Source organism: Chlamydotis macqueenii, chromosome 4 (genome assembly GCF_036417535.1).
Source record: "Chlamydotis macqueenii isolate bChlMac1 chromosome 4, bChlMac1.mat, whole genome shotgun sequence".
Taxonomy (NCBI): domain Eukaryota; kingdom Metazoa; phylum Chordata; class Aves; order Otidiformes; family Otididae; genus Chlamydotis; species Chlamydotis macqueenii.
Genome location: NC_141559.1, coordinates 71172573 through 71230754, shown reverse-complemented (window position 1 = coordinate 71230754; position 58182 = coordinate 71172573). Strand labels below are relative to the sequence as shown.

Genomic DNA, 58182 nt, shown 5'->3' with positions numbered 1-58182 from the left:
AGAGGGCAGCGCCGCCCCCCCACCCCCCACCCCCCGCCCTCCCCGTGGGTCTGGTTGTGCTTCCTCCCCCACCACCCCCGCCACTTCTTCTCCGCCGCTCCCCTTGCGGCCGCCGACCGACCCTGGGCGGTGGGGGGCAGCGTGGGGCTGGCTCGCCCCCGCCCGACCTCCCTCCCCCCGCAACCCGGGCACCGCTGCATCCTCCTCCTGCGGCGGGAGACGGGGGGAGTGTGAGTGTGCGAAGTGGAAGAAACTCCCGCCGGATCGTTCAGGGGAGATTTGGGGCTTTTTTTCCCCCCTTCCCCTTTTTTTCCTTTTTCTCCCTCCCCGCCCCCCCCCCCCCACCCGCGAATCCGCGCAGCAGCAGGTGACCGGCTCGGCCCCTGTTTGCACCGGCGGGCTCCCCCCGCCCCCTGCCCCCCGCCCCCTGGACCATCCTTTATACCGGGGGAGCGTGTGCACTGCGGTCCTTGCTCCGGGAATCGCTGCTGCTCTTCCCATTCGCCAAGGGCTTTCCAATCACCTGCCTCTGCCACCCTCTTCTCGCCGCTCTTTGTACTTTATTTTCACGTGCTCTTTACTAACACAGCTATTTTTAAATCCCGCTTGGATTTCTTTATTTCTCTCTCTTTCTCCCTTTTTTTTCCTTTTTTTTTTCTTTTTTTTTTTCCTTTTTTTTCCCCTTTTTTTTTTTTTTCCGGGGGGTGGGTGGGGGGGAGGGAGGTTTGCATCTCCCTAAGGGAAAGATCCCACCAGCCAACCCAGCTCCGCCGCTGCTGCATCCATCCATTCATTTTTATGGTCACTAGCAGCCTATCCCGGTAGCAGAAGGTGCAGAGAAGTGGGAGGCAGAGAGAGAGGGAGAGAGGGAGAGATCGGGACAGCCAGGATGGCCGAGAGAAAGAGGAACTGGAATAAAGAAGATGACCTGCCTGTGTATCTAGCAAGGCCGGGTACGACAGCCCAGACACCACGGCAGAAATACGGGGGGATGTTCGCCTCCGTGGAGGGGGCCTACGAGAACAAAACCATCGACTTCGACGCCTACAGCGTGGGGAAGAAGGGGTCCCGGACCCCGCGGAGCGGCAGCCGGCACGACATGTTGGACGGGGGGGACAACTACAGCGAGACAGCCAGCGACATCAGCGAGGTCTCCGGCTCCGTCATCAGCTCCCCGGGAGACCGGGAGGACAAGACACCGGGCGTGGAGATCAGATACCCCGCGGGGAAAGAGCTGCTGCAGGGCCAGGACAATGGGCAGGTGAGCGGGGACCCGGGACGGGGGGCGGGAGCCGCCGCCCCCGTGAGCCGGGCCGAGCCGAACCGCAGAGCCCCTCTCGCCGGCGCTGGGGTACGGGGAAAGCCTTGGCCGGGGAGTTTTCGGCACGGAAGGTCGGGAAGGTACGGACCCCGCCTCCTGGATAGGGTGCTGCTGGCCTCTAAACTATCTCACTTGCCCGAGCGAGGCGAGGGAGGCGAGCCCAGAAATCGTTTCCCTTTGTAAGTGATGGCGATGAGTTTTCTGCGTTTCCCTTCCTGCCGGCTAAACCGCTGCCCGTGCCGGCTGGGCTGAGGGGATGGGGGGGGCGGGGGGTGGGCGGCAGTCCGGCCCGCGTCGGCGCTTCTCTGCCGCCCCCCGGAACAAAGCAGCCCCGCTCCGCTGCTGGGCCCGCCGGGAGAGGTCCGCGGAGCCCGGCTCGGGCAGAGACCCCGACTCTCTCCCGGCTCCCGGCGCCACGCGCCGTCATTGTCTCCCGGACAGGGAGCCCGTCAGGCGGCGGGGACCCGCCGGAACCTTTGCTCGGGGGTTCCCCACCTCTGGGGCTGCCGCCGGCTCTCACGTTGTCGACTTCAGGAAAAAGTGGGGCCGGTGGGGCTGGGTAGCCCCTGCCACCTGTGCTTCTCCATCTTACCCCTGTCTGCGGCATGCAGGCTGGAGGCAGACCCGGGGGCTGGCTCCCCTGGGAACCGGGGCTGTCATTGATTTCTCCTCGGGAAGAAATGCGGCCTTGCAGTCCTGTCCCTGCATAGATGCTCCCTTTCCTTTCGCACCCGGCCTGGAGGCGGCACGGCCTGTCCACGCTCTGCTCTTTCCGCAGGCTAAACTGAGAGTTTCCACTCTTTTCTCCCCCTCTCCAATTTGAGCACGGATAGGGTGCTGGTCCCCTCTGGTCTGGGAGCTGGGTGTAGGTGCCAGACGGCCACCCATATGGCCTGGTGGGTGCTCGCTGTGGTGGCACAGTAGCACGAGCAGGCAGGGCTTGGCGGGACGCTGCGCCTGCTGTGGTGCCACTTCACTGCAACGACCTCGGGGTCGCCTTCAGAGGCTGCCAGCTGCAGTGCAGTCTGCTCTTTCCCAGCTCACCTGAACCCCTCCGTCCTTTCCATCAGTGCCCTGGGGCAGCGGGAGGGCACAGCACATATCCTGAACGTTCTGTATCTTCTGGGACATCCTTGGTGCCTCCTGCCCATCTTCCCTGCTTCCCAGTTCAGCCTGCAGCTCAGGCCAGTGAGAACATTGCATGCTACCTCCCCGGATCAATCTGTGCCTCCAAAGTTGTCTGGCTCTCGACTGGACTTGCGAGGGGGTGAGAAGGGGACTGGCTGTAAAATAGGCAAGATTTGGCCACTGGCTTAGGAAGATGCATTGTAAGCAGCAGCCACATGCCTGACCCCTGCGTAGCGACTGCCAGAGCTTTTTGCAAGCGCAGAGTTGTGATTTTGGAGGAGATGTGTCAGGGATGTGGCCTGGGTGGGAAATGCCTCAGATCTGTGTGTGTGTCGCAGGGATGTGCTTGTCGTTGTGGGGGATTAGCATGGGCGCAGCTTTGCTGTGCCTCTTGCCCTTCCTGCAGTTGTGCATGGAGCCTTAACGAAGCATGGTGGATGGAGGGGGGCACTCTGCGAGTCAGAAAGGTTTCAATTCCTCGCTTTTCCTCTCTGGCAGCTGCTGGCATCGCATCCACCTGGCCTGGCCTGACTGTGCTGGGATGTACAGCCCCATGGCCTCGCTGGGGACGGGGCAGAGAAGGGGAGTGCCACTGGAGAGTGAAAAGAAGGGCAGAGCAGAGTAATGCTGTTGGGGTCAGAGCCATTGGTGGGACAGAGCAGGGCAGTGCCATCGGGGTCAGTGCCATCGAGGACGGAGCTGGGCAGTGCTGTGGGGACAGGACTGGGCTGTGCCATGGGGTCGGTGCCATAGGGACAGAGCAGGCAGTGCCATTGCCATGCGCTACGCGGTAGGACCCACAGCCGGGGATCACCCCCCCCCCCCCATCCCCACCCTGCGGGAGCCCACGCGTGGGACCCCGCAGGTGACCCGAGCCTGCGAGCGGGGCGGTGGCGGAGCTGGGGGTGGGGTGTGGGGGGGGTGGCGTTTCCCGGCGCCGGTGCGGGAGGGAGAGAGTGAGGCTCCGGCTGGATTGATGGGCTGGGAAGGGGGGCCGAGGGGGTAGGGGTGGGGGACAGGAGGGAAGGAAGCGCTTCCTGGGTTGAGCTGAGCGAATCCCGCTCCGACCTGCAGCCAGGAGGGCGCTGCTGCCGCCGGGAAAGGCAGCGCCCGCCGCCCTTCCCCCCCCCCCCCCCCACCCCCCACCCCGGGAGCCGCGTCCCTGTTTTATTGCAGCCGGGGAAAAAAAAAAGGTGCCGGGTTTGTCTGGCTCCCCTTCCCCTTCTGGGCGAGGAAACTTTGCCTCCATTACCCAGCTCCGCCGGGCCGCCCCCCGCCCCACCCCATCACCCCACCGCGCTCTGAATCGTTATTCCTCTTTCGACCGCCGGTGTTTTTCCGCCGGGCTCGGCTTGCTCCTCGGGCTGTTTTTGGTGCGCCCGGCGCTGGCGAGAGCCGACATGTCTTACCAGGGCAAGAAGAGCATCCCTCACATAACGGTAAGTGGATGCCGGCACGCAGCCGGCCGCTGCCCTCGCTCCTTTGTTAGCGGGGCGGGGAAGGGCGGGAGGCGGCAGCGGCCGCGGCCGCGCAGTGCCCCACGGAGGGCGGCGGAGGGGCCCGCAGTGCTATGGGGCCGCGGCCGGGGAGCCCCGGGGATGGGTGGGTGCGGGCGCCGATGCCCTCCCCTCTTCCTCGGGCTGTTGGTTTTATTTTATTTTATTTTGGTTTATTTTATTTTATTTTATTTTATTTTATTTTATTTTATTTTATTTTATTTTATTTTATTTTTCTGGGTTTTTTTTTGTTTTGTTTTATTTTTCCCCTTTCCTCGCCCCCCCGTACAGCGCTCTGTGCTCTGTCGCCAGCCTGGGGGTCGGGGCGGGCAGGGCCGGCGGGAGGCTCGTCCCGGCGCTGGCGGGGCCGGGGGCTGGGGGCCGGGGGCGGCGGTGCCGCCCTCCCGAGGAGCGGGGCCCGGGGGAGGTTGGGCCGCCGGGCGACGCAGAACAAAAGAGGGAGGGGACGATCCGCAGCACAACGTGCCCCCGCCGCTCCCCCACCTCCCCCCCACGGCAGAGGGCAGGGGCAGCGCAGCCCCCGGCGGGGGCAGGGGGCAGTAGGAGCCAGGGCGGGCTGGGGGTGCGGAGAGATTGGGGAGGGGGAAACCAGGAGAGAGGGGGAAGCGTGGAAAATCAAAGAGCGCCATGATGCCAGCACCAGCACCCCTGCGCGCTGGTAATGCATCAGACGCGGTGGGGATCAGCAGTCAAAGAGTTAATGATAACCGTCCGTCCTGCCCGTGCCTGCCGCCCCATCTTTTATCCCCGAGCAGGGCTACAGCGGGGCGTGCTCGCCATGCCAGAAAGAAAGGACCTGGGTGCTGTGGGTCAGTGTATTGTTTCCCACGGGCGCACCGCATCCACACGGGCTGGGGATGCAGAGATGGCGGGGAGGGGGCTTTCGGGGGATATTTCCCCCGGAGTTCGGACAAGCAGAGATTTTTCGCCATCACGGGGGTCAGTCTCCAGGCTGGTGCCCTCTTTCCCCTCGGGGGGCCAGATCAGTGGGGTGATCGGGTCCCTGCTGCTGTGGAAACCGGGGCGGAGGTGAGCTCGAAGGGGCTTGGGTGGGTGGGCATTCTCAGGAAAGCTGGCACTGCTGAGGTGCAGGGCGAGTTCCAGTTGATGGAGAGAGGGATGGCTGGTGGGTGTGGCAGCTTCCTGAGCAAACCTGGTGGTTAAAACCCGCATTCGAGCCAGTGTTACAAGGCGTGTAAGCACCTCGAGGTTTTCTCAAAATTAAAAAAATCCTTTAGCCAAAATATTTTGCCAGGAGGGGAACAGCCTCCTTCTAAAAGCAGGGTTGTTGGCACGGAAGTGCTGCATTCGTACAGCTTTCCACTAGCAACAGGCAGCAGGGCCTGCTGGCCAAGGCTGAGCCTGGGTGTTGCAGTGGCTCTTTGGGTGACAGCTCCTCTCTCCTCAGGGCATCCTGGGACTTGGGGTGACGCGGGGTGCCTCTGGGCCAGCGGAGGCCCTGGCTGCCCGCTGGGTGTGCGTCAGGTACTTCGTCCGTGGCTCAGCCTTCTTGAGACAACCCATAGCTGGTTGTTTGCTCTCCAGTCTGCAGTAAAAGAAGAAACTGGAAGAATTGCAAGTGTTTGCCTTGGAATGAACAGTTCGTTTTAATTTCTTTACTTCTCACAAATTTCCTTCTCTGTGCTGGTGAGAGGATTGCTGGGAAAAATAAAGCCCAAGCCTCAGCCTGCTGTGTTTGAAATGGGATGTGTTGAAGCTTCTATAGATGAATATTCATTAACGGTAGTGAGTTCTGTGACCAAGTCAAAGGCATAAATTACCATTAGTGAAGTTGGCAGGCATCAGACTTGGACTGCCTTTTTTATTTGAATGTTTTACACTTTTGACCCTTCTTCTCCTCCAGCAAAAGCAAATCACACACTGTGATTGTGCCTTGTACACACTGTCCAAGAGCCCACCGAGTCTGCATGTATCTTCTGAAAGCCCCATTCCAGTATGGTAAATTAGGTATTTCATCCTGCCGTGAAGGAAATACGTCCTTCTGGACTCCGAGGAAATGTCATAGCTCTGTAAAGTTATGCAACAACAGCAGCGATGATGAAATTATATTAAAATGTCATTTGTTACTGTGCTTAACATCCCTTAGCTGCTCTTTGGAGCTACACTAGCTCCTGGATTTGTTGGAATAGTGAGAAGCTAATTTTTGACAGTGTCCTGTGTGCTCGTACTTTGCTGTGGATCTTCCCATACTAAGCCTGTGTTCCTTGCGTGGGGCCAGGAGCCGTCCTGAGCACACAAGAGCACCCAGCATCCTGCCACAGCATCCAGCCACAGGCACTCTCTGCAGTCAGTACCTGGCCAAAACTTCTCTCTAAATTGCTTCTGCAATTTATCCTGTTTGTGACTCTCCTGCTGCCCTTTATGAGTCCCACACAGCATCCAGGCTTGCTGTTGTTTGCCATCGAGTTGAACTGGAGACACTGGGCCACTTTCACTGTAATGATGGTGGGAAGGATCTCTGTATTTGAAGCACCGGACCTGTCTCTGGGTGACATAAAATAGAGATGGGCTCAATCAGTGAGCGTAAGCCCTTCGGTCACATCCTCTGTGCTGTGCTGGAGTCCTTGGAGGTCTCACTCCCCTGGTCCAGGAGCGTTAGCTGGGGATGGAGTGGGATGTGCAGAACATAAGGGTGGCCAGGAGTGCATCTGCAGGAGCGTATTTCTCAGGCTGTGTTGTACAGTCGGCCACCACATCCATTACTGAGGTGTTTTTCTGCATGAGGTGGCAATCTTTTGTGCTTCAGTTGTGCAGGCATGCTCTCATGCAGACCAGATTTTCCAGGATATGTCCCCTGCCTGCCCCGCCCATTGCTTTTAACGTCGCTGTTATACTCCTCTTGTGCAGCATATTACAGGGAATCAATGGGGATGATGACACTGAAAGATCTGTTGTAAATAATTTTGGCTTGTGTGCTTTGGTAGTGCTTGGCACTTTTCAAGCAAGGCCTCAGCCCAGCTGAACTGAAAATTACAGTTGTATACAGAGCACGATTTTTTAAAAAAGTGTGTGGTCTGTAGAATGTCTGTTAGAGGACTTGATTGTGCCAGTAGCGATTGCAACCATTAAAATGTAATCAGCATGAGCTCAGTGAAGAGGAGGTGTGAAGACAACTCTACGGAGCAAAGAGAAAATAGCTCGTCACCAAAGCAAGGAGAGACATGGGAGAGGCAAATGGTGCCCGAATCTCTTTGAAAAGGCAGTCATATTCCTGGGAAGGGTTCAAGGGTTGACTTATGAATGGAGGAAGGAGCTGCTGGTCCTGAGCTGGCAGACTGTAAGGCATGGGGAGACAGAGAGCTCAAAAATGTGGTGTTACAGAGGAAGGATCTCACTGTTGAGCTTCGCAAGTAAAGAGAAGAGCTGGCACAAGATGAGAAAAAGAAGCAGATGCAGAAAAAAAATGAAGAGAGGCTGGAGAAATTCATAGGAGTGGGCACAGAGAATAATTTTTAGTTGTAGCCTTTTGAATTGATTGACGCGAAGAGAGCTGAGAAATAAGTAGGCTTCAGCTGAATGTGGCAGAATACTTTGAGAGAGAAAAAAAAGCATTCCTCTGGTCTTTTGCTGTGTGAGACGTTGGTCTCAAGCTAAGTACTGAGGGTCAAGATGAGAAACTTTCAGTTTGGCCTGGGGTGCTGGTGCTGGGGTAGCCTGAGGTGTTCTGATGTGAGACAGAGCGAGAGCTGCCAGCCACCAGCCGATTCACTTTTGGCACCGGAGATGACACGTCCTACAGATGCAAGGCATGGTGAGTACCTGGACTGGGGAACCAAAGTCTGCGTCTAGGTCTGTTCCATGCCTCCCCTGGCCATGCTTTTTTCCCACCCACGTTTGTTTATCAGTATGAAGCTACACGCAGAGTGGTGTGTGACTTGCCAAAGTGTTTGAAAAGCCTACTGAGTGCTGGGCATGGGAATGGTGTCTCACATTGTTATTCTGCTGTTGGCGCAAGATTTGGACTGATTTAAACAGCACTTTTTGTCCTGCTGTAAAACACCAAGGCCTGGGACTTCTGGATCCCTCCTTACTCTTGAATATTTGCTTAATACTCAAAGTTACATTTTTGTATCTGTGGCTGTTTAGTAGACTTGGCCCTTCTCAGTTTACTTCTCTGTCGATGAACGTTTGTGAATTCACGTTGTGTATTGCACTGGACTTGGCAGCTCTGGAGATGCTTTAGCTGCTTCAGTAGAAGTTGTTGGACTTCCAGAAATCACCATTTCTGTGATTCTATGAAGTCTTTTCATTTTTCTAGGGGAGAAAAAGTGGCCACAGTGTTTAAGCCACTTGAATTTGGTGTCTTAAATGACATTCAGAGTAACCTTCTGGGGACATTTCTGTGGAGATTGAAACCTTTGGCAGAGGGACAGAAAGAAGGGTTTGGGGCGGTGATTTCTTCAGCTGCCACAGCCAGCTCGTCAGTCGGTGCCCTCAGCAGGGCATCAGAGTTTTCAGCATCAGAGCTGGTACCACCACAGGGAGTTGAGCTGTGCTTTGCTGGAAGCTGGGTGGGTTTGGAAAGGGGACAGTGCCTGTCTGGGAAGGCAACTGATGCGGTGAGGTGGTTGCTCAGCAAGTCTGAATCTCCTTACAAGTGTTGAGGGCAGCTGCTGGCAGTGAACCACTTTCCTGACAAGACGTCAGGGTCTGTTTTCTCCTTTGCTGCCATTTCTTTCGTAAGCGTGTTTATACAGGTGGTAAAAAGGAGAAGCTTCATTTGCCTTTATGGGAGTGGAAGCCAGGAAAGCCCACTGGCTTGTGAAGCAGTTGGACGCTGAGGGTTAGTTGGGATAAATTTCTTGCTGCTTTTTAGGTAGGAGAGAGATGGAACAGAGATGAGAAGCAAAATAATTTGCAGGTTTCTAATCTTGCAACAGGCAAAGATGGTGACTTAGTCCCCTGGGACAGAGATGCTTCAGGATTGCTTTGCTTGTCACTTGATGCACTTGTCACAAGATGAAGTTTTCATCATTAGTGTATGTCCTGATGAGGTTTAAGGCCTCAGCTCTTGCGTATGTTCCTACCGAATAATAAATGTCCCTTCTGACTTCAGTAAAGTCTCTGTGTAAAACCTCTCTAAGTAAAGCTGATCACCCTTGCCCGCCTTGCAGGTGGCTGGCTGGAGGAGTGTGTACTGCTCAGAGCTAAGAGACTGTGGAAGGGTTGTTCGTGGTGCCGAGACCATGGAGCAGCAAGTGTTGCAACTTTCTGTGACTTGCAGGAAAAGTAGATATGTGAGGCAACAAGACAGCAAAAAGTGTCTTGTACTTGCAAGCAAAATGCATCTGTATCCACCACATTTAGTCAATGATGAATTGCCATCACTAACATCATATTCAAAGACATTTTCTACTATTCTGTTTCCCTTGCATCCACCTCCTCCGTCAGAGACGGGGTTCCTCATGGTCTTTGCCGGATTTTGACCACGACAGGTGCCGAGGCTGATGTGTCCCAGTAACCCAATGCAGGTTTCTGACTAGAACTTAGATAAAACTCATCTTCAGTTTGGTGGCACACAGCAGCCAACCGTGCTGTAAAAGGCTGTTGTTTTCCCAAGTTTAACCTTTCCTATGAATGGCTTGCTGAGATTTTGAGATCAGCTCTAATTGATGTAGCCTGTGTGTGACCCAAGAGATGGCTGTAAAAACACACAATGCAATGGGTTCAACCTTCCAGTCCATACTTAGTGAAAACCCTGCTGATGCCAATGAATATTGTCATCCGTAAGATGTTTGTTGTGCTTCCCTTCTAAAGGCAAAGTAAAGATGACATTTACAGTGAAGAAATCCCGGTGGAATTTGTAGCTGTAGGAGTAGCCTTTTTAAACTGTGTGATTAAGGAGTAAAATTGCTAGCTGAATAGAAAGTCAGGTCTCCAAAGGGGAAACAAAAGAACATCAGATCTTTTAAATGAATAAAGATGAATGAATATATTGGCTACAGACCAAGAGACGGCATTACTACAGTCAACATAATCCTTCCTAAATGAATTGCCATATACCGGAGTGCATTTAAGAAAAGAACCTTAAAACCAGGGTTCTCCTTTAGTAGCCTATGGGAAATGATGCCTCAAGGATACAGTGTTTTACAAGGACATCCCTGAGTTCATTCAGGGATCACCCTAGCTAAAAATTACTTCCTGTGGAGGGTAACCTAGATGTGAAATTCCAAAGGAAGGCTAGTGCTGATTAAAAGCACGTCTTCAATAAGCAGACAGTAGTTCATGAAATCCCATTTACAGCTCTTTGATCCTTAGGAAAGGATTTTAAGCAAGCATTCCTCATGGGAAGAATGTCTTTCTTCTTTTGCTGTTAAGTTTAAAAATGTTCTTATTTGTAAGTACTTTGCTAAAAGCAAGGTAATTTAATGGTATTGTATCACAACTGGGTCTGAATCTGACCGGCACTGACAAGAGACATCCAAGTATATCCACAAAATAAATATTTTTAGAATCTCTTGTATATTATGGGAGATAAGCTTGTGTGGAGGGATGCACGGAAGCATCCGACGAGCTCCGAGTGTCTCCCTCCATTGTCTGCCAGTCGAACTTTTGCCTTTGAGAAACTGCTCCCTTGCAAATTGTCTACTTGTTGAGGTTTGGGTAATAAAGGAGAACACAAACATTGGCCTGCGGCTTTTGAACCTTCCCTCTAACTTGGGAATGCTGTGTCTTTTCTAACTCCCACTGGTGTTATTAAAGCCTTAGCAACAAAGAATTCTTGAATGCTAAAAAAGTAAAGATGAATGCCTTGGCTCCAAGTATCATAACGTAGCCTCGTGCCTTATGTCTGTTGTATTTAATCTGATGTCTTTTAAACCACATGCGTTTATAGGCAGAGAATTGGAAATACAGGTGGATTTGGGATTTAAACTGTTTTCAAATGCCTATTTAGCATAAAATCCTTAGTCATCTTCAGGGCCATTGAGTAATCTGGATTTTAGAGAATACAGCCGTTGTTGCTCTGGAGATGCGAGGACAATGGTGTATTCTAGTAAGTTCTTAAAATTACACAAAGGATGAAATCACTCTTGAGTGTTTCCTCCTCCTTTAGGCCTGGAAAATCTGGGGCTGGGAGTGCTGCAATGACTTTTTCAGTTGGCAGTGGCTGCAATGCAGCAATCGTAAAAGTCCAAACCCAAGAATGAAGCAGCCCTTAGACCCATGTGCTGGGTATGTTGTATGAAGTTCATTATAACTAAATTACAAAGCAAACTGTAAGTAAGTAAAAAGGCATAATTTACTTGATTTAGAGCTGGAGTTGTAATAGATAGACATTCCTTTCATGGAAGAAAAGGAAAAATATTATAGCATATATCAGAATTACAGTCTGGATAGGTGCTGCTACTTGATGAAAACACTGCTTTTGAAATCTCTTTGCATCTTTTTATAAGGCTAGAATAGATAATGGCGGTTTCTTTCTTTTTTTTTTTTTTTTTGTTTTCCCCAGGCTCCATCTTGTACGATAGAGGTGTGGTTTTCCCTGAAAGGTGCCTGCAAGTGCAGGACCATGAATGTCGATATTGAAGAGAAGCATGTGGTTTGCTATGACTTGTGCTGCATTTTATTTTGACATGCTACACCAATTTGAAATATACATATTTAGTAAGTCTTATGTTGGAAGATGACAGTTTTATTTCTTCTGTTACTGTGGTTTTTAGTAGTTCCAGAAGCAGATTGAGAACTGCGTGTGTAAAAAGTATATTTGATTTTTGTTGTGTGTAGTATTTTTAAATACCTCTAGCTCTTGAATGGAGTAGGTGAATGAAAAAAGGCTAATCTTAAGTTTCTTTGCAATTGTTCCCGCTCTAGCATTTGATTCTAACATTTGGGTCATTTTTACAAATAGCCCAGAGTACTGACCAAGGGAATCTGACCTCACTGTAATTGCGCGGAGCCCACTGCAGAGCTGGGGACCGCAGCAGGGCTCAGGCTCGTCACCCGGCAGGTTGATGCGGACGCTGCTTGTCTCTGCTGTCCGTTGGGAGCGTGTGAAAATAGGACACGCTTCACAAGAGCCAAGCCAGGCTCCTAAAAACCCAGCAAAACAGGCAATTTGTACAAATTGTGCCGGTCACCGGATTACAGATGTTTCGTGTCGTGCTCGCTGTAATGCAAACAACAGTTGTAAGGGAGCAAAAGCCACCGCCTCGCGTGGGAGCGGCCAGCCCCTCCTCCTGCAGCAAAGGATGCTGAGTTTGTGGCATCTCCTTCTGCTGCCATGAAAATTGCTGTCATGTCACGGACTGAGCTCTGTAGCTTTGCTGCCAGATTAAGAAGGAGAAGCTAGACTGCAATTAGCAAAAAACCACCAGGAAAGCAGTGCAGGGGGTTTGAAGGTGAAGAGCTGTGAGGAACAGGAATGGCTGTATCATGCTTGGCAGCGGGCTGAGCTGGGAGGTGCCGGAGCGCTTGTACAATGGAGCTGCAGGGAGAAGGAGATAAGCATCGCTGCTGTGCTGATGCTGTGTCACAGCCAGGCAGAAGGCCCGGAAGCAAACAGCGTGACATTGACGCAGTCGCATCATCGCAGCAGCGATGGGTGGAGGAGACTCGGCTCCCCCACCCCGCAGTGAGTGCTGAGCAGTGGCCTGGATTTACAGTGGTGCTTTCCACGTCTCCCATGTCAATGAGAGCAGGAGTTTTTTTTCCCCTTGAATCTTGGCACCTAATCAATGCTCAGTTTTGCTGTGTTCTGCTGTCTGTCCCTGGCAGGCTGGAGGGAGGAGAGGGTCCTGACAGCCTCCCTTGGCTTGCGCCGGGGAGAGCTAGACTGGCAGCTTCTCCTGCCAGGCAATGCACAGAAAACTTGTTACGGAGCCCTTAGGGCTCAGCAGGCAGGGCACCGGAGACCGAGACATCTGTTAACTGAACAGAGAGGTGGCAGCCACCCTGTGAAGGCTTGTGCTGTTGTCACCCCTGATCTGAGTGATGCATGGGATTCGGGTCACCTCCATGCCCGCTTTCCCCAGAGTGTGGCTGTCCTCCCGCCTGGAACATTGTCCAGGTAGAAGACGACTTTGGTCCTTGTTTTTTTGCTGGGCATTTGGCCAGAAATTTTTCTTGGTAAAAAAACTACAAGGAGCCTGCCTGGCAGCAGACCCCTGGTAAATAATAAATGGCCCATGACTATACATAGCCGGGCTGCGTGCCCGAGGGGGCTAACCCACTTCACAGACCCCGTGTGCGCCCAGATTTCTGTCCAGGCTTTCACTGCAGCAAGTACTGGTGACCTAAACCAGTGCTGCAGCACCCAGGCATCGGTGGCTGTGGCAGCGGTGCAGGCTGGCAGCATCCCTTTGCCTTCAGAGCAGGGTGTGCCTGTGCCCGAAGCCCATGCTTGGGCAGTGGTGGGGGCTGAATACTCACACGCTGACCAAGGGTTTGGATGAAAGTTTATTTCATGAAGTGTGCAGCAAATGGCTGGTCAATGTTAACCCATACCTCCCTGCTAGTCAGTTATGTTTGTATATAATTTGCTGCATTTGCTGATTTACTGGAATAGAAATGTGTCAGAGATGTTTCCACGTCTGTGAGGTCCTGATGAAAGCTGGGCAAGGTTCTATGGCACCTTCCCCAGTGGCTTGGCACGCTACCTGAGGAGCAGCAAGATTTGCTGGTTTTTGGCAGCCTCGTCTCCCACGGCTTCCTACTCCTGCCTAGGGGCAACCTTAGCCAAACGCCAGCTCAGGTGCAGGACCTGCTCTCTTTTGCAACAATTTTGAATGGTTTGTATTTTCTTCTGAATGGCAAGGTGTCAGGAATTAGAACATTGAAAGTCTCCATGAAGTGCAGTTTTCTTTCTTTACCAGAATTTCTTAGACCCTCCGAAATTCTGAAGGAGAGACTTGTAGCTAAACATTCGGTATTCCTTTATAAACTGTAAGTGAGGCTTAATTTAATGGATGACTCACATAATTGCATGCCTTCTTGAGACAGTATTTATAGCCTTTTTAGTTTAATATTCTTCTAATACCTAGTTTTGCCACTTATATATGCATATTTATATATAAAAACTTATAAAATCCCTATGTCTATAATTATTTTTCTGGGGTTGTACTTCAGCTTTGTTTTTGTCTGTCTTATGTTCCCACGTGATTACATATCTTTCAATTTATTATGCATCTTCTGCTGTTTTAAAAGAAATAAAATGTAAGACATCTTGATGAGGATGCAGATTTTTGACTCATTAGCAGTGACAGATGCAGTGCTGTGGTAACGGTCCCTGCCCGCATCAGTAAGCTCTTACCTCTTGTAATTGGACAGTATTAATGTTTAGGACAGCAACTGAATGAGCTTAAAATAGAGCTCACAAGATGGTGGTCTCTGCAGGTCAGCAGTCTGTGTAGTAAATCGTCGTGGTGAGGAGATGCAACTGCCAGCACGTAGCAGAATAATTTATTACCATTCAGGCTGCTGATTCACAAGTCCTGCAATTACAAATGACGGTAGAGAGACTGGGGAGAAAACAGGGAGCCTACTCTGGCAAATTCCAGACTGAGGACTTGCACTTATCTCGATCCTTAAAGAGAGGGTACCACCATCAGGGGCAGGTCCTGGGGACATATTTCATTGTAGTTCTGTGTCTTGGTTCCCCCACAGGGTCATCTCGCCTCTGCAGTGCATGGAGAAGAGCCTCAAACCTTCTGTGCACATACTCTTTTGTCATGGACTGTATTTAAAATGTCTTTTTCCTCTTTCTTTCTCCCCTTAGAATGTCTGTTTATCCCTTTTTGCTTTTCTAGAATGATATAGAGGGCTATACAGGCTTCGAACCTGGAAAAGGTTCAAATACAAGCTGAAAAGTAGATATGCTACATGTAACTGAGAAGATACATTGACCAAAGGTTGTTGTAACACCCCTAGCTCTGACTGGGCGCTTTTTAATCAATAAATTTTTAGAAGTTCTGTATTGTTGTCCTGGTTTTACAGATGAGGAGACATATCAACTTGTTTAATTGTTTTCTAAGCTGGGAACTTGAGACGTGCATGGTTTATATGTGTGAGTCATCCTGTAATTAAACCAGGAATTGAGTCTGGAGTGAGGAGTATAAAACATGGACAAAATGGAGATTCTGGGTTGTTGTTTAGTGAGCCAAGGAAATAATTTGCAATAAATGCCTTTATTGTATGTGAATGAAGAAAGAAGGTTCTAAGTACTTTAGAGGTTTTCAGCATTCACAGTCCCTTGGCAAAAGTCTTTCCAAAAGCGTTATGTACTTGTCGTGGTTTAACCCCAGGTGGCAACTGAGCCCCACACAGCTGCTCGCTCACTCCTCTCCAGCGGGATGGGGGGAGAGAATCGGAAGGGTAAAAGTGAGAAAACTCATGAGCTGAGATAAAGGCAGTTTAATAATTGAAATAAAATCAAATGATAGCAGTAATTTAAAAAATTCTAATAAAAAGGGAGAGAAATAAAAACCAAGGAAGTCCCTCAGCAGCGCCCACCCCACCAACCTCCCTCCCAGCTTTATCTGCTGAACGTGACGCCAGACAGTAAGGGATATCCCTTTGGTCAGTTGGGGTCAGCTGTCCCAGCTGTGTCCCCTTCCAGCTTCTTGTGCACCTCCAGCCTCCTCGCTGGTGGGGTGGGGTGAGAGGCAGAAAAGGCCTTGACTCTGTGTGAGACCTGCTCAGCAGTGACTAAAACAGCCCTGCATTATCAACACTGTTTCCAGCACAGATCCAAAACACAGACCCCTACTAGCTACTGTGAAGAAAGTTAACTCTACCCCAGTCCAAAGCAGCATAGTACTGAAGTTACAGACTTTCCCTGTGTCTGGGTAGGTGCTAGGGTGCTGACGTTTCCAGTATGATGGAGTTCAAATATTGGCTCATAGGAATATGCAATGGTAAAGTTTGCTTTCTGTAAAATTTATTTTTGAGAATGGAGTGTAATAGAGAATAGAGAAAAATGGAAACAGATGATTGTTGTCAACAGTGCCAGAGAAGACTTGGTACTTGAACAGTTCTTTGCAGAAAAAAATGTTTGTTTTCTGGCATTTCAGAAAATACCAGGAGGCAGTAGCACTCTGATGTTCATGTGGTATTTCAGGTAAACCGAACTTTGGAGGCTGCACTCCCCTCCTCATTTATGGAGTGAGTGAGATACAGCGTGGGGAGCCTCAGTACAGAGTGCCCCTGACTAATGAGCAACCCTCATCCTGCAGGAATCACAAAGGAGACAACAGTCCATTCTTCGTGCCCACTAGAAACTGGATTTTCTGCTGTCGGTCTGTAGCACAGAATGGGAGACCCAAGCTGTGGGCCATGTCCCTTGGCTGCCTGGGCAGAGCGGCTGGGTTGACCCTGCCTCTGAGCTGAAGTTGCTTAAAGCAGCTTCCCAGGGAAGGAATTTCTGCATTACAGGGCTCAGCAGCTTCTCCTGACCTTGTCCCTTCTCATTTCAAGCTCCGTTACTCTTCCAGGGGTGCCAGGAGTCCCAAGTGAGCTCAGCTTGGCCGTTCCAGTGTTGGGCAGTTTATTCTGGTGGTTTCTCTTCCCTTTTTGGCCTTTGTATGGTCAAGTGGTGGTAAAAGGGGGAGGTGGCAGGATTTCAAGTGTTTCCATGTGAAATGAGTGCTGTTTTGAGGAAAAAAGACTGTGATGACCATGAGGCCTCGTGCCCCAAAATAAACAGAAATAAACATTCAGTGAAACTATGTTTTTCCTCTCCTATGCCATACATTCAGTATGTATCACCTGAATCTATGGCATAGACCTTTATATAGTGTTAATGCTTTGATGTTAATGGCTTTTTGTATAATATAAGCCTATTTGGTATCATCAGTATGTTATTATATTTATGTATTTCAACAAACCCACATTTCTTCCTTTCTTTTCCCCCCAGAGTGACCGACTACTCATTAAAGGTGGAAGAATTATCAATGATGACCACTCCTTCTATGCAGACATATACCTTGAAGATGGACTTATAAAGTTGGTTTTTTAAAATATTGAACTTTTTTTGCATGCCTGTTAGTATAGACTACTGTGATTTCTTGATGGTGCTGACCTGGAATCTTCCAGGTAGCATCTCAGTTACCTATAGGTGTGGAGCCATAGTAGAGGAGTGTTTAATTATGTATTAAGTTTAGATAAGTAGAAAATGTCTTTACTGATTTGCTTTTCCAACAGTTCAATCCCAGTTTCTTCAGAAATACTCAAGGCAAGTAGGCCTTCTCAACACGAGAAGTAATGGTAAGGACAATGGATATTTTTTGAGTCCATGTATGACAGAAGACGCGTTACAGCTTTATTCTGCACATCTAATCATGGCAAATGCAGCCATGCTGTAAAGGATTGTAGGCACAGAAATACGCCCTGTGTTACACAGTGGTAATGGGGACCTGCTCCTCAGTTCCCTGTTGCTTACTGCTGAAGTGTAGCATGTTCTGTTCTCTCATTTTTCTGCATTGCTCATATATACCTTTTCTTGCCTAGAAAAGGTATATGAGCTTAAATCTTCACACAATTGTAAAGAAAATCCTACTGATTTATCAGGATTTAAAATACAGGAACGAGGAAAGTATTCCTTAGGTGAAAAAACATGAAATACATGTTACTGATAGCCTCGGAAACAGTAACAGAGATGTCTATTTGTGTAGCTCTACTTTGGCTTGGTGGAGATGGGGGTCTCTAGTTTTGCAGTTATGTAGTCTGTACAAGCACTCTGGTGTACACAAGGATCAAAGCCTTTTTCTTGACTGCTGAAAATTGTCACTAGTGACCTAACAAGTCTGGTCTCCAGAAGCTAGAGTTTAATGCACAGGAACATAATTATGGTTATCTGGTAAATAATTCATTACCTACTTGTTTTTAGAACTCCCTTTCTTAAGAATATATAATCAAATTAGAAGTCTAATTCTTTGCATATCTGTGGCTATTTACATTATTTATGATTCAGGTCATTATAACAGAAAAAAAATTCTGAATGCTTGTATCCATGGACTATGCATTTTCTTTTTAATACTGCACTCTGCTTTTCCAGTTGCAGTATTACTTGCATTGCAGAAGTGGTGAAAGGAGCATATTGTTTTAAGTGGAGAAGGCACAAATTTATGAACATGGATATTTTTTAAATAGCAACAATCAACCAAGTTGTGCTCTCTCTGATAGGCGTTTTCATTGAGTTTTTCTCTGCTTTTGCTTGCTCAGATGCAGATTTCCTAGTAACACTTGTAAGCATCGGAGCTGATCTAACAACCAAATGCATGAGATGCTGTGAGTCTGAAACCACTGTGGATTTTTGGCCGTGATTCCCGAAATGCAGTGGTACTCAGTAGACAGGTCAGCAATGCCAAGCTTTCAGTTGCCCTGCCCTTTAGCAGCCCTTGCTGCAGTGCATATGCCCTAGTGAGACTACCTCTGAAATCCGTGCATGGACCCATACCTCCAGAAAGCATCACAGCTGCCCCAGATAGCTGGGATTAATAGTGAGTAAACAGACAGGATCTGAATTTTTAAAATGCCTTTATCTTTCCTGAAGGAGGCAGGTTTACTATTCAAGACCCTAGTCATGCCTCGTTTCCTGGGTTTAGATGACCCAAGTTTTTTCTTTGTAAACTGTGCAAGAAGTCCTGCTCTGAAAAGCAGCTGATTTGTGAGGTATGAGGTAGGCTTTGGTCCTAACTGTGTTCGGGTGATAAATTCTGCAGTTTAGGGAAGCACTGTATTTTCTGGGATTGGTCTCTTTTAGTTTCTTCAGCTGGAACTGCCCATTGTGTCTCAATATTTAACATAGTTGTTAAATGTTGCTCTGGATCCTTTGGAGCAGGACCCTGAACCACAGGCATCCACATTTCAGTGGATGCCCTAACTCTCCAGCTGCAGTTCCTGCTGATAATACAGAATTCTTTTCACAGAATGGAGCAGCCACCAAAACACTCAGCTCAGAATAGGCAATAGTGTTCTGGTTTTGCTGCGATATGAAAGATCTGGGTTAATGTTCTTATTCTGCAGTGGAAACTGATTGGAAGATAGAGGGTTGGGTTTCTCTGGCGGACTAGTGAAATGAAGTAGGGTCTTTTAAGGCTTGTGTCCCTGCAGATTGTCCTGCAGAGAGGAAGGCAGATAGAACATTGAATGTGTTTGAAGATCAGCTGTAGTTTGGAGGTTGGCAGATGCCTTGTCCTACCTGTCAATGCTGAAACTGGCTCTCTAGGTACAAGGGTGCAGTGGTGCATGTGGATTTTTCCTAGCTGAAACTTAAGCCCTGCACGCTCAGGTGGCAGCTGAGAGGCAGTTCTCCAGTATCTAAATAGTAAGTTAGTTATTTAGTAATTTAAATTGCCCTTGATATGTAAATAATATATTTTGCTTACATCTATCCTGTCTCTCATTTCCACCAGAGGAAACGAGCCCCAGTCTCCATGCCAAGAGGCAGGTCACAGTCTGGTGCTTGGTGCTTGCTGTCCTCTGTTCCGTCCCCGCCAAGGGGATGGGTCAGGTTCCTCTGGGCTGGAGGGAACTAACAACTGTGTGGGCTGGGTGGCTGGGGACGGGGTCTCCAGAGCTGGGTGGGCGATGAGCCAAGTTAGGGGCAGCTTCAGATGCCTAAAAGAGATCTGGGCTTGATAAGGACAGAACTCCGCTGAGTTCTGGGGGAGGTTTTCAGCTTTCACAGGTTCAGCTTATGATGAGTTGAAACCTGCTGTTTCCATTGTGCTTTAATCAGCTCATGTACAACAGAATTTACCAGCTCATTCAACTGAAGATGATAGACAGCATCAGCTTTCTGTGAGTGTAAGTTTTCTAGTTGCTGGTGCATCAGAAAACCAGCTCAGTCATTTGTACAGTGTCTAGAATACAGTTATCTGCGCTGTCGTTTTTTTTCACCCACAAGTAACTGAACGCCTTTCTTATTAACGTACACTTAGCAATTAACGACTCAGCAATTCAGGAATCCTGTCATATTATCTCTTACTCTGTGTTCTAGTCAGAATAAAAACAACCTTGAATGCCAGCCTTCTCCCAGCCTTCATCTGGATACCAGGGCAAGGGATGAGGCAGGTTCTTGGCAGGTGATAATGCGGCATCATCCACAAAGGCCATTTGGTCCCATGTCACTTCAGCATGGATGACTTCAGCCATCGCCAAATAAGCTGTTAACTCAGCTGCACACTGAATATAATGAGTCATCGAAAAACTTCCGTACATAATTAGCACTGTTCCACTTCATTAGGATATGTGTTTTTTGGAACAGGGGTAGGTACTGATTGTGGAAGAAAATAAAAATGAATTACTTTTATATTTTTGTGTAGGTTTTCTTTAATATTGTTATTTTCAGAAGATGTGGTAGTCCTTGGAGTGCGATTCCACCTTAGACATATTTGAAGGAGATTATTCGTAGTAATTGTTTTTTCCCAGTTCAGTTTTTAGCCACACAGTGTACAAAGGTTGAGGATTGTTCTGATTAAAGTCTGGGGTGTGGGTTATTATCTGTGAAACTACCTAACATTACACAAGTTTTCACTGTGCTCATGGGTCGGAGTACCTTACAGTACGCTTTTGCGAGTCAGATTTAAACAGCGGAGAAGCATCTTGCAACTTGTTTGTGCAACTGAACGTGCTGGGCTGCTGCTGGCTTTTGCATATGCATCAGTGCCTGTTTGTCACCGTATCACTAGCGCTCCTCACAGCTGGATCAGGTTGTGGCATGCTCCCAGTGCCGTACGTGTTGACGACTGTCAGATGCCAGATGTGGAGCTGTACGGCTTCAAGCCCTGGTATTACCAGCTCTCAGGAGGAAGCCCTTTTGGATCTGTTCAGCACTGAGCGGCTGAGACCCGGCTCGGGATGCTGGCGGGGAGTTTGCTAACCAAACGGCTGTGCTTCCCTCCAGCCGAAACCCAGGGCACTGGGGGAGCCAAGCTGCTGGAGGTGACATTTTTGCATAGCATATGAAACGAATTCTTGACCTCTGGGGGCTGTTTATTAACTCCGACGGTTTGGCCCAATTCCAATGTGAATAATTATCCCTGTTTTTTCCTCTGGTTTTAATTAACAGTTGTATTTATTTTCAGTCCTAGCTTCTTGCGACTGGCTGTTAATCAGTTGCTGTGTTTTGCTCCGAACGTGGGTGTTGCATTTTAATATGGGAGAAACAGATTCAGTGGCTCAGATGTCTGGGGTATTTGTTTAGCTGTGGATAAATGTTATTTTGTCCCCGGAAAAAGGAAATTAAGACAAGGACTGTGTGTCTGTAATAGGAGATAAACTGAGTGAACTTCAGCTACCTTTTAGTGATCTCTAAGCCCAAATACATTACGATGTAACAATGCAGAGACACGGCTCCCACCCAGACCCATACCTTTTCCTGTTTGGCACCATATGAGGTAGACAATAAAAATGTTAAAGGTTAATTTACTCATAGTTGTGCATGTGAACACTGAAAGTATTTTGATTGTAATTATCTGGAGTTTGCTTGATATCAGCATGGGGGACGGATTAAAATTTTCAATTGTGAAAAAAAATCCTGTTTTGAAGAACTGAAGGGAAAAAGACTGCAACAGTTAACATTTTTCCACACAGTTATGCAGAATATTTCACTAAGTTTTAACTTTAAGAGAATGACAAAGAATATTTGATATGGTGTATGTTACGCTATTTAGGTTTCTTTTTTAAGGATAAATTTGCAGTGCTTGATTACAAAGTAATTATAACCTTAAGTTATAAGTAATTATAACCTTAAGCCTTGTGCTTCTGCCATATATTTACAATTCCAGTTTGCTGTCACATTTGATCTATGTTTTTCTGTTTTCATTTAAGAACTTAATGTACAAAACTGGAGTCCCCAAGAGAGCGTTGACTATACATATTTGTAATTGTTTAAAGATAAGAATCATATTGAAAAATAATAATTTTTTAATGCTGGTGCATTCTGGCTTCTTTACTGGCCACTAGAGCAATGCAAAGCAACCCGAGCACTCGGCGCGGCTAGGCAGCCTCGCGGATGCTTTGTTCCACCAGTGCTGTGCAGAGCGGGTGTTTGAGCTTCACCTTTCCTTGGAGGGCCCAGTTCTTTCTGTATGGCCCCATGGTTCCTGTCCCCTACATGCCTCAAATAGCTTCTGTCCCCTGTGCTTCTTTAAGTAAAATAATACTGCCTTTCCTTGCTGCCTAGGCAAATAGGAGAGAATCTGATTGTTCCTGGAGGAGTCAAGACCATAGAGGCTAATGGGCGCATGGTTATTCCTGGGGGAATAGACGTCAACACTTACCTACAGAAGCCCTACCAAGGAATGACTGCTGTTGATGACTTCTACCAAGGCACAAAAGCAGCGCTAGCAGGGGGCACCACCATGATCAGTGAGTACTAGCAATACCAGCTCTTTCCATATCAGACGGAAGCTCGTGTAGCACAGGGGGGGATAGCTATAGGAGACTTCATACTGATTTTCTGAGATCTTCTGCAATCCGTCTTCAAATTTCTGGGTCCTGTGTTGGAGATCCATTCATCGTTGTCACGCAGGGTTGGCCTGAAAATGGACCTACCCTCAGAAAGAAACAGGGACATGGGGAAGTGTCTCATGGGTTTTCCTCTGAAATATAGAACAAACCACAACAGATAATATACCTACCTACTCTTGGGATTTTTGAAAAACAATGTAATTAGTGCTGTAAGTATATGGCACAGAAAATCTGAGAAAGATCTGCTGTTCCCACCTAGTGACTTTTCAGGGGCTTTGGAAATAACAAGATGCTTATTTATGAACTTGGATTTGGCATTAGGAATTGAGGAAGTCCTTACCAGAGATGTACTAGAGGAAGGGAGAAGTGTTTCAGTTGTTAAAGACCTTTCTTCTGTCTACCAGATGGCAGGACAGGATTTATCTCTTACTAGCAGTGGCTTGGCCCTTGGTTAGACTTCGTGAGGCGACACGAACTGTCTTAGCTTCCTTGTGCAGAGGAGTTGCCCAGAGGGGTTTTGCTCCCACTGAACTGGAATGTGGCTTTTTTTGCTGAGTGGTGTTATCTGTTGCCTATGTTCAGCAGCAAGTATTGGCTGAAAGGATCTCTGGCCATAAGCACAAAATGCACTGCTGTTCATTACTTTTGTTACTCTTTTTAGTGTGTGTTCTCCGTTTGAGGCTTCCTGTGCGGCATTAGGTTTGCAAATGCCACCTATAAGCCCATCTTTCTTTGTTTCCATACTTACTTTTGACCTAGCCCTGCAAAGATGAGTATACATGCATAGGTAGTCATATCTTTATTTTATGTCAGTGAACATTGTGGCATCATCAGATGCAGTGAAAATGCATAGTTGCAGTGCACTCAATCTGCCATATAGTGTTTGTGCTCTACATCGTCTCTGGTCAGACCTTTGGCTATATTCCCAATTCTGGCTGCTGAGAAAGCATTCGACATCTCCGTTGATACATGGGTAAGGCAGAGTGGGCCAATTCAGTGACTGAGAGGCACTAGTTAATAATAATGCTTACTATGGAACGTATAGAAATGGACACGTCAGGTGATAAATATGGGTAAGTCCAGAACTTGTGGTCTCTTACAAAACAGTAAAGGGAAAAACAAATGTTCCCTAAATGGTGAGATGTTTGGATCTCTCGCTGTGTGCCTGTTGATGCTGCACCAAGCAGGTTGCCAGACTGTATAGACTGTATTTGTATAGACTGTTCACAAAGTCTGCTATACCTGAGACAGCAGGACCTGGCTAACGTCCCAGAGTTATGGTCTGCACACAAACTGCCCCCAGGCTGCTGTTTTGGCTGAAATGCTGGAAGGCTCCTTACGGGCACTGGGGAAATCTGAACAGTGCACAGGCTGGGTAACAGACACGGAATCTCTTTTTCAGTTGACCACGTGTTTCCAGAACCTGGATCGAGCTTACTGACCTCCTTTGAGAAGTGGCACGAGGCAGCTGACACCAAATCCTGTTGTGATTACTCTCTCCATGTGGACATCACCAGCTGGTATGATGGGATTCGAGAAGAGCTGGAAATACTGGTGCAAGACAAAGGTTAGTGAAAATTAGTAGTATTTTTTGGTTTTATTGAAATACCATATGGAGGTGAAATTTTGAAGTATTGTAATGAATGCATCGTCCAGAACAGAAATGCACGGGTGCTGGTTATGCTGGCTACCTCGAACTTTTGTATTCACTTGCTGCTGTGTAAAATGGACCTAAAACTTTGTGCATGGTGCTGGTTAGCAGCAAGGCCAATGGAGGGAGAAGGTTTACGCCAGTATAGACATGGAAAATTAGGATGTGTGTGTTGTCAGGTACAAATGCATCACATTATGCTTGCTTGTACATGTGGAAATAGGCTCAGACGTTGCATAGTTAGGTTTTATTTTAAGATGAAATTCAGAGATCAGTGTTTAGGGTAATCAGCCCAGTCACTTTAGATCCTCTGTTTCATGAATGGAGAGAATGAGACGTTGAAAGGGAGAGGTTCAGATTTTAGCTAGACTGGAATCTGCCCATTTAGCTGCCTCAAATTAAGCCCAAATATGAAGGGCATATGTATTTGAGAAACGACCATCACAGGCTATTGCTCATTTCTCCACAATAGCTTAGGGTAATTTATTGCAAAACTAGATTTTGTAATAAAACATACCTTTTTTAAAAATAGGTTCAAGTTATTAGAAAAAAGTAATGCTAAACTTAGGTATCTAATATTGAAAAAATGTCCTGATTTTCTCAAGTGCTTGATCTCCAGTGGCTTTCCCTGAAATTACTAGAAGATGCTTTGTTTTGGGACTTGCAAAAACTGGGTCACTTATTTAGGAATCTATTTAAGATACTTATGGGCTTGATTCAGTTCAATTAACAGGTCTACTATCATGTGGGATGCTGTAGGTTACCCTGTCTGGACTCCAGGTACCACTCCAGAATAGCAGGGATTAAACCTCTCGTAAATCCTTTTCTATACATCCCAGCTCAGTGTGGTAGTTTTATGTATGGAGGGTATGTTCGTGGCACCGGATATGTATGTGTGGGCAATTGAATCTAGCCTTCAGAAAATGATAATTTTGATCTAGTTTCTTAAAATTCTACCTAACAGCATGGATTTTTTTGTCCAGAAACAATTTTTTTTTCAAATATTTTTCACTTGATACTTTCCTTGAAAATGCATGAATATTAATTAGGCTATCAATTATTTTCTGAAATAGTATTTAGTTACCATGGGTAAATCAGAATGACCTTTGTGTTGGGAAATCTAAGTAATATGTATATGCAGCATGTTTTGTAAGAGGTAGTCCTAGTGATGACTTAGATTTGAAAAATTCTCTTTATATAGATATGTGCTATCAAAGTGGAAAAACAAAGCAAAATCATAGTTTTGAGTGAGCAGTTCACTGAGATACTATGGAGGCTCAGTCACATAGGGGAATTTATCCTGTATTGCAGCGTGCTAGCAGTACATGTGCTGTGTAACTAGATTCTAGGCAACAAAACCCTTCAATCAGCACGATTACACATAATTTAGAGAAACTGCAGCTGGTCTTACATAGGTCTGTATAATGTAGGTGATTTTTACAAGGTGATGACATCTGTCAGCACTGATGGTGCCAAATCTGTGCTGTTTCCCTGCTATCAGCATTAGTGTGGATGTGCTGCTGTGCATTAGCCGTCTCTACTTGCAGACAAGTGTTCTGTGCCTTGTTTCAAAGGTTAGATACTCTTTTCCCGAGCTCCCGGATCACAGATGGCTCAGCACTCCCAAATTTGCCTGAGGGCTTACTTTAAAAGCCTGGTGCAGACAGTTAGGTTAATAGTTCTCTCCAACTATAGAAATGTGAGTTTTCAATATAAATCTGACCTGCCTTTCACTCTTCAGGGGAAGCAGGAATCTGTTTGTCGGTTCCTGCACCGGGATGTGTGATGGGGCCCTTGGTGACCTCTTCGGTGGCAATAGCACCAGGAGGTCACCCTTGTTCTCAGGGATGCTGCAGTGTGTCTCAGGCAGTCAATGTGAATTACTCTCGTATGTTAAGGTAAGGGCGAGTGTGAAAGCACAAGCACAATAGGAAATATTTCAGCCTGGCAGGGGCTTTCAGATGGATGGATAGTATCTGCTGATAATTGGAAACATTTGAGCCAGCTGGTGCGAATAGACTTGATGTCAATGGAATGACGCTGGTTTTCATCAGCTGGGAATCTGGATTGAATTTGTTCTCGGCTGATTGTCTGGTGGGTGAGTTAGCTGAGGAACAGGGCTCATTTAATCACGTTTCAGTGCTGCATGTGCCTAATACAATCTCGGCATGAATAACGGGAGCTCACAGAGCTGCTGTTGAGGTGCCCTGTCATGAGGTATAATTGAATAATTAATCAGTTTTAAATCAATACAAAGCTAATTTAAGGAGACACAGGCTTTGGAAGGGCCTGCAGATTTTGTAGAAACAAATGTTGATTAGAAAGACTCAGGCTTGTAGCATTTCAGCAGCTAATTTGGGACTGGGCTTCTCCAGGATGTGCAAAGGACCGGAGTTGACGGAAACCTCACTCTTTCCTTTAGCTACTGCACTTTGTCATTGCTCAAAAAAACCTGTAGCACTGTCTGAGATTTGGAGAAGATCCTGTTGAGTACTGGTGGTGTGAGAGCAAGCAGAACATTAACCAGAATGTAGTATGTAACAAATGTTAAGCATTAAGGTCAGTAGGACAGGGACCAGGTCTTTTGAAAAGCCACATATTTCCGGTGAATAGATGGAGACACCAGATCAAGGCAGTAGGCAAAGAGTCTAATCTTGGATACCTGTAGATGTAAATTGGTGTTATTTTCTCTTAGTATCTTGTAAAGGTACTCTTTTCGCAGGGCAGGATGGTTCAAACCGTCTTGGCTGTAAAGGCAGCCCATGAGATGCCCTTCCACTCTGTGTGTATCTGATGAGGTAGCCAAGGGTGTGGATGTGCTTTTAAATGGGAGAAGTCTGCTTCGGCACTGTGGGAGCTGTCGGTAAGGGACAGGCTTGAGATCCCTTCTACTCTCGTTGACCTCAGGGAGAACATTAATGTAAGCGGGAGCAAAACTCATAGTCATACCAAGGGAGCAAAACTCAATAGTTTTACCAAGGTCAGAAAAGGGCCTAAGAAGATACAAAGGCAATAAAAGAAAAAGGAAGAGAATATATATTACTTGAGTCAATGTATGTCTTCCAACCACAATACCCAGAGAAAGCTGCCTTATCTCCTGCGGGATTGTGATTAAATTAATTGCCTTTGGCTAGGTCCCAGTGGATAAAGGAGAGCCATAGGTAACCCTGCTCTTTGCTTACAGAGAAATGGGTGCGAGAGGATTCAGTCCTGTGCCGTCACTGAGGCTAGTCACATCACTTGGACCAGCGTTGACACGGCTGTCGCTGCTTCACGTGTGCATGGTCACCCGTGCAGAATGGTGGCTCCCAGGTGCAGCTGACATCTGAGACATGGTGTGGGTCTGTGAATAGCTTTCCTCCAAGGCAGGTTGGGCAGATGGATCGGTCAGAGGGGAGATGGTGCTGCAGGCATGCAGCTCTAAGCGCTGGCCCCAGGGAAGGTGTCGTCAACCTTAAAGGTGTTAAGGCAGGAACATACTAAATACATTGAAACCGTGTAATGAGGAATAGGCTGAGGAGTTGCAGCTAGTAAAGGCCATGCCTGTTTCTGGGAACTTGAGAATAGGAAAATAGGAAGAGCCTGGACAGGCTCACAGGCTGACAGGGCTCCACAGTCCAGACTGGATTTGCTCAGTGTGGGAGTCTACAAGGAGCGACTGGCTCCCGCTTCGTATTTCTCCCTGAGCTGCTTGGCCTTAGCAGGGAGACATAATACCAGGGATCATTTCAAGGTTTTATCTTGCGTGTATCCTGGGGTATTTTTATCTTGTAATTGTGAATAAACAAATTCTCTGTGTGTGCGTGTGAACAGCCATACCCTCTGCCTGAGGATATGTATCTGCATCTTTTAGACTCATGAAGGAGTTTTATCTTCATCAGAGAGCCTTATTCATTCAGTGTAGCCAACATGAATAACACGAACAGATCTCTTTCTTTTTTCTCTTGCCCTAGGAAGCACGGTTTTAATGACAGCTGTTTTGCGATGCAGCATACACGACTTAGCTTAGAATTTACTTTTCTTTTAAGCTAGAAAATTCTGAGATCAGTCCCTGTACCAAATTAGGGGTGCTGTCAGTAGACGGAAGCATAAGGCAAATTTATAAACTAGTATAAATTCGTAAGTACAGAAGATATGAACAGAAGATATTTGGAATTGCCATTCCCTTAGAATACAAAGCTGTGTATATAATTGAATCTTTTAAATAAGTAGCAAAACTTGTAGTGGTTTTAATACAGTTGGTTCTTGGCTGCTGACACTCAACATTAGCATTTCTTACTGATTTCTAAAATTTGGAGCTGTCATCTTTCATGGTGTATGACTGCCAACATAAATCCTTCTGTCTTTGGAAGGAGAGGTATGGTGAGCTGCCCTTGTAACTGGTTTCACGCTTTGCTTCCACTTCTTCCCAGTGTCTTCCATCAGCTAAGCTGGGTGCTTTTGGCAGTAGGGTCAAGAAAAAGCAAGTCTGCATGCAAATTCAGATACAGAGTTCCTACAGCTTCTCAGTACTTTGAAGAAACCTAACTGGAAGTCTCTCTGTTGAAAAGCAGAGTTTCAGGTCAAGCTGAAATGTTTTCCTGATTAGCTAAAGCAAGCTAGAAAGAAAACCAATGATTCACAGAACCTTACGCAAGTTCTTTTAGACTTTACAAGCTTTACCTGCTTGATTTAGCCACCATCACTGGTCTATGATTTGGCTACAAGCAGTCTCATTTGTGGTGGTGACAAGGTTTCTCCAGGGCTGAACGCAGGCAACCCACAGAGTCCAACAAATTCCACCAGAGAAAAGGGGATCCAGGCTTCTAGTCCTAGCAGCTGTAATGCAGCTGTGGCGCCGTGCTTTATTTCTGGCGGTCAGTGGTGAAAAGCCTGGTCCAGACATATTCTATGACTTATTTTTCCTGAAGTTTTTGTTCAAACACAATTTAAGAATCCACTTACATGGCAATACCTTTGAATTTTGTCTTGGAACAGGTGTGAACTCTTTTCAAGTCTACATGGCCTACAAAGATCTCTACCAAATGTCCGACAGCCAGGTATTGCTCTGAATGCTTTTGTTGCTGTGATCTGTCCTCCCTCCTGTGATCTCCCTCTCAGTGCTTGAGGAGTTGCTAAGGTTGAATCCCAGAGAAACGTTCCCTCTTACCTGAGTGGCACTGGGGGAAATGTGCAGCGGAGCAGTTATTCTGTCTGGAGGGTCAGTGCCGAGCGGTGTTGAAGATCTGCATGTGTTCCTTCAAGTGTATGCTGTTCATTTTCTGCAAAGATTTTCTGGTGTCTCCCAACATTGCAACCACTCGGCACTGCTCGGGATTTTGCCCTCACTTTATTTCCCTGTTACCTTTCAAGAACTCTAGGTCAGAGAGGGACGAAAAGATGAAGCACTCGAGGCGGTGGCAGTTTTGAGATGTCAAGAGTTTCTCAGTTGCTATAAACAGCTAAATGGAGTTGCTCTTTGGGGGAGGTGGCCTTTTCTCATTAGGACTGGAGATAACAATGAGCTTGTTTGTCCAAAGCTCATTACAGATTCCAGACTCTTCAACTTTCCCATTCATAAGTGTCAGGTCATTGTAAATGGACAATGGCATCTGTTAGTAATAATAATGTTTGCTTATTCAGTTGAGAAAATGTTTCTTTCTTTCTTATTCCCAGAGCTACAGCTCTAGGTCTCTTAAATAACTGTTTAAAATAAATGTGGTATTAATTGGAATTTTAGACATAATAATATAAATATTCTCTGAGAGGCAATGCCTGTTAAATTCAACTCCCTGTTGGAATTGCCAAGAGAAATACATAAAAATGTTTAATGTGTGCCTGGACTAATGCCTGTTGCCTCGTTTGAATGCACGTGTTACAGGCTGGGTGTTCCGACCCGTTCAGTGCTAGCCCTAATGCAAAACTGGGTGCTGAATAAACTGTGTCTTCTGTATTTGATCTGTGAAAACTGGGCTCCCACATTGCTGAAGTCTGGTTTAAGCAGAGAACACGTTAGCTGAATACCTTTTGGAAAGGGAACTAACATTTCAGTAGGTCTGTGCTCAGAAATTCTCAGTAAAAGCAATAGGATCAACTGTTTCCCTTCTGTATGGGTGGGCTTTGAGTCTTAGAAAGCAGTGACAAAAAGGATGTTCAAGAGAAGATATTACAACTTTTAGTTGCAGGATTAAAGATGGTGGTGAAAACTTGACACTATCTGCTCTACGAATATGGTGCGAAATGCCTGCACTTCAGAAAAGAGGTGTTCTGGCTGTACAAAAAGTGTCTGTAGTCCATTCATTATTCCCATTCCAAGGGAATAATTGCATTTTACATTTGCTAAAACTGCGGAAAAGAGACTACTAAACATAGACCTGAGTGGGAGGGCATGAAGAGGTAGCCCTGCAGTGCGAGGGGTGGCAGTCTGTCCGAGGGGGACGCTGGGGACCGTTGGCCGCATCTCGGTGCAGAAGAGCAGAGGCTCGTCTGGGGCTGGCTGGGTCAGGCAGCACCCAGCAGTGCGGCTCAGGCTCTGTGTAGAAAGCGGAGAGTGGAGAAGGGACATAATTTGCCATTTGCCTAGATAAATACCAGCACAGAAGGAGCAAAACTGAGGTGAACAGAGAGGTCTGAGTGTTAAGTGATGTGTTTTCCTTATTCAGCAGTGTTTCCTTGTTTGTACTACCTGCAGCTTTATGAAGCCTTTACCTTTCTAAAAAGTCTTGGGGCTGTGATTCTGGTCCATGCTGAAAATGGAGACTTGATAGCTCAGGTGAGTGAACTGTCATTTTTTTCTTCATTTTGTGAGAAGATAGATACAAGAGAGGAGAAGTAAAACCCTTCAGTCAGACTATGAGTTGGAAAAACAGAACGAGCTAGTAAGTACCTTTGCTGAGCCCTACACACCACTGGTATAAATCCTGCGATGAGAGGATGGAGGTCATTCTCTCTGCTTTGGCAGAGCATCCATGAGGCAGAGCAGTGATCCAGACAGCTCCTTGCCTTGGCAGCAGGTGAGGACTGGGTGAGGGGAGCAGAAGGAAGCAAGAAGATCTCTTCTGAATCCGGCAGAGACAAGTGAAGTGGAACAATATGAAACCTTGCTCTGAGGTTTCAGGGTCAAAAAGTGGAGCTGGGAAGCTGGAAGCTTTAATTGTCTCTTGCTGCAGCTATCAGCGTAAGCAGCATAGTGAGTTTGGAGTGGGTCATAAAGCTCTCAGACCTATTTATTTCAACATGAACCAGCAATGTGTGCTTATAGCCCAGAAGGCCAACTCTGTCCTGGGCTGCATCCAAAGGAGCATGGCCAGCAGGGCAAGGGAGGTGATTCTGCCCTTCTGCTCTGCTCTTGTGAGACCCCACCTGCAGTACTGCATCCAGCTCTGGAGACCCCAACATAAGAAGGACATGGACCAGCTGGAGAGGGTCCAGAGGAGGGCCACGAAGATGATAAGAGGCCTGGAGCACCTCTTCTGTGAGGACAGGCTGAGAGAGTTGGGGCTGTTCAGCCTGGAGAAGAGGAGGCTCCGGGGAGACCTTATTGTGGCCTTCCAGCACCTAAAGGGGGCCTACAGGAAAGACGGGGAGAGACTCTTTAGTGGGGCCTGTTGTGATAGGACAAGGGGTGGTGGTTTCAAACTAGAAGGAGGTAAATTTAGACTAGGTATAAGGAAGAAATGTTTTACAATGAGGATGTTGGAACACTGGCACAGGTTGCCCAGGGAGGTGGTGGATGCCCCATCCCTGGAAATGTTCAAGGCCAGGTGGACGGGGCTCTGAGCAACCTGATCTGGTTGAAGATGTCCCTGCTTTTTGCAGGGGGGTTGGACTAAATGACCTTTAAAGGTCCCTTCCAACCCAAACTATTCTATGATTTTATGATTCTATTTTTGAGAATATTCTTAGAAATTTGAGAAATTTGAGAATAATAAGCCACTGTGATCTTTTAAACATTTCAAAAATATACATTAAATTGTAAGCAATGCTCTTTGAAGATGCCTCTCAGAACGAGGAAACTGGTCTCAAATTCAGTGTGTTCCATTAAAATGTCTCAGATCCCCAGTGCACTGTTTGCAGGTCAGGTCCCCCACGTCGGTACTGTCCTCATGCTAGAGTGTGACACAGCACATTGAAAGAGGTATCCCAGGGACAGCAGTCGATAGTGAACCTCCCACTGGTCTTTCATAGGCCAAGATTCCACTATAAAACAAAATGGGTGAGTTTGGGTGGGTGTTTTTATGACTGTACATCTGTGGCAGATGAATCTTTCAAGGCTGTTACAGAGATGTCTCCCTGCTCTGATCCCTTCTACGTGCATAGAGCCCCTTTGAGGTCTGTGAGGCTCCGAGTGAGCTGAGTGATTTATTTGCTGAGCTCTTTATCTGCTGGCTTATCTCCTAAGGACTAGGCTGCAGAGCTGACATGGAAATTACAATAGCTAAAACCAGGTTGTCTTTGAGATCTGGACTGGGGAAGCCACCTTGTCTCATGGTTAAGGGAGAATCTCAAGTGAAGGTTTGAATGGTTGGGCAGTGTGTAAGGGCTCTTGCCCACATGGGTTTATGTTTTTTTGTTTTTTCTTCTGTGGGATTCTGTCCTTTGTCTGCCTAGTAGGAATTTACTCCCTTTGAGAGCCTTCTTTCCCTTTTCCCTTCAAGTGAGGAGTCAACAGGGACATACAGTGCAGTTGTGTCCTTCCCCCACTGAAACCAGGTGAAAACTGTCACTTGAATTCAAGAGGGAAAAAAACATACCATGAAGTTTAATACAATTTAAAACTACCAAAATATATAATTTATGGTTTTAATACAACATAAAATATTCTAGTAGAACAAAAATTAATCATAAGAAACATAGTAAGTCTATTACTGTAGGAATGGCAAAATGAAACAAATCAAGTGGCACCCATGACGTTTTCATATGTTCCCCATTAAAATCAAGGTGCACTCGTGGAATTGCATTTCTGATAGGAATCTGTTTCAGTTACATTTCTCTTTGGTGAGCTTTAATATACAGCCATGAAATATGAACATTTAGGAATAGAGGAAGTAGTAAAGAAATGTAAATTATATTATACATCAACATATTTCTTTACCATTGCCATGTCTCATAAAATCAGTCTTTCCTTATGCTTTTATTTAGGAGTGAGTATTTTTGGACAGTGAAAAGAAAGCTGCCTGCAGGGGTGTTTTGCAAGACTAACCTTTGTGAAAATACAAATTTGATCTTACCAAACAAATATTCTATCTTATTATCACTATAAAATCCTCTTACAGGGGGTAATTTTGTCATATGAACTGATTTTATGATTTCCTTTAGAATGTGAATCTGTCCTACTTCGTGAGCCGTTCTTTGCCATCTTGCTATTTTTTATATTATATGGTTGCAATTTCAGTTTTTGTTGTATTTTAATTATCTGAAGTCTATAACTGGCACTTTCAGAGCTGTTGCATTAATCATTTAGAACAGCTATTTTTTAAGAATACCTATGAAACATTATGATGTTCTAACCAAAATAATATCAGTTACGGAGTCAGATGAATACACTCCTATTGATGCCTTTTCAGCTTTGTTTGGTTGCAGCAAAGGCAAAAGTATATGTGAATATTAACTTGCTCAGGTTTTGCTGGAGTATGTTGGTAATGTGTGAGCTTTTCACCCTTGGGGACCTGGGATCAAATATTTATTAGATGACACAGTAAAGTAAGTTCAGTAACTTCATCCTGGTCTCTCGGGGACATTTGTCTGCATCACAGCGTCATTACATTTGTTGAACTCAGCTCATTAGAGACCTGTGGGCAGGGCAGGCCAGGGTCGGAGGCACATCAGCAGCTCTGGTCCCAGTTCTGTTCTGCTGGGAGACGTGGACCAACCTTACCAAAAGTGGTTGACCTCCCTTTTCTACAAAAAAGGGAAATTTATTCCAATACCACTGCTTGACTTTAAATTAAAAGATAGGTTAAGCTTTTTATCTAGTTTTAAAAATTGATCTCACTGCTGTGAAACTGGATAGCACTGATTTTTTTCTGACAAACCTGCCTTGGTCCTAAGATGGGGTTTTTTGTGTGGACATAGTGCCCTCACAGCTGGATGGCACTTTTTTGCTTTTGTGAAATCATAATTTTAGTGATTCACTCTGTAGGAGAAAAGTGTTACAGAAATCTGAGTGCCAAAGGCAGGACTTTGTTTTCATGAATTGTCAACAATGCTGGAGTTTTAAGGAAGGTAACAGTGCTGCATGGATTGCAGCCAGAGAGGAACACGTGCGAATGAAGAAAGAACTGCAGGCTGGAAGTGTCCATAATTTACTATTTAGTACATTGATTAAATCCTGTTCCCTGGGTTGGTGTCTTGGTGTCAAATAAGACTTTCTGGAGGGCAGAGGAGATTTCTGATGGTGCAACCCAATGGCTTGAGGCACAAATATGCTCTGTCGCGCTGCAGCGACAAATCTTCCCCTGAAATCTGTGCTGGCTGCGCATGGGGGGCATGGGACCGGTTTAGAGCCAGTGTTTTCAGTCATCCTGCCCTGGCAGCAGGCTTACGCGGCTGCTTTTACACAGACAAAAAAGGGGCAGTCAGAAAACATGGCTGTTAATTTGCCAGGGGATGCCTGGTGCAGGGGTCTCATCCTGGAGCGGTTGTCAGCATTTATCTCTCGTGCTGCAGGAACAAAAGCGTATCCTGGAGATGGGAATCACCGGACCCGAGGGACATGCCCTGAGCAGGCCCGAGGAGGTAAGAGGCTTCACTCATTTTGTTGTTCGTGGAAATGTTTTGTCAAGCATGTCGTGTCGGAGCTTGGCTTCTGTATGTGCAGATGGTAGAGGCAAGTCTGCTTCTCCCACAGCTTCTTCCAGTGTTATTCAAAGCCTTGAAAAGTCCACATCCCCGTCAGCCTGTTTGTTTGCCTGAAATACCCTTTCCCTGCTGCAGCAGGTGCGTTCCCTCAGTCCGGGGATACGTGTGTCTTTGTACACTCAGGAGTCACAGCTCCTGCTGCCCTGGGCACGGCACGGGTGTGCAAGGATTTTTTGAGCCTGACTGGTGCGATTTGATTTGTGATGACAAAAAAAAATGGGCTTATCCGGGTAAAAGTCAGCAGTGCAGCTTGTGGGTTAGGCTTTGGAATAACTGCATTCATTAAAAAGCTTTGGCTGCAAGCCTCATTTAAGATGCGTGTGCACATACATACCATGCATGTGCCCACGTACAAATCTAGGTTTATGCCAGCAGATAGAAATGCAGGCTGTAGAAATGCAAGTATGTGAGAATGGAAAGATGCTGCAAGGCAGCTCATTTTATGCAGCTCTTGTATAATAAAAACCAGGCTCTGGCATGGATCATCTTAAGCATCTGGATAGGGTTTCTTTAATGAGAAGGAATTAAGGTGGAGGCATGTGAATGTCCCTTAATGTACACAGTTCAACCCATTAATGAGATGATGGAGGACAGGAGTGGGAAGTGACTGCTTTCCTTGAAGACTAAAGAGGCAAGGTCCTGGAGATTTGAGGCTAAACTTGAAGAGATTGTTGTGGTTTGCAGATCTTTATATAACCTCTCTCCAAGGCAAAAGGAGTCAGCTTAATTGGTTGCATTCTTCTATTGAACTGTTTATGTACATTTTCATTTTGCTGTTTAACTTCCATTTCAATTATTCTAAAAGAATGGAGTTGTTTCCTTTTAATGAGAACAAGGGCCTAAGGAAAATCTGCATTTGCAGTTTCCAGAAAGGAATTTTGCGTCTTTCTGACTATCCATCTGACCACCTCAGCCCCAGCACTGAGGTACAGATGTCCTGCCTCCTTCCCTGGTCTTCTGCAGGTGCTTTTGGGGCTTTCAGGGCAAATGTTGTGAGAAAAGTCCTGGGAAAACCTGAAGTGACAGTCTGATTCAAGAAAAAAGATTTTATGAACTGTGAAGAATTAAGCTATGTGGTTTTGGAAGGGCTAAATTGCTCAACTTTTGTAGCACAGCTCTTGGAGAGAAATTTCTGTATCGTTAGTATTTTCAGTCACAACAGAGTTTTAGGTATTAAGATGCTGATACTCTTAGTCCATCTGGGAACGAGGTATAAAACTGATGAGTGGGGAAAGGAGTCTCCAGAGCCCATGGGAAGCACTGCCCCTCTGTCTGAAGATGACTGCTTTGTGTGCCTACATCCCAGATGGCTCCCTGGGAGCAGATTGCCTTTACACTTGCTGACAGAGGGGACTTACTGGGCAATGCTTCAAAAGCTTCTATGGATTATGGGCTAAATTCAGTCCATAGTGCTGAAGTTGCTGTTTGAGAATACTTTACATTCACTGTCCTCATCCTTATGTAAAGATTGCGTAGGGTAAGCTGCCAGGGAGAGCTCAGAGGTTGTCTCTGAGCTGGAGCAATGTTTCCTTGCTTCGTTCTCCTTCCAACTGCAGGGTAGAAGTCTGAAGCAGAAAAATGGGAGGGAGGTAGCTGCTTGGATGTGACATTTCCTGGGGTGCAGGGAGCCAGGGAGCTGTATTTGTGCCGGGGCAGCTATATGAGGAGAGTACAGCCAGGCTGTTCTTACTCCTAACGCAATGTCTGAGGTTGGGTTAGCTCCCTTTTTCCCAGCACTGTGTCTCTCTCCATGGAAAAAACAGAATCAGCCCATGAAGAATTCTTGCTAAACAGTGAGAAATATGATTCAGTCCTCCAATTCATTCTCTCTTCAGTCTGCTTTTGCAGTTAACTTTTTTCCTCCTCTTTTTCCCCTCAGCTTGAAGCAGAAGCAGTTTTCCGTGCCATCACCATTGCCAGTCGAATAAACTGCCCAGTGTACATCACCAAGGTGATGAGCAAGAGTGCGGCTGATATCATTGCACTGGCTAGAAAGAGAGGTAAGGACTTCCTCTTCTCCCTCAAACTTGGGTTGTTTTTTTTTTTTTTTTTTCAAATAGAAGGTCAGTGGAAAAACCTGTACATCTTGACCCAAATCACAAGATACAGGGAGAGGTTACCGAAGACTGGTAACACCATCGCAGACCTTAAATACTTAGGGCTGGGAAAAATGAAGGGAAAACCTACATTTTTTCAGTTCAGAAACTCTCACCACAATCTATAAGGACTCTCTGTCCCCTTGAAGATTGTTATAACTCTTCTTTATCCTGTCTTCCCTCTTACCTTTCCCTTAGAGTGCTGTGTCTCTGTTCATGAGAGGGAGATACTTTCTTCCTAGCAAGGCCTACCACATCCTCTTGCCTTCTGGGGATGTTTCAGGATGTTACCCTCTGAGGGGTGGCTTGGGTGGTGAACCTGCTGTTAGAGGTGCCTTGTCCTCCCTCCTGGCCTTGCTGCTGGAGGCTGACCCAGATGTGCACTGGGGATGCTTGTGGGTTGACACTGCTTGCTGGGGCCGTGGAGGTTACGAAGCACCCAAAAGGGACCTGTGAGCCTTGGAGGCAGCCGCTTTCAAAGCTGCATTTGTGAGTCAGGACCGTTCTGCTGGTTGGTGCTACAAAGTGCGTGAGCGATACGGAAAAGACAAAGAGCAAAATATTGTCTTGATATTTGTATTCTTGGAGACTTGGAGTGTGGTGCTGGTGAGCATGTGCTGCTATCTGCTGGTGCTGTGCCCAACCTGGGAGTAGTAAAAAGGCGTCTGTCTGCTGGGGCCCATCCTCCGCCTAAATGCACTCCGAAGCGGAGCAACAAAGGGAACGTGGCTGTGATTACAACAGCACAAATTAAAACCAGATCTGAACTGGCTCCTCCTGGATTAGAAAGGGAGCTTTGTAAATATGCTGATCAAAAGCATGTGTAGCTCAGAGAGCCTCCTGATTAATTTTTTATCATAGAGACAAAGCCAGGGCTGCTTAATTTTCTGGGAGCTACGCTGGCCATGTAGCAATGTGTAAATTATAAATGACTGCATGCAGCAAGCCGTACAATGTGCTGAAGAGAGAATGGATTGTAATCAGTTCCTGTGTATCCTTGCATTCCCCAAGGTCCCCTTGTTTTCGGAGAGCCGATCACTGCCAGCTTGGGGACAGATGGGACACATTACTGGAGCAAAAACTGGGCCAAGGCTGCAGCTTTTGTGACCTCGCCACCTCTGAGCCCTGATCCTACCACTCCAGATCACTTAAATTCACTCTTAGCATGGTAAGATCTTAATTTTTTTTTTAACAGACTGATGGCCGGCAAGTGCAAAAGCCACATGGGATGCAGCATCTAAGGATCAGCTCCGTTTGCTTTTGACCAGTCTCGTACACAAAACAGCAGAGAAGGGGCATAGAAAATCAGGGATGCCCACATCCCTTTGTTCAGATTGTCAGTCAGGTGAGCAGGCATGGACTCTTCAGCTCCTGGTTGGCATGACAGAGGGGCTATTCAGGAATCAATTCTTTTTCTTTCTGCTTGTCAAGTGGTTGCTAGTTGTACAACACTAGAGAGTCTTTAGCCTAGGACTTTGAACTGGCTTTCTCCCTAGTTCTCTGTTTTCTCCAGACAAATTGTTGATACATGATCGGAGAGCATCCTCACCATCAAGGTTAAGTAACGTGCCGGTGGACAGACCCTCCATCTGTGAGAACAGACTCAGTTTTAAGCCCTGGTCATATCTGGCAAGCACAGCTCCTGAAATCAGTGTTGTCCTTGAATGCAGAGATATCTAGAACCAAGAAAACTTTCCTTGTACAGTTTTTGTCAAAGCTGGTGCAGGATTGTAAGCTGTGAGCACATTTGGGAATTAGGCTGTCCTAAGCTAAATGGTGTTTGTAGCAGAGTTCAGTGGTTTTAGCTCCTGTGTATTGAAAACTTCTGACTTGGTAGTTTACCTTCATCTAGGGTGGACCAAAGCTGTGTAAGTTTACTTGTGTTTAGCTCTTGCAGCCTTGTTTTGACTTTTAGCTTGCATTGTGTCTTTATTGGTTCCAGGGTCCTCAAGCTGGAAGACAGCAAAGATAAGTGGTACCTATAGAGACGGTATGTCAGGCAAGAGGAAGTGGCCAAGATGGATTACAAAGGAGACTGTCAGGAACTCAGGTGGAGACAGGCCTTGGAGGCCATCACTTGACAGAACAGGGGTATGGGCTGACTGTCTTCAAGCTGGCAGGGAGAGAGAGATAGCACTAGGGAGATTAAAGGAATGTGGACAGCAGAGGGAAAAGTATCTCTCTCATACAGAAAAGAAGGCATCAGCAATGCCTTGCCAGCAACCCAGACCATAAACTCGTCCTTGAAGCTATTTCTTGCCTGTAGCCAGCTGCGGGTGTTCTTTAGCTTAACCATCTGTTTTGAAATTATATGGAAAGTCACAGCTGAAGTCCCACCAGGACAGATTGCTAGTGCTGGAGTGAGCAGGTCAACTTACCATTCAAAACCTTATTTAATGCCATGTAGTGGCACTCATCTCACCTGCTGTCTCCCCTTTCTAGGGTTTCCAGTGCTCTAGGCAGAGCAGTAGAATTTGAACCCTAAAAGTGACCCATTGGTCTTCAGGAAACATTTCCTCCTGAGATGAGTTTTCCACGTGACTGGCAGGCTGTATGGCAGGCAGTGCCAATGTGGCTGGTAATAGAAGGCCCCTGCACGTGTAATTCAGGGTAGGGCAGAGCTGCCCTTTATGTGGATGGGCCTGTATGCGCGATGGGAAGCTGCCGTCAATCAGTGGCACTGCTGCAGTGTGCACGCATCTCTCCTTGCAGGCTGTGCAGCCCAGCAAGCCCAGGTTTTAGCTCAGCTGCCCTAGCGCTGCTGCAAGGACAGCACTACCAGTGAATGCACAGCTGAGCTCTGAGTTATGTGCGGTTCTGGTAAGAATACACTGGAATTTTTTCTGTTCTGACGGTCTGATGGCAGAAATTATTTTCCATAATTGAGCTTTCTATTCCTTAAAATAAGGACAAGGAAGAAAAATTACTTTTCTGGTCTGATCCGTCACTATCAGCACGTTAAAGAGTGAAGCTCATTGTGTGAGGGTAAGGCTTTTAGCCAGCGCACGTGAACGTGTATCAAAATATTTGGCTCTTTATCAAACATGGCTATATGTTTGGTAGAAGAGAGTCCCAAAATAATAGTATATGGGTCAAACCAGATTAGCTAAAATAGCAAGAGAATTTTTAGAACTGCAATCCAAATAATGACTTTTTTAACACTAACATCAGAAAGACAAACTGAGGAGTCACAGAAGTTTTCATTATCCTCCAAGCATGCAAAAATGGCTTTTTTTTTTTCCTAGTGGCTTAAAGTCCTAGATCTTAAATGACAGCAGCTTAGCCTGCTTTCAGTTTTAATACTCTAAATCTATACTGTGAAACTAAAAAAAGAACTGTATGTTTTATCAGTCTGCCATGCATTTGTGGGGAATTTTGTGCAAGGATGGTGGTAAAGACAGTATTTCACTTTTCTATTGTGCTGTTCATTAGGAGACGAATATTTTACATTCATTAAAAAATCCTTACCACATTCTTCCTGTGCAGGTATGCAGCATACTGCTTGTGCTGTTTTCCAGAGAAAGAATTGATTTTTAACTGGAAAGCTGAATGTATAAAAATCCAGCATGTCTCATGGTGTTTGTGGATTGGATTTGCCTCAAGAGATTTGTTTCATCTGTGGGCTGTGCACCTGAGGTAGCTTTCATCTTCCGTGGTGTACTGCTGCAATATTGCCACTGTGATATGCCATCTCTTCTGAACTAGAGATGCGAGATCTTGGTGCTTCATGGAAGATGTAATCTGCCGTGAAAACCTTGTTTACGGTGAAGACTAAGATGATGAAGTATTGATGTGGCATTTAAAGGTGCACATATGTTAAAGAAGTTCACAGGCTGTCCAGGCATCCAATGTTATCCCCATGGCTCAAACCCTAGGTATCCTGTAGCAGAGTCTCAGGCATTGAATCTTAGAAAATAAATAATTTATTCAAATGGTACAGCTGGGAAAAATCTGCTCAGGCTGGGTGTCTCTGGAGAGTGACCCAGAACAAAGAAACCCCTGGACAATTATACCCTTACAATCCATGCACTCGCCCTTCACGCGCTCTTCGTGCGCTTTACACGTGCCTTTTGGTCCAATGGTAGTTACTGGTCTGGGGTCTTCTAACACCTTACTGGATTCCTTCTCTGTCTCCAGACAGCGTTAACTGTCCACATCTTGTCCAGCCGCAGCCCTCAACCATAGCTGCAACTTCTCAAAATAAGAACAGCCAAGAAAGAGGAGATCAAATGGGAGATGAATCTGTTGTCTGCTGTAGCTTCTTTATCTTCTGATTCGTGTTGGTCTTAGAACCTTCCAGGTGCTGTTGATGGCTGTTGCCTCCTTATCCTCTGTTGCAGTGGTCTCAGGGCCATCCTTTATGTAACTCAGTAAAAGTTATGAAAACTCAGCAAAAGTTCAGTGAAAATTCACAGCTTGCAGCCTAAGGCTTCTGCAAATCTAGCCACTCATGCTAAGTAAGCAATGCTAAGCAAACAGCATACCAAATCACACAACATCGTGCTACGACTCTTATATCCTCATGCTAGATGATTGACTCTGACGGACGCATTCTATTTCTAACATCTTATTTAAGCTAAATGGCTAGTATTTCTTAATATGTATGTCCACTTAATTCCCACCACTCTCTCTTTTGGAGGTGTTTTCTGTGGTGATCCCTTCTTGTCTCTCAGTTTTTCAGTTGATCTGATGCTCATCCCCCAGTTGACGGTAGCGTATATCTAAACAGGGGTGCCCGTGTCGTTAACCAGGACGTGCTGGGTGACTCTCAAGTGATATGCTTCAGCTTCAGGATTCTTCTGTTGATTAGACTGGGGAGCGCAGTGCATATCGTTAAATGTCGTTAAATGTCAGAGGAGAGGGAAAATGGAGTTCAGAGGAAGCAACTCCTTTTTATCTTTCAGGTGTAGGAATTAATAGCGTGGTGTAAGAAGCGCAATGTAACCTCAGGGAAACGGGCGGTGGTACAGGGCCTGGCTGTTTTCATGGTTGTATTCACCAGAGTGCAGAAAGAGAGAGAGGGTAAGCCACAAGAAGCTTTAGCTGACAGAAGAGCAACAAAAAGGAAGAAATGGCATTGTGATCTTCTGACTTTATTGTTGTGTTAGAATAAATGAATGTTTAACTGATGGATTTGGTATAATCCTATGGAGTAACACTAGGCATGATTCCTGAAGGGGTCAATGGAATTGAGGAAAGGATGACTGTTGTCTGGGACAAAGCTATAGTAAGTAATTACTTACTGTTATGGTTTTAATAATCAAGAATAGCTAAAACATAGCTGCCTTTTCACTATTAAATACCTGGGTTTGGCTTCTGCTGAAAAATGGATGGATGGACATGAGCAGGGTGAAGAACTAGAAAAAACACCAAAGCTTCTTCTCTGACTGTCAGCAATCTTTAGGGATGGCAGCCCAGAAAAGTGCTTCAGAATTACTGATGCGTGACTCTTTTTTCCTCTGTACTTGGCTATTTATTAGCTTGCTGGAATTTAAATTTATGGACCAGAATCATTCAGATGTTTCAGAGGTGGAACATAGATAATCAGTTAAAGAAAAGGATGACAGGCTGTTGGGGACATGGCCCTTCTGGAGTGATAGAACAGAAATCTTAGTGTGCTTCGGTGTGCTTGACTCCTGTAAGCTTAATCGAGACCTAAAAATACCACTTGTTTCCTGTGGATATTGAAGAACCTATCTTCTTTTTTGTCTTTCTATTTTTACAAGATTCTGTACATTGGTTATGTTCTTCCTCCTTATTCCCAAGAGCAGTTGTGATCCAGTTATGTTCTCTGCAAAAAAAAATTTTCTCTGGGCTGAAAAAAAAGCCTTCTTAAATAAAAGCATTGTTATTTGTTAGCTCTTTTTGTGTTTAAATCCATGCCTTTTTCTGTGTAAGACCTTTTAAATTTGATAAATCCAGAGTACATGTTTGACTTGAACTGTGCCATTATTTGTTAAATTAGAAGATTACCTGATAAAAACTTTCCTTCCTTTTTTTTTTATTTTCATGGTTCTGTTTTGGAAGGTCAGACAAGAAATATTTGTGTAAGAATTGCAACAAAAATACATGTGCAGGGGAGAAATACAGGGAAACAAGCCTGCTGCTCATAACTTTGCGTTGTAAAATTTGCCATTATTTTTCAGCATGGTTATGAATTAATTTATCTTGAGAGTGGCAGACATTTCATACAAGCTTCTGATCATTTCCTTAATCCTAGAGTAATCCTTTGTCCTGGTTAGTGGGCTTGTGCCTGATCTCTGTCGATAAGCAGCTGGAAACCCGAGGGAGCTGTAATCTGGGAGTTCAGGGTGCTCCAGGGGGATGGTGGAGATGTTCAGTGCCATTGTCGCTCTTCAGTGATCTGTAGCCAACACGTAAAGGCTGCTGACATGATTTACGGCCTATGCCTCTGGTGTGTGGGCTTGAAAGGTCCATTCACAACTAGTCTGAGACCAAGGTAGCCTTGGTGATGCCTGGTCTAAACCTTCTGTGTGTTAACTCCACAGTGGGGACCTGCAGGTGACGGGAAGTGGACATTGCCCGTATAGCACTGCCCAGAAAGCGATTGGAAAGGACAACTTCACTATGATTCCCGAAGGGGTCAATGGAATTGAGGAAAGAATGACTGTTGTCTGGGACAAAGCTGTAGTAAGTAATGACTTACTTTTATGGACTAAAAAGATATTGAGTGTTGGCTGGATAATGAAAGCCAGGAGACTCTTGGCCAGTACTTAAGTGACTCTAATATATTTCTGAGAATTCCCTGAGAGAGTGCTACTATGAGGTGAACCATTTCAAAAACCTTCTCCAGTCTTATAAACTCAGGGCTGTGTTTCACTTCTGACAGTGCAGCACCATCGTGTTTTATTAGACCTGAGGCTTCAGAGACTCCACCGCTGAATTTGCCAGTTGTGTCAGAGTGGATGCTTCTCAGAGATGTAGGATCTGGAGCACTTTAATGATTTTGAAGTGACCCTGTATAAACGTGATGAATGGATTGTTTGAATTTGGGAAGTATCTCATCGTTTTTGAGAAATCACAAATGGATGGCAGCCAAGCCTGAGGCTAGACTATCAAATGCTTTGAAGGAGAACATTGCATGTAATTTGTACTGGCATATTTTGCGGTGGGGTGCTGGTATAAATTAGCAATTTTTTGATGGTTCCATGGATCCTAATAAATAATGATATCCTCCCTCCATTGTCTATTTTTCACATACGCATCCATGCACACACACACACACACGCTCATGACCTTACATTGCATTACGCTTGAATGCATGTTGCAAACTGGGAAGTGGTAGGATTTACAATGCTCTCATGAGCAGTTCTCCCAGACTGTGTTTAATAACCGTGTTCTTCAGGGACCACTGTTGAGATTCCAAGCACAGAAGCAGCTTCAGGTATCTGCTGTGTAGAGGCAAAGCAGGGAAGCGAAGTGCAGCCAGCCGGGGCTGTTTCTCTTTCCTTACTCCCACAAAGGGAAGGAGCTGCAGCAAGGGCTGCAACGTGGGATTTACAGGTGGTTACGTTCAGTCCTGCACCGCTGAGTAGCTTATATTTTGCAAATCTCATGTTTTACCAGACAGGAAATAAGTCTTTATTTAATATTTAAAAAATTGGCAGTGTTGTTCTTCCTTGGAACATTATTCTTGCTTATTGCCAGGGAAGACCCCAAAATACCCTCCTGAGAAATCAAAATGCTGCTGTGTACAGCTGCTATTAAGCCATCGCTGACTGTATAAAAAGTTCAGTTGGTGGTGACATTCCTCCAGGCAAGGACTTTATAACTGGGGTTGTACTACTCAGAAGTGTAAGTTTGTTAATACTACCATCCATCGTAGAATGGACTTAATTTGGAAGAAATGTTTCTAAAAAAGCCCTAATCTTGATCTTCTATTTAATCTCCTAATACTCGCAAGTTTTTGTGTTTTAAAATTGTTAAAACATTTAAATGGAGATTACTAGGACTAGTAACAAAACACCCTTCGGCATCAGTGTGGAGAGAAAGGGACCTTAGACAACTGAGCCACTTGATGGTATCACCTGCATTAAGGTTTGATGGGCTGTTCTTTGGGCTGCCAGGAGCAACACACTCATTTATTTGAAACTCCCAAGTAATGTACCATGTATAAAGTCCTTCTTGATAAAATCTGTTTCATGTATCATCACCATATGTATGAACTACGTGCTTTCCAATATCTCCTTGACCATTCAGTACTCTGAATAGTAAATCCCCATTTTATCAGCGTGTTTTGCTCAAATCATGTTGTTTTCAGGCCACAGGCAAGATGGACGAGAGCCAGTTTGTAGCTGTCACCAGCACCAATGCTGCCAAAATCTTTAATCTGTACCCAAGAAAAGGCCGGATTGCAGTAGGATCGGATGCTGATGTTGTTATTTGGGACCCTGATAAGGTGAAGACTATAACAGCCAAAAGCCATAAATCGGTAAGGAGAGCAGGAAAACCAGCAAGAAAACAGAAATGTCCCTGTTGATTTTCAAATGTTGATCTAATTCACATGAACACCAAATGCACAGGATATAGAGGAGTAGGGTAACTGCTTACCCTTGTTCTGAAATGGGTAAATATTTCAGAAGATGAAGGTACTGAAACCTTTCATTGGAAGCAGTGGGATCAGGAAGGATTTCTTTTCTCTCTGCATATTCCATTGCACAATTTTTTGCATGCTTGTGGCAGATCTGTAGTAGGTGTGAATCAGCAGGTCTGCAGCTGAGCTTAGTAAAACTGTGATGACAATTTTAAAACCAGCTCCCTTTCTTTTGCTTACCTGAGAAGCACTTGATATTATAAATCACATTATTAAATCAACAGCATTCTAAATTATGACAGATGCTTAAATATCTTGATAATACAGATCTGAGCAGCTTCATGGCTGGGATTTTCTATTTAATTACAAAGCTTTGCCACATACTTCTCTGCCCTTAGTGCAGAGTACCAGTGACTCACAGTTGCTTTGATTTTGACTGTGGCAGGTTTTATTTTATGTGTTGTGTATCTCCAAGTTGTTATCTTATTGTTTGATGATTTTATCTTTTATATTGGGGAACTCTTCCAAATGTTTTACTGGAAATCCAGTAATATGGCTTATATTAAAAAGACACAAGCCTTTAGAAACCTTTAAAAAGTAAGTTTAGGTGGTTCAGTTTCTATTTCTCTGTCTTGGGATCTCTGTATTTTCAAGAAAGTAATAAACTGTCAAACTGCCCTTTGACAGTTAATCCCATTTAGATTCAGGCTTTCCTACTCCTTTCTGGGCTTTTTCAGACGAATGTGTGCTGTCCTCTTTGAAATTCCCTTACACAATCACAGCAGGTGCATGGTTGGACCACGTCCTCTGCGTATCTGGCAGCTGAGTCACAATTTTCCTTCTGATTAAGGTGATTGCACTTCTGGAGGCTCTAGATAAATATGGAAAGTCCTCAAAAATAAATGAGATAAAGCATTGATGAAAAGTGAGCAATGGAAAGTAGAAGTCTGATCCAGGAAAATCTCATCAGAGAGATTATTTCCTATCAAAATGTACTGCTTTTCATTCAGGCAAAACAATTTTATATACCTCTCAATGGCAGCTGTCTAAAACTATTGACAACAAATACAGACTATAAGTTACTAACTGAAAAAGATCTTGTACCGAACTTGCAGTGAATATGTTGGTTGATCCTCAGGCTGTTGAGTACAACATCTTTGAAGGAATGGAGTGCCATGGTGCCCCGCTTGTGGTCATAAGCCAAGGGAAGATTGTGTTTGAAGATGGAAATCTGCACGTAAATAAGGGAATGGGCCGCTTCATCCCTCGCAAACCTTTCCCTGAATATCTTTACCAGCGCATCAAAATCAGGAATAAGGTAATGTCAGATATTAATCTTCTTTATAGCCGTACACTCTTGGAACCACAGTAGCGCATGGTTTTTTGTTATTATTGTGCTGAATCTGTGTCAGATGGACTATATATAACTTGTTCAAAATGTGACCGAAAAACTGGTTCCTCTGCAAGTGTGAACTAATGGAACTTAATTAACACTGTGAGCTTCAATGGGTAGAGCATAGAATTGCCAGTTGGTGGAATTGCCTCATTTCCAGCTGTACAGGCTTTTGAAGGGAAGTGGAATAGTGATAGAATTTCCTGTTAGTTAAAATTCAGGAAAAAGTTAAAACTTACTTGAGAGGAGGATTAGCCAGAAGAAAAACAGAATTTTAAATTGTTACTGAGCTTTGCTTACTGACCAGCCACACTGCAGAGAAGAAAAGCTTGTAAGCTGGAGATACTCACACTTGGCATCTCTGAACTGTTGGTGATGCATTCGCTGAGTACTAGCAGCATTCACAGCTCAGAAAACTTCTCTCTTGTGTTTAATAAAAATCTCGGGCCAAGACCAAGATTAAGACTGAGTCACTTCTGGTTTTGAATTGTATTAGTGCTCCTCTGTTGAAAATCAGTTGGCTTGGCACTAGTTCGGGGTTATTTGGAAATTGCTTCCTGCCACTGAGCAATAAAGCCACTGTGTGAGCACAGGTAATAAGAAAAATTGACCCCTGTTTTCTTCAACCAAGCATAGCCTGTAGGGATAGCAGCTGAAATTAAGTCTATGAGCATGTTGATAGTTTTTATCTTTCATCATTTGTTACACAAGTTCTGTCAAGCTGTAGGATACAAAATCTCTGCTCTTCTTATGAGAAGAGGCACTGTAAAAATCAAATGTGTCTGCAAAAGAGTTTTGTAAAATACCAATCAGTTACACTTTTACATTACCCACTTAGATGACATGGGCCTTCGCTTCATATCTGCCTCTCAAGGGCTTAGCACATGGGAGTGCAATATAAATGAGTGACGATGTCATTTAAATGCTGAAAACACCACTTTAAAAACAAATATCAGAGTGGTGTCTTATAGCAGAAGTTTGCACAAAACCGGACTAAGTAACCTGCATCTTGCAAGCAGACCTGGATTTTGGGAAAGACGTTTGATTTTAGATGCCTATGAAATACTTCCCTTTAGATACCCAGGTCTGCGCAAGGACTGAGAAAAACACTGATAATTTTTGCTCTTGCAGCTCCCTCTGCTGCCTGCTGAGGGGAAGGGAGAGCAGATTCATGTATGTGTTTCTTTTGCCACTATCAAATTTTATTGATTGGAAATAATTAGAAAAACTCAATGATGGTCAGTCAGCCCCCATTTCAATAGGTCAGTGCATGACAAAGGAATATAGAAAAAACATGTCAAACAGGGCGCGGCAAAACTCTGACAGGCACGGGATAGCAGTGTAAGTGTATCCCTGGAGCAGGGATGGCAGTATAAATTCCTGCCTTTGGGGATCCCTGTGAGATGGTTTCATTGCCGTAATCGGCAGCTGGTCCCTTCTGGGCATTAGTTCTGGCTTGCCCTGGGAGATGGTGCCTCTTCTGAGCCTGATGTCCCCGTCACCGAAAGCAAGGAAAAGGCATTGATTTCTTTAAGAGCTGAACCAAACGCTGTGAATAGTGTCCTTCCTATACAGCATTTTAATTTCATTCCTGACCTGTTAGGGAAATGGCTTTGAAATCTTGTAAGCCACAGATTTCTGATCCTTTTGATGAGCTTTGGATTCAGTGGCTTCAGGCTCTTCCTGAAAATTGGAGCTGTTTTCTAAAAATATTATTTCCTAGAGTTTAAGATTTTAAGGCCTGTGAGGCTGTTATGTTTGTCTTCTCATATTCTTTACAGGAACTGTACAGGGATAAAATCTAGAGACCTCAAACTGAAATCAGAGCTCAAATGACAGACACTCTGTTGACAAATAATGACCAGTGGGTCCCATGCCACAGTCTAGTATATAACTGCTAGTTATGAGAAATTCATGAGAAGAAGTGGAAAACGTTGAAATTTTAATTTAAAAATTGCCACCACTTTTCAATGAGTTTTAATGAAGATCATGCTGCATGTGAAGGGGAGGAGCAGAGAGAATACAGGTAGGAGTGAAACTGCTACAGTCAGTGTAGTGGGTGTCAGTCTTGCAACAACCAGAGTGGAATTCAGCAACTGAACCAACCCTGCTGAGCAGACTCTGAATGGAGAGAGAAGACCTGATGGTGACTGATGTTACTTAAAATAAAGATCTTAGGTCAGATCTGTTCTTTCAAATCCCATTTTTCCCTATTGACTGTGAAGGATGCCTAATAACGATCTCCCTCTTATAATTTATGTATATAAAAATGGAGAGGGGAGGCTTTATAATTTGCTTTATACATAAAGCAGAGTGTAGCTTTGATGAGACTACAGGTGTGTTTTTGCTTCAGCTAATGCAGAATATAGCTCTGTGCTCAGAGGTCTCTGCATACAGGCAGGAGTATCAATAGGGAGCATTATCAGAGCTTTCAGTGTCTGGGTGTTTATTCCTCTCTTGATCTAGGTGGGAGGACTGCAAGGAGTCTCCAGAGGAATGTATGATGGGCCTGTGTATGAAATCCCAGCTACGCCAAAATACGCAACTCCTGCACCCTCAACTAAATCCTCCCCGGCCAAAAACCAGCCCCCACCAATCAGAAACCTCCATCAGTCTAATTTTAGCTTATCAGGTAAGTCGGCCTGACTCATGAGAAATGTTTTATAGCCTTGACTATGGTTTATTGGTGATAAATTTCAATCATAATTACCAGTTTAATAAAATACAAAGGGACTATATATACTTATGTGTATGTATATACTTTTCTTTCACACACGCACACATTTAGTGACTACATATATGAGTGTGTATATATATGTTTTTATGCATTGTTTCCCTAGGAATATTTTACAAATTACCAAATATTCCAAATGTTTGCAATCTAATTTTTTTCTCTGCATGCAGCCTTTTAGTATTGTTAACCTGACCCACTGCAGTTAGGTGAGGTGTCTGGTTGATGTGACTGAGGCCCCTCGGTGGTATGTACGGCTGATGGGACTTCGGCCGAGTGCAATTTAATGGGGCTCCGACGTCTCAGATTTATTTCTTGCTGCATCTCCAGAAACTGCTAGATGTGGAAACCTCAACTGTCCTTGTCGATGGTCGGCAAACCATGTGCAGAATCTATTCATATGCAGATTAGAGTATTTCTTGTCCTCTTTGCTCTTGGTGCCACAAACATTTTCCATAGAACATAAAAAACAGACTGGAAAATTACCCTTTGGAGTTGTTGGAAATAATTCTTGTCATTGGAAGATAATTATAAGTATGTCAAATCCTTATCCTTCAAAAGTCTACAGCCCAATTGGTAGATAAGGTGCTCCTTATGATGTTATGGAAGTCACTGGATTTTCTCCCCTGTGGGAGCCGATGGTGGAGTTTTAATCCCTGATAGATCCTGTCTTTAGAAACTAAATGAAAGTTCTGGAAGAAAGGCCAAGGAGAGCAAAAATTTAAAAAATCCTTCTGGTGAGTTGGAGTACATTTTTGCCTATACACCTGGGGCCATGGTGAGCACATACAGATACGTAAATCTACATAAAGCAAAAAAAAAGCTTGCAATTTGACTTCTGATAATGATAACCAACACATGGGATTTTCATAAGCATCTGAAGCTATGGTTTGACAGTCCACTGCTGGATCTGGGTATTACTAAGGCACCTAGTGGTATGAATTTGATCTGAATCAGGCAAACACACATTATTGTGTTCTTAAGAAATTAAGCAGAACCAGAGACTACAATAGCATTTAAAATGATTCTGCTCTTCTACAGTAGCCTTACATTGCTTTTAGGAAGCTGAATGTGGTCAGACAATATTTAGCCTGGCAGAAACATTTTAAAACACAGTCTGAAGTGGGTGTGAGTTTACATCAGCTCATTGCTACTTTCCAGATGGATTTACGATCACTAACATCACATTTACTGTACTGTTAACCCATGGACTCAGTGGGGGCAGGTATTCTAAATAATGAGACAAGTTTGAAAAACCCACTCTGCATATAGACAATTTTTTTTTCTTTTAGCTGTAACAGCAATATTTTCTGTCAGGGTCTGATCTCACAAAGGGAACTCAGTCTGTAGGCTGTCCTCCCTGCATGGGCTCTTCTTCAAGTCACTGGAAAACAATGCCTCATGTAGGGTGAGCATCAATCTGATCCCAAACATTTAGTCCTACACTTCTCATTGAAGGCAACTGGAGCTAGGCACAGAAATGTGCCTTGCAGGTCTCCTTACCCTTCAGTCAGGGGTCTGGCTCAAGAGAAACCAGCTCATGATGACGCGAGGGAAGCATAGCTGGAACTAGCCAGGTGAAATCTGATCACTGCTGTTTCCTTCCTTTTCGTAGCTTTGTTTCCTAATTTTCTGTTGTTGCAGGAGCTCAGATAGATGACAATAACCCACGCCGCACTGGCCACCGCATCGTGGCACCTCCTGGTGGTCGCTCTAATATTACCAGTCTTGGCTGAAAAATGATGATGGACAGAAAGACAAGGATGAAGGATCACGGGAATAATGTCCATTCCCTTCAATATCTGTGTTATTGACTCCACAGTTTTATTTGGTACTAATGGAAATAAAAAACCGAAATGTCTTTCTTTTTTTTTTGTATAGGAAGAGGTGATAATAGTGTGGTGTGTTTGCTTGGAACTACTTGCCTCACAATTGTGCTTTCATGCCATAGTCACCTTAAAGCATGGTTCTTCCATTGCCCCTCTAGTGACTACAGGTTTTAGCTTCGTCTCGTAACTGAATGATGGTTCCTTTGCACCCTTTCGCTGTTATTAGAGTAGTTAATGCATGTTACTGAGTTATTTATGCAAGTTGCATTCTGTGAGTGAGTCCCTTTAGAACACGTTGCCAACAATTGACTAGACACAATGCCAAGATCAATGTTCGTATTTGAGAAATCACCAAAAACACTTATGAAGGAAGAAAATGGCCATCTTGAAAGTATGCAGTAGAGTAGTATAGGCAGCTTCTGTTTCATCTTTAATTTATTATAAACCCAAAAAGCACTTCTCAGACACAGAAAAACATTGGGACATGTAATGACAAATGGTCTCTGTAGCAGCTGTCTGTCCCCACTCACTATGTTCCAAGTCTGTGTCCTTCTTGTTTCCATTTTAGACAGAGCCATAATTTATACATACCAATGCCATTCCCACCCTGCAGGGATTTCTCCACCTGGGCAGTAGTGCTCTCCCTCTGCATGAGACTTTTGGTACTTACAGATAATCCAAGTTGCTGTCGGATTTTTAAAGTTTTTTGTACAAAGTTTTTCCTTTGTAATCACATGCATTTTTACTTACTCTACCGTATCAAGATCTACTAGTTGTGGTTCAATTTCTGAATTCAAAGCTTGTGAAATAAAGGAAATTAATTGATGGGTTAAGCGTCTTCCTCTGTTTTCCAGGGCTGTTGCTCGATGATTGAAAATTTAGAATGGAGAAACTCAAGAGAAATTGTCTTTTAGACTGACATCATGTGAAAGAAGGAACCACTTTAGATCACAAGAGGTGTTAAATATATAGATGTCTGAATATGCATACTATAACATGCCATAATCTGTCTTAATTAAATAGAGTTCACAGTAAAAACATACTTACCATTTACATTGCAGCTGCCTCAGTTTTGGCCAAATGAGACCTAAATTCTTTTTTTCCCCAAGACGTTCAAGACTGCAACTGATTTGCTCGAAATGGTAATTGATTGCCATCATCTTCATCTGTAGTACAGAACCAGTATGCAGTGCTCCAGTTTGACCTGAGCTGTATTGGACTTCATACTGGTTTTCTCTGCTGAGTGAACTGGGACAGTGTTTAGCCATGGCATGAACAAGACGTTGCAGGTAAGGTGAGGAAAGTGGACGTAAATTCTCTTTTTCTTTAAGAGTGAAGGAAATGCTTTCTCTCAAAACTATGTAAAGACGCCTTTTCTGTCACTTGTTACTTGTCCGATTGTGTTGCAGATGTTGTGGGAAGAGTGGGCTGTGGTGGAGGGTGAGGTGCTACAAAATTAAGCAGGTCAGCAAAACACCTCCCCTTGGGCTTTGCCCTTGTCCTCACTACAAAGCTGCACCAGGAAAAGTCTTGTAGCAGCGCAGTGCCAGTGGAGTGGTTTTATCTAGATGGGGTTCTTGACCACATAGCACTGGTCTGTCCTCTCCACACAGCAATAAGTTGTGTGCATGTGGGATGTAAAAGTTTCGGAAAGTAGCCTACCTGGAGCTTGTCATCTTATTCTGAAGTCAGTATGCTGTCACCTCCAGCTTGTCCAGGAAGGGAACGGCTACCCTGGAAAACTCCATTTTGATCAGCTTGGTCTGAATACTTGGCAGCAGAGCTGGATTGAATAGCCAGCTTTTCTTTTTGCTTTGGCTTTGGTCTGAACCACTGAAGAAACACTGCAATTCAGCCTGAAGTGAACTGAATTGATTGCACCCAAGGAAGAGAAAAATAAAGCTTTTAATGAACAACCCCTTCTGCCAAGGATTCGAATTCATGTTTCCTATTGCCTGGAGTTTGCCCTTATCCGTAGGCTTGCTTGCTCACTTGGTAGTTCAGGTATTTTATATGAAGTGAAATAACTTGCTCACGTGGTGGTTCAGGTTTTCAAAAGAATTGAAATAATGCTAGCAGAGGAGCTTGAGGACAACCTGCCCTGGAATAACCCACAGCCTAGCAGGTAAGGCAATCCTGAAATGCTAAGTCTCCATCTCCAGTCCTATTCCAGCCCATTTGCTATGAGTGCTGACAGGGTCAGCAACACTTCTGGTAATCTAACCCTGACAACAGAAATAAAGCTGGTTTGTGAAACTATGTGGTAAATTATTTGACATGGTGTGAAAATTTTGGAACTGCTGGTTACAATTTCCGTAGTGATTTTCTTGTATGTGTTTGTGTAATAGTTGCTCACCTCTCAGTAAATCTTGTACTCGGTCTATGAGGCTTATCATGCTTGAGGGGAGAGACATTATCGTTGTCTAACCAGCATTGATGGATTCCACTTTTCCTACATGCTGAACAACATCCTAAACCAAAGAACTCTGCCTACAAGCTAGTCAAGATCCACAGTTGTTAATATGCATTTGCTTTTCCACAGTGAAGTGACTGAATAAATACATGTGTGGGTTTTTGTGAGGCACTTAATGGTTCAGTGCATCTGTGCGAACAAGACAGACTGTGCTTGTCAGGTCAATGTAACTCCACTATGATTTCTCCGAGGAGAAATATGGTAGCGTGCTCGTGATGTTCATCAGCCCCTGCAGCCTAACAGCTGCTCCCACGCTGCTGCTGAGGGACAGCCTGCAGGACGCCTGTGGATCCTGTCCTATGCCTGCATCTCTGCATTCTGGACATGCAATACTACCTGCATGTGATTTAAGCAGCGACTTTCTGGAGCACAGGTACCTTTCTGCATGGTCACCAGGTGCAGTGAAGGATGCCTCACTGGGATGGTTACTGGGATACACCATCGGAGAGCTGGCACAGGCTCACGGTGGGGGTTTAAACTGAGCAAGGTAAGTTTTGCTTCTCTTACCACCTGGAGGCCTATTTCACAGCACTACCCCTGCCCATACACCGCTAACCTGTCCTTGAAAAAGTAAAACAGTAAATAAAATGTGTATTAGCTGGTGATCCTGAATACATCTGCAGAATAGGAAACTATACTTGAGTTTGCTCCCTTGTAAGACACCGAGCTGGGAGATGTTCAATTTGTGAACTTGTGAGTAGGAAGCTGCTGTTTCTTCAATTACAAGAAAGCAATGCAAAGCTTTCATGCTTCTTGAATTGTCAAGCTTTTAAAAATTTGCAGCCGGGCTGTGACCTTTTAATACCTGACATAGTCCTAATAATATCATACTGGCTCTTCCCTATTGCAGACCCCTTGAAATTAGTCCCTGTGACCAGTCTGAGGACTATTTTTGTCAATCCAGTGATGTGAAAGAGAAGGCTGGATCCATGGATTGTTTCCTGAGTGATAGTTTGGACCAGTTTGTCTTGTGTTACAGTTTGTCTGCTACAGAGCAATGCAGCTACATGTTCGAATTTGTGTTTGCAGCAAAGCCTGTTACTGATGATGCTAAGGCTGTACCAAAACTGACAGCTGTGCCAGCCATTAAATGTTTCTCTTAGCAATACACTGATCTTCATCCTTAAGAACTAAAAATGCAGACTCCCAATCAGCTGACCATGTTCTCTGGGTTCCAGTAGCCAACAACATAAGCTGAAGGGAGGCCAGAAGAAAAGAACAAACATACAATGCTAATATTCCTCTGTTTCCCTCGTTTGCAGTGCCTTGTAATTTCTTGAGAAGTAGCAGCATCTTTGTAGCTGCCAGTGGATTTTTCTGCCATGATTTTATTTGCCAAGGTGCTTTCAAACCCATGTAAAATCTTGGCATTTTTGGAGCAAGGAGTTGCACAGCTTAATGCACAATGACAAGGTGTCTCCTTTTGACTGCCTTTGCTGTCAAGCTAGTCTACTTGGCACCAGCTAATTCTTGTAGACCTGGCCAAGTATGAAATCTCAGCCCTCTGAACAGTTTTGAGAATAGTTTTCACCATTATTTTGGTGAACTTTGCACAAGCTTTCCAGGTATGTTTCAGTGACAATAGTGAGGAGTATTCAATTAAAAATAAACTGTGTGGAAGAGTCTTATAATACAGTAAAAATGCAGAGTTTGAGATATTTTTTCTTTGTGTAGCATATAACAAAGTATTTGCAGGAATATGGGTAAAGTAAGGTCTCAGCATACCACCTCTGCTTCCCCACCCCCCAGCCAATTGTGTATTCTGCAATTTTTCTAGCCCAGCGAGATGTACCTGCAAGGCTGTCTTTAAATGTATGCTTACATGGTCACACATGCTTTAAAAAGCTTTAAGCTTAGCAGCTTCTTCCTCACAAGTGGAAGTAAGCCAACCTGCACGTACATCAGCTTCTTCCTGAAAGTCTTCAGCTGGCAGGGTCCAGACCCTTGTCCCCTCTCCTGATGCTCTGTAGTGCATCAGTGGCCATAGCTGTGAGGGTGTAGAGACCAGGAGCCCTCCCAGGGCAGAGATGGTTCCCAGACAGCACGGAGCAGGCTGGACAGCTGTGCACTAAGCCCTTCATAGCCTCTGCTGAACACATGGAAGATGTATTTGTTCAGATGGAAGAAACGCAACCAAAAAGCTGTTTTACGTAATGACCTCTGGATGTCAGAATGACTCCCACAGACTGCTGTAGATGCCAAGACAGAGTGAGTGAAGGTGCTAACCTGGTGCTTGCCCTGGTATTGGTTTATGGTGTGCACAGGCTGGATCAAAGGAGCTTTATGCATGACTTCTTACACTTAGGAGTACTTGATTATGCCAGGAATTAAACTGCCCACATTGCACAGTGGCTGGCACCAGCCTGAAGGTCCAACGTACAAGTCTTTTAAGTTGCACACCTCTTCAGTGTGGTCCAAGCTGCCTTTCAGCAAGATTTCTGCATGACAAGTATTTTCACATTTTTCTACACCAGAGAGACGGTTGAGACGGCTATTTTGATTCTTTCATGATAAATAATTCACTCAATGACTCCAACACCATGCCTAGGAATTGTTTAAACTACACCCTTGTCATAAAGCTGTGAATGAGGTTGAATACAACCACGAATTGTTGCAATAGTTGTTCCTTGATGTTAAAAAGAGGAGGAAAAAAGCGTGGCATTTTTCCCCTGAATTTCTGGAAGTGTTTTTGATATGTACCTGTAAAGCATGATCAAAGCTCCCTGTGAGCCCCTCTGAATAAACTAAAGAGAGAGTGCTTTATAGATTTACATTATAAAGCAAGTGTTTTGAGCTGTGACTGGCACCTAGGTATCTCCGTTTTCACCATCTGACATCTGCTATCACATGGAGTCCAGCCTCCTACTCAAAGCTGGGCTAACTTCAAAGTTAGGCTGCTTGTGCAGCTGAGTGTTGAAACTCTCCAAGGATGGATATTCTGCATCCTCTCTGAATTAGCTGCTCCAGCGATTCACCCATTTAATGCCGAGGATCTTTTCTTCCTGATGAGTAATTGGAACTTTTGTGCTGGAACTTGTGACCATTGCAATGAGTTGTGTCTGGTCAGCTGGTGATAAAGTATTTCACTACATCACGAAAAAAGCCTTGCTTTCAGTACTGTTCTGTGTTGGCTTTGAGATAAGCAGTCACATGGATTTAAACTGAACCTAGGGGCCAGAGGTGGGGGGGCGGAAATTCACTCTGTAATGTCTATAACAGGAGATGGGAGGGAGATCTTCAGCATCAGGATCCAGATACTGACTGTTACTATAGTTAAAACAACATATCATAAAATTGGAACGTTGCTTACTTAACTGGAGAGCAACTGTTGTGAGCTTAGCTAGGCCTTTGCTACACTTTTTCTTGGTCTAATAAAACTCATTCTTGTTCAATATCTGCATCACTGACAGGGAGTGATGTTAAGTAAGTGCCATGACATGCACAGAATCTGTACAGGACTTCAAACAGGACAGTGAATCCATGGAAAAACTCAAGGAGACTGAGGAGTTGGTTAACAGGGCAAGAGCAGCGGGTGTTTTGCCAGAAAGCTGATGGGAGATGAGAAGAAATGCCTGCTTGTAGGAAGTCCACAGCAGGGATGCTGGCAGGGGGGATTCACAGGGGTCTCGCCGAGAGCCAGCAACCTCCCTGCCTCCTCCGTGCTCCCTGCCTGCCACCTCCACCAGCAAGGGGGGGAAACCCCGCCAGCTGCCCAGGAGAGGGCACTGCTGCCCTGCTTTTGGGATAATCGGAACCTTTTCACATTCTCTAAGGTAGAGAAAAAGCCGTTGCACTCCTGCCGCGACAAGGGAGTTAGAGTGCATCCACAGAGACCCTGCTCGAGTGATGAGAGACCCCGCTCTGTAATTAGATACCCAGCTCGGGTGATTGCACTGCATCCTAACTGTGACAGGAGCAGCTGCTGCGCTGCATGGTTGAAAATATCATCAACTCTAACAGTAAAAGCTTCCTTCTTGCTATCTATATAGAGTGCACTGCAGAATTAAGATGTCCAGAGCTAAACAGGCTGCATGGGTTTACAAAAAAAGCCCAACAAGCAGCAATTAAAATGTCTGGCTCAGGAAGGCAGAGAAACCATAGAGACCAACTGCTGAATCACCAGAATCAAATGCTTGAAGTGCTATAATTTAGGGAAAAAAAAAAAGTATTTTACAATGATCAAGGAGAAAATCAGCCCTTTAACAATTATGCATAACG

At 45.1% G+C, this 58182-nt stretch overlaps 1 protein-coding gene across 2 annotated transcripts; it reads left to right on the top strand.

The window, feature by feature from the left end:
- Nucleotides 1-762: 762 nt before the first annotated feature.
- On the top strand, nt 763-52316 carry CRMP1 (collapsin response mediator protein 1). Of its 2 annotated transcripts, none has more exons than XM_086746944.1 (14): nt 763-1261; nt 16838-16926; nt 22112-22296; nt 23801-23965; nt 29027-29088; nt 30720-30800; nt 34697-34765; nt 36768-36888; nt 37996-38152; nt 43494-43635; nt 45266-45436; nt 46677-46856; nt 49398-49563; nt 51307-52316. In XM_086746944.1, exons 1-14 carry the CDS (start codon nt 890-892, stop codon nt 51396-51398), a joined length of 2052 nt encoding a protein of 683 aa, XP_086603070.1. In that variant the 5' UTR covers nt 763-889; the 3' UTR covers nt 51399-52316. The 2 variants fall into 2 exon arrangements, with proteins under 2 accessions (XP_086603070.1, XP_086603072.1); XM_086746946.1 differs by lacking the exon at nt 763-1261 and adding an exon at nt 3600-3888.
- The last annotated feature ends 5866 nt before the right edge of the window (nt 52317-58182 follow it).

Bases quoted from the DNA above. Each gene is read 5' to 3' on its own strand.
- CRMP1 (XM_086746944.1), top strand. From the start codon at position 890: ATGGCCGAGAGAAAGAGGAACTGGAATAAAGAAGATGACCTGCCTGTG. The intron at 1,262-16,837 runs GTGAGCGGGGAC...TTTTCCCCCCAG, and splicing joins AGGGCCAGGACAATGGGCAG to AGTGACCGACTACTCATTAA. The intron at 22,297-23,800 runs GTGAGTACTAGC...TCTCTTTTTCAG, and splicing joins AGGGGGCACCACCATGATCA to TTGACCACGTGTTTCCAGAA.